The following is a 70,072-nucleotide window of genomic DNA, read 5'->3' as shown; positions in this document are numbered from 1 at the left end:
CATTCCTTCGCAGAATCGCTTTTGTGCAGAAAACAGTAACACTTGTTCAGAACGAAAGAAAGCACAGAGCCCCAGATTTTATGTTGTCCTGGAGAGCTTGCAGAGCACTGGGGAAAGGCAGGCAGAGAATTCCCTGCTAGCACCTTCTCTGTGCCTGTTCACATTGCTTCGCAGAATCGCTTTTGTGCAGAAAACAGTAACACTTGTTCAGACGAAAGAAAGCACAGAGCCCCAGATTTTATGTTGTCCTGGAGAGCTTGCAGAGCACTGGGGAAAGGCAGGCAGAGAATTTCCTGCTAGCACCTTCTCTGTGCCTGGGAAGCAGAAGTGTTCACATTGCTTGGCAGAATCGCTTTTGTGCAGAAAACAGTAACACTTGTTCAGAACGAAAGAAAGCACAGAGCCCCAGATTTTATGTTGTCCTGGAGAGCTTGCAGAGCACTGGGGAAAAGCAGGCAGAGAATTCCCTGCTAGCACCTTCTCTGTGCCTGGGAAACAGAAGTGTTCACATTGCTTCGCAGAATCGCTTTTGTGCAGAAAACAGTAACACTTGTTCAGAACGAAAGAAAGCACAGAGCCCCATATTTTATGTTGTGCTGGAGAGCTTGCAGAGTACTGGGGAAAAGCAGGCAGAGAATTCCCTGCTAGCACCTTCTCTGTGCCTGGGAAACAGAAGTGTTCACATTGCTTCGCAGTATCGCTTTTGTGCAGAAAACAGTAACACTTGTTCAGAACGAAAGAAAGCACAGAGCCCCAGATTTTATGTTGTCCTGGAGAGCTTGCAGAGCACTGGGGAAAAGCAGGCAGAGAATTCCCTGCTAGCACCTTCTCTGTGCCTGGGAAACAGAAGTGTTCCCATTGCTTCGCAGAATCGCTTTTGTGCAGAATACAGTAACACTTGTTCAGAACGAAAGAAAGCACAGAGCCCCAGATTTTATGTTGTCCTGGAGAGCTTGCAGAGCACTGGGGAAAGGCAGGCAGAGAATTCCCTGCTAGCACCTTCTCTGTGCCTGTTCACATTGCTTCGCAGAATCGCTTTTGTGCAGAAAACAGTAACACTTGTTCAGAACGAAAGAAAGCACAGAGCCCCAGATTTTATGTTGTCCTGGAGAGCTTGCAGAGCACTGGGGAAAGGCAGGCAGAGAATTCCCTGCTAGCACCTTCTCTGTGCCTGGGAAGCAGAAGTGTTCACATTGCTTCGCAGAATCGCTTTTGTGCAGAAAACACTAACACTTGTTCAGAACAAAAGAAAGCACAGAGCCCCAGATTCTATGTTGTCCTGGAGAGCTTGCAGAGCACTGGGGAAAGGCAGGCAGAGAATTTCCTGCTAGCACCTTCTCTGTGCCTGGGAAGCAGAAGTGTTCACATTGCTTCGCAGAATCGCTTTTGTGCAGAAAACAGTAACACTTGTTCAGTACGAAAGAAAGCACAGAGCCCCAGATTCTATGTTGTCCTGGAGAGCTTGCAGAGCACTGGGGAAAGGCAGGCAGAGAATTCCCTGCTAGCACCTTCTCTGTGCCTGGGAAGCAGAAGTGTTCCCATTGCTTCGCAGAATCGCTTTTGTGCAGAAAACAGTAACACTTGCTCAGAACGAAAGAAAGCACAGAGCCCCAGATTTTATGTTGTCCTGGAGAGCTTGCAGAGCACTGGGGAAAGGCAGGCAGAGAATTCCCTGCTAGCACCTTCTCTGTGCCTGTTCACATTGCTTCGCAGAATCGCTTTTGTGCAGAAAACAGTAACACTTGTTCAGACGAAAGAAAGCACAGAGCCCCAGATTTTATGTTGTCCTGGAGAGCTTGCAGAGCACTGGGGAAAGGCAGGCAGAGAATTCCCTGCTAGCACCTTCTCTGTGCCTGGGAAGCAGAAGTGTTCACATTGCTTGGCAGAATCGCTTTTGTGCAGAAAACAATAACACTTGTTCAGAACGAAAGAAAGCACAGAGCCCCAGATTTTATGTTGTCCTGGAGAGCTTGCAGAGCACTGGGGAAAAGCAGGCAGAGAATTCCCTGCTAGCACCTTCTCTGTGCCTGGGAAACAGAAGTGTTCACATTGCTTCGCAGAATCGCTTTTGTGCAGAAAACAGTAACACTTGTTCAGAAGGAAAGAAAGCACAGAGCCCCATATTTTATGTTGTGCTGGAGAGCTTGCAGAGTACTGGGGAAAAGCAGGCAGAGAATTCCCTGCTAGCACCTTCTCTGTGCCTGGGAAACAGAAGTGTTCACATTGCTTCGCAGTATCGCTTTTGTGCAGAAAACAGTAACACTTGTTCAGAACGAAAGAAAGCACAGAGCCCCAGATTTTATGTTGTCCTGGAGAGCTTGCAGAGCACTGGGGAAAAGCAGGCAGAGAATTCCCTGCTAGCACCTTCTCTGTGCCTGGGAAACAGAAGTGTTCCCATTGCTTCGCAGAATCGCTTTTGTGCAGAATACAGTAACACTTGTTCAGAACGAAAGAAAGCACAGAGCCCCAGATTTTATGTTGTCCTGGAGAGCTTGCAGAGCACTGGGGAAAGGCAGGCAGAGAATTCCCTGCTAGCACCTTCTCTGTGCCTGTTCACATTGCTTCGCAGAATCGCTTTTGTGCAGAAAACAGTAACACTTGTTCAGAACGAAAGAAAGCACAGAGCCCCAGATTTTATGTTGTCCTGGAGAGCTTGCAGAGCACTGGGGAAAGGCAGGCAGAGAATTCCCTGCTAGCACCTTCTCTGTGCCTGGGAAGCAGAAGTCTTCACATTGCTTCGCAGAATCGCTTTTGTGCAGAAAACACTAACACTTGTTCAGAACAAAAGAAAGCACAGAGCCCCAGATTCTATGTTGTCCTGGAGAGCTTGCAGAGCACTGGGGAAAGGCAGGCAGAGAATTTCCTGCTAGCACCTTCTCTGTGCCTGGGAAGCAGAAGTGTTCACATTGCTTCGCAGAATCGCTTTTGTGCAGAAAACAGTAACACTTGTTCAGTACGAAAGAAAGCACAGAGCCCCAGATTCTATGTTGTCCTGGAGAGCTTGCAGAGCACTGGGGAAAGGCAGGCAGAGAATTCCCTGCTAGCACCTTCTCTGTGCCTGGGAAGCAGAAGTCTTCACATTGCTTCGCAGAATCTCTTTTATGCAGAAAACAGTAACACTTGCTCAGAACGAAAGAAAGCACAGAGCCCCATATTTTATGTTGTCCTGGAGAGCTTGCAGAGCACTGGGGAAAGGCAGGCAGAGAATTCCCTGCTAGCACCTTCTCTGTGCCTGGGAAACAGAAGTGTTCACATTGCTTCGCAGAATCGCTTTTGTGCAGAAAACAATAACACTTGTTCAGAACGAAAGAAAGCACAGAGCCCCAGATTTTATGTTGTCCTGGAGAGCTTGCAGAGCACTGGGGAAAGGCAGGCAGACAATTCCCTGCTAGCACCTTCTCTGTGCCTGGGAAACAGAAGTGTTCACATTGCTTCGCAGAATCGCTTTTGTGCAGAAAACACTAACACTTGTTCAGAACGAAAGAAAGCACAGAGCCCCAGATTTTATGTTGTCCTGGAGAGCTTGCAGAGCACTGGGGAAAAGCAGGCAGAGAATTCCCTGCTAGCACCTTCTCTGTGCCTGGGAAACAGAAGTGTTCCCATTGCTTCGCAGAATCGCTTTTGTGCAGAATACAGTAACACTTGTTCAGAACGAAAGAAAGCACAGAGACCCAGATTTTATGTTGTCCTGGAGAGCTTGCAGAGCACTGGGGAAAGGCAGGCAGAGAATTCCCTGCTAGCACCTTCTCTGTGCCTGTTCACATTGCTTCGCAGAATCGCTTTTGTGCAGAAAACAGTAACACTTGTTCAGAACGAAAGAAAGCACAGAGCCCCAGATTTTATGTTGTCCTGGAGAGCTTGCAGAGCACTGGGGAAAGGCAGGCAGAGAATTCCCTGCTAGCACCTTCTCTGTGCCTGGGAAGCAGAAGTGTTCACATTGCTTGGCAGAATCGCTTTTGTGCAGAAAACACTAACACTTGTTCAGAACGAAAGAAAGCACAGAGCCCCAGATTTTATGTTGTCCTGGAGAGCTTGCAGAGCACTGGGGAAAAGCAGGCAGAGAATTCCCTGCTAGCACCTTCTCTGTGCCTGGGAAACAGAAGTCTTCACATTGCTTGGCAGAATCGCTTTTGTGCAGAAAACAGTAACACTTGTTCAGAACGAAAGAAAGCACAGAGCCCCAGATTTTATGTTGTCCTGGAGAGCTTGCAGAGCACTGGGGAAAGGCAGGCAGAGAATTCCCTGCTAGCACCTTCTCTGTGCCTGGGAAGCAGAAGTCTTCACATTGCTTCGCAGAATCGCTTTTGTGCAGAAAACAGTAACACTTGTTCAGAACGAAAGAAAGCACAGAGCCCCAGATTTGCTGTTGTCCTGGAGAGCTTACAGAGCACTGGGGAAAAGCAGGCAGAGAATTCCCTGCTAGCACCTTCTCTGTGCCTGGGAAGCAGAAGTGTTCACATTGCTTCGCAGAATCGCTTTTGTGCAGAAAACAGTAACACTTGTTCAGAACGAAAGAAAGCACAGAGCCCCAGATTTTATGTTGTCCTGGAGAGCTTACAGAGCACTGGGGAAAAGCAGGCAGAGAATTCCCTGCTAGCACCTTCTCTGTGCCTGGGAAACAGAAGTGTTCACATTTCTTCGCAGAATCGCTTTTGTGCAGAAAACAGTAACACTTGTTCAGAAGGAAAGAAAGCACAGAGCCCCAGATTTTATGTTGTCCTGGAGAGCTTGCAGAGCACTGGGGAAAAGCAGGCAGAGAATTCCCTGCTAGCACCTTCTCTGTGCCTGGGAAGCAGAAGTGTTCACATTGCTTGGTAGAATCGCTTTTGTGCAGATAACAGTAACACTTTTTCAGAACAAAAGAAAGCACAGAGCCCCAGATTTTATGTTGTCCTGGAGAGCTTGCAGAGCACTGGGGAAAAGCAGGCAGAGAATTCCCTGCTAGCACCTTCTCTGTGCCTGGGAAACAGAAGTGTTCACATTGCTTCGCAGAATCGCTTTTGTGCAGATAACAGTAACACTTGTTCAGACGAAAGAAAGCACAGAGCCCCATATTTTATGTTGTGCTGGAGAGCTTGCAGAGTACTGGGGAAAAGCAGGCAGAGAATTCCCTGCTAGCACCTTCTCTGTGCCTGGGAAGCAGAAGTGTTCACATTGCTTCGCAGAATCGCTTTTGTGCAGATAACAGTAACACTTGTTCAGACGAAAGAAAGCACAGAGCCCCAGATTTTATGTTGTCCTGGAGAGCTTGCAGAGCACTGGGGAAAGGCAGGCAGAGAATTCCCTGCTAGCACCTTCTCTGTGCCTGGGAAGCAGAAGTCTTCACATTGCTTCGCAGAATCGCCTTTGTGCAGAAAACAATAACACTTGTTCAGAACAAAAGAAAGCACAGAGCCCCAGATTCTATGTTGTCCTGGAGAGCTTGCAGAGCACTGGGGAAAGGCAGGCAGAGAATTTCCTGCTAGCACCTTCTCTGTGCCTGGGAAGCAGAAGTGTTCACATTGCTTCGCAGAATCGCTTTTGTGCAGAAAACAGTAACACTTGTTCAGTACGAAAGAAAGCACAGAGCCCCAGATTCTATGTTGTCCTGGAGAGCTTGCAGAGCACTGGGGAAAAGCAGGCAGAGAATTCCCTGCTAGCACCTTCTCTGTGCCTGGGAAACAGAAGTGTTCACATTGCTTCGCAGAATCGCTTTTGTGCAGAAAACAGTAACACTTGTTCAGAACGAAAGAAAGCACAGAGCCCCAGATTTTATGTTGTCCTGGAGAGCTTGCAGAGCACTGGGGAAAGGCAGGCAGAGAATTCCCTGCTAGCACCTTCTCTGTGCCTGGGAAACAGAAGTGTTCACATTGCTTCGCAGAATCGCTTTTGTGCAGAAAACAATAACACTTGTTCAGAACGAAAGAAAGCACAGAGCCCCAGATTTTATGTTGTCCTGGAGAGCTTGCAGAGCACTGGGGAAAGGCAGGCAGACAATTCCCTGCTAGCACCTTCTCTGTGCCTGGGAAGCAGAAGTCTTCACATTGCTTCGCAGAATCGCTTTTGTGCAGAAAACAATAACACTTGTTCAGAACGAAAGAAAGCACAGAGCCCCAGATTTTATGTTGTCCTGGAGAGCTTGCAGAGCACTGGGGAAAAGCAGGCAGAGAATTCCCTGCTAGCACCTTCTCTGTGCCTGCTCACATTGCTTCGCAGAATCGCTTTTGTGCAGAAAACAGTAACACCTGTTCAGACGAAAGAAAGCACAGAGCCCCAGATTTTATGTTGTCCTGGAGAGCTTGCAGAGCACTGGGGAAAGGCAGGCAGAGAATTCCCTGCTAGCACCTTCTCTGTGCCTGTTCACATTCCTTCGCAGAATCGCTTTTGTGCAGAAAACAGTAACACTTGTTCAGAACGAAAGAAAGCACAGAGCCCCAGATTTTATGTTGTCCTGGAGAGCTTGCAGAGCACTGGGGAAAGGCAGGCAGACAATTCACTGCTAGCACCTTCTCTGTGCCTGTTCACATTGCTTCGCAGAATCGCTTTTGTGCAGAAAACAGTAACACTTGTTCAGACGAAAGAAAGCACAGAGCCCCAGATTTTATGTTGTCCTGGAGAGCTTGCAGAGCACTGGGGAAAGGCAGGCAGAGAATTTCCTGCTAGCACCTTCTCTGTGCCTGGGAAGCAGAAGTGTTCACATTGCTTCTCAGAATCGCTTTTGTGCAGAAAACAGTAACACTTGTTCAGAACGAAAGAAAGCACAGAGCCCCAGATTTTATGTTGTCCTGGAGAGCTTGCAGAGCACTGGGGAAAAGCAGGCAGAGAATTCCCTGCTAGCACCTTCTCTGTGCCTGGGAAACAGAAGTGTTCACATTGCTTCGCAGAATCGCTTTTGTGCAGAAAACAGTAACACTTGTTCAGAACGAAAGAAAGCACAGAGCCCCAGATTTTATGTTGTCCTGGAGAGCTTGCAGAGCACTGGGGAAAGGCAGGCAGAGAATTCCCTGCTAGCACCTTCTCTGTGCCTGGGAAACAGAAGTGTTCACATTGCTTCGCAGAATCGCTTTTGTGCAGATAACAGTAACACTTGTTCAGACGAAAGAAAGCACAGAGCCCCATATTTTATGTTGTGCTGGAGAGCTTGCAGAGTACTGGGGAAAAGCAGGCAGAGAATTCCCTGCTAGCACCTTCTCTGTGCCTGGGAAACAGAAGTGTTCACATTGCTTCGCAGAATCGCTTTTGTGCAGATAACAGTAACACTTGTTCAGACGAAAGAAAGCACAGAGCCCCAGATTTTATGTTGTCCTGGAGAGCTTGCAGAGCACTGGGGAAAGGCAGGCAGAGAATTCCCTGCTAGCACCTTCTCTGTGCCTGGGAAGCAGAAGTCTTCACATTGCTTCGCAGAATCGCCTTTGTGCAGAAAACAATAACACTTGTTCAGAACAAAAGAAAGCACAGAGCCCCAGATTCTATGTTGTCCTGGAGAGCTTGCAGAGCACTGGGGAAAGGCAGGCAGAGAATTTCCTGCTAGCACCTTCTCTGTGCCTGGGAAGCAGAAGTGTTCACATTGCTTCGCAGAATCGCTTTTGTGCAGAAAACAGTAACACTTGTTCAGTACGAAAGAAAGCACAGAGCCCCAGATTCTATGTTGTCCTGGAGAGCTTGCAGAGCACTGGGGAAAAGCAGGCAGAGAATTCCCTACTAGCACCTTCTCTGTGCCTGGGAAACAGAAGTGTTCACATTGCTTCGCAGAATCGCTTTTGTGCAGAAAACAGTAACACTTGTTCAGAACGAAAGAAAGCACAGAGCCCCAGATTTTATGTTGTCCTGGAGAGCTTGCAGAGCACTGGGGAAAGGCAGGCAGAGAATTCCCTGCTAGCACCTTCTCTGTGCCTGGGAAACAGAAGTGTTCACATTGCTTCGCAGAATCGCTTTTGTGCAGAAAACAATAACACTTGTTCAGAACGAAAGAAAGCACAGAGCCCCAGATTTTATGTTGTCCTGGAGAGCTTGCAGAGCACTGGGGAAAGGCAGGCAGACAATTCCCTGCTAGCACCTTCTCTGTGCCTGGGAAGCAGAAGTCTTCACATTGCTTCGCAGAATCGCTTTTGTGCAGAAAACAATAACACTTGTTCAGAACGAAAGAAAGCACAGAGCCCCAGATTTTATGTTGTCCTGGAGAGCTTGCAGAGCACTGGGGAAAAGCAGGCAGAGAATTCCCTGCTAGCACCTTCTCTGTGCCTGTTCACATTCCTTCGCAGAATCGCTTTTGTGCAGAAAACAGTAACACTTGTTCAGAACGAAAGAAAGCACAGAGCCCCAGATTTTATGTTGTCCTGGAGAGCTTGCAGAGCACTGGGGAAAGGCAGGCAGAGAATTCCCTGCTAGCACCTTCTCTGTGCCTGGGAAGCAGAAGTCTTCACATTGCTTCGCAGAATCGCCTTTGTGCAGAAAACAATAACACTTGTTCAGAACAAAAGAAAGCACAGAGCCCCAGATTCTATGTTGTCCTGGAGAGCTTGCAGAGCACTGGGGAAAGGCAGGCAGAGAATTTCCTGCTAGCACCTTCTCTGTGCCTGGGAAGCAGAAGTCTTCACATTGCTTCGCAGAATCGCTTTTGTGCAGAAAACAGTAACACTTGTTCAGTACGAAAGAAAGCACAGAGCCCCAGATTCTATGTTGTCCTGGAGAGCTTGCAGAGCACTGGGGAAAAGCAGGCAGAGAATTCCCTGCTAGCACCTTCTCTGTGCCTGGGAAACAGAAGTGTTCACATTGCTTCGCAGAATCGCTTTTGTGCAGAAAACAGTAACACTTGTTCAGAACGAAAGAAAGCACAGAGCCCCAGATTTTATGTTGTCCTGGAGAGCTTGCAGAGCACTGGGGAAAGGCAGGCAGAGAATTCCCTGCTAGCACCTTCTCTGTGCCTGGGAAACAGAAGTGTTCACATTGCTTCGCAGAATCGCTTTTGTGCAGAAAACAATAACACTTGTTCAGAACGAAAGAAAGCACAGAGCCCCAGATTTTATGTTGTCCTGGAGAGCTTGCAGAGCACTGGGGAAAGGCAGGCAGACAATTCCCTGCTAGCACCTTCTCTGTGCCTGGGAAGCAGAAGTCTTCACATTGCTTGGCAGAATCGCTTTTGTGCAGAAAACAATAACACTTGTTCAGAACGAAAGAAAGCACAGAGCCCCAGATTTTATGTTGTCCTGGAGAGCTTGCAGAGCACTGGGGAAAAGCAGGCAGAGAATTCCCTGCTAGCACCTTCTCTGTGCCTGGGAAACAGAAGTGTTCCCATTGCTTCGCAGAATCGCTTTTGTGCAGAAAACAGTAACACTTGTTCAGAACGAAAGAAAGCACAGAGCCCCATATTTTATGTTGTGCTGGAGAGCTTGCAGAATACTGGGGAAAAGCAGGCAGAGAATTCCCTGCTAGCACCTTCTCTGTGCCTGGGAAACAGAAGTGTTGACATTGCTTCGCAGAATCGCTTTTGTGTAGAAAACAGTAACACTTGTTCAGAACGAAAGAAAGCACAGAGCCCCAGATTTTATGTTGTCCTGGAGAGCTTGCAGAGCACTGGGGAAAGGCAGGCAGAGAATTCCCTGCTAGCACCTTCTCTGTGCCTGTTCACATTGCTTCGCAGAATCGCTTTTGTGCAGAAAACAGTAACACCTGTTCAGACGAAAGAAAGCACAGAGCCCCAGATTTTATGTTGTCCTGGAGAGCTTGCAGAGCACTGGGGAAAGGCAGGCAGAGAATTCCCTGCTAGCACCTTCTCTGTGCCTGTTCACATTCCTTCGCAGAATCGCTTTTGTGCAGAAAACAGTAACACTTGTTCAGAACGAAAGAAAGCACAGAGCCCCAGATTTTATGTTGTCCTGGAGAGCTTGCAGAGCACTGGGGAAAGGCAGGCAGAGAATTCCCTGCTAGCACCTTCTCTGTGCCTGTTCACATTGCTTCGCAGAATCGCTTTTGTGCAGAAAACAGTAACACTTGTTCAGACGAAAGAAAGCACAGAGCCCCAGATTTTATGTTGTCCTGGAGAGCTTGCAGAGCACTGGGGAAAGGCAGGCAGAGAATTTCCTGCTAGCACCTTCTCTGTGCCTGGGAAGCAGAAGTGTTCACATTGCTTGGCAGAATCGCTTTTGTGCAGAAAACAGTAACACTTGTTCAGAACGAAAGAAAGCACAGAGCCCCAGATTTTATGTTGTCCTGGAGAGCTTGCAGAGCACTGGGGAAAAGCAGGCAGAGAATTCCCTGCTAGCACCTTCTCTGTGCCTGGGAAACAGAAGTGTTCACATTGCTTCGCAGAATCGCTTTTGTGCAGAAAACAGTAACACTTGTTCAGAACGAAAGAAAGCACAGAGCCCCATATTTTATGTTGTGCTGGAGAGCTTGCAGAGTACTGGGGAAAAGCAGGCAGAGAATTCCCTGCTAGCACCTTCTCTGTGCCTGGGAAACAGAAGTGTTCACATTGCTTCGCAGTATCGCTTTTGTGCAGAAAACAGTAACACTTGTTCAGAACGAAAGAAAGCACAGAGCCCCAGATTTTATGTTGTCCTGGAGAGCTTGCAGAGCACTGGGGAAAAGCAGGCAGAGAATTCCCTGCTAGCACCTTCTCTGTGCCTGGGAAACAGAAGTGTTCCCATTGCTTCGCAGAATCGCTTTTGTGCAGAATACAGTAACACTTGTTCAGAACGAAAGAAAGCACAGAGCCCCAGATTTTATGTTGTCCTGGAGAGCTTGCAGAGCACTGGGGAAAGGCAGGCAGAGAATTCCCTGCTAGCACCTTCTCTGTGCCTGTTCACATTGCTTCGCAGAATCGCTTTTGTGCAGAAAACAGTAACACTTGTTCAGAACGAAAGAAAGCACAGAGCCCCAGATTTTATGTTGTCCTGGAGAGCTTGCAGAGCACTGGGGAAAGGCAGGCAGAGAATTCCCTGCTAGCACCTTCTCTGTGCCTGGGAAGCAGAAGTGTTCACATTGCTTCGCAGAATCGCTTTTGTGCAGAAAACACTAACACTTGTTCAGAACAAAAGAAAGCACAGAGCCCCAGATTCTATGTTGTCCTGGAGAGCTTGCAGAGCACTGGGGAAAGGCAGGCAGAGAATTTCCTGCTAGCACCTTCTCTGTGCCTGGGAAGCAGAAGTGTTCACATTGCTTCGCAGAATCGCTTTTGTGCAGAAAACAGTAACACTTGTTCAGTACGAAAGAAAGCACAGAGCCCCAGATTCTATGTTGTCCTGGAGAGCTTGCAGAGCACTGGGGAAAGGCAGGCAGAGAATTCCCTGCTAGCACCTTCTCTGTGCCTGGGAAGCAGAAGTGTTCCCATTGCTTCGCAGAATCGCTTTTGTGCAGAAAACAGTAACACTTGCTCAGAACGAAAGAAAGCACAGAGCCCCAGATTTTATGTTGTCCTGGAGAGCTTGCAGAGCACTGGGGAAAGGCAGGCAGAGAATTCCCTGCTAGCACCTTCTCTGTGCCTGTTCACATTGCTTCGCAGAATCGCTTTTGTGCAGAAAACAGTAACACTTGTTCAGACGAAAGAAAGCACAGAGCCCCAGATTTTATGTTGTCCTGGAGAGCTTGCAGAGCACTGGGGAAAGGCAGGCAGAGAATTCCCTGCTAGCACCTTCTCTGTGCCTGGGAAGCAGAAGTGTTCACATTGCTTGGCAGAATCGCTTTTGTGCAGAAAACAATAACACTTGTTCAGAACGAAAGAAAGCACAGAGCCCCAGATTTTATGTTGTCCTGGAGAGCTTGCAGAGCACTGGGGAAAAGCAGGCAGAGAATTCCCTGCTAGCACCTTCTCTGTGCCTGGGAAACAGAAGTGTTCACATTGCTTCGCAGAATCGCTTTTGTGCAGAAAACAGTAACACTTGTTCAGAAGGAAAGAAAGCACAGAGCCCCATATTTTATGTTGTGCTGGAGAGCTTGCAGAGTACTGGGGAAAAGCAGGCAGAGAATTCCCTGCTAGCACCTTCTCTGTGCCTGGGAAACAGAAGTGTTCACATTGCTTCGCAGTATCGCTTTTGTGCAGAAAACAGTAACACTTGTTCAGAACGAAAGAAAGCACAGAGCCCCAGATTTTATGTTGTCCTGGAGAGCTTGCAGAGCACTGGGGAAAAGCAGGCAGAGAATTCCCTGCTAGCACCTTCTCTGTGCCTGGGAAACAGAAGTGTTCCCATTGCTTCGCAGAATCGCTTTTGTGCAGAATACAGTAACACTTGTTCAGAACGAAAGAAAGCACAGAGCCCCAGATTTTATGTTGTCCTGGAGAGCTTGCAGAGCACTGGGGAAAGGCAGGCAGAGAATTCCCTGCTAGCACCTTCTCTGTGCCTGTTCACATTGCTTCGCAGAATCGCTTTTGTGCAGAAAACAGTAACACTTGTTCAGAACGAAAGAAAGCACAGAGCCCCAGATTTTATGTTGTCCTGGAGAGCTTGCAGAGCACTGGGGAAAGGCAGGCAGAGAATTCCCTGCTAGCACCTTCTCTGTGCCTGGGAAGCAGAAGTCTTCACATTGCTTCGCAGAATCGCTTTTGTGCAGAAAACACTAACACTTGTTCAGAACAAAAGAAAGCACAGAGCCCCAGATTCTATGTTGTCCTGGAGAGCTTGCAGAGCACTGGGGAAAGGCAGGCAGAGAATTTCCTGCTAGCACCTTCTCTGTGCCTGGGAAGCAGAAGTGTTCACATTGCTTCGCAGAATCGCTTTTGTGCAGAAAACAGTAACACTTGTTCAGTACGAAAGAAAGCACAGAGCCCCAGATTCTATGTTGTCCTGGAGAGCTTGCAGAGCACTGGGGAAAGGCAGGCAGAGAATTCCCTGCTAGCACCTTCTCTGTGCCTGGGAAGCAGAAGTCTTCACATTGCTTCGCAGAATCTCTTTTATGCAGAAAACAGTAACACTTGCTCAGAACGAAAGAAAGCACAGAGCCCCATATTTTATGTTGTCCTGGAGAGCTTGCAGAGCACTGGGGAAAGGCAGGCAGAGAATTCCCTGCTAGCACCTTCTCTGTGCCTGGGAAACAGAAGTGTTCACATTGCTTCGCAGAATCGCTTTTGTGCAGAAAACAATAACACTTGTTCAGAACGAAAGAAAGCACAGAGCCCCAGATTTTATGTTGTCCTGGAGAGCTTGCAGAGCACTGGGGAAAGGCAGGCAGACAATTCCCTGCTAGCACCTTCTCTGTGCCTGGGAAACAGAAGTGTTCACATTGCTTCGCAGAATCGCTTTTGTGCAGAAAACACTAACACTTGTTCAGAACGAAAGAAAGCACAGAGCCCCAGATTTTATGTTGTCCTGGAGAGCTTGCAGAGCACTGGGGAAAAGCAGGCAGAGAATTCCCTGCTAGCACCTTCTCTGTGCCTGGGAAACAGAAGTGTTCCCATTGCTTCGCAGAATCGCTTTTGTGCAGAATACAGTAACACTTGTTCAGAACGAAAGAAAGCACAGAGACCCAGATTTTATGTTGTCCTGGAGAGCTTGCAGAGCACTGGGGAAAGGCAGGCAGAGAATTCCCTGCTAGCACCTTCTCTGTGCCTGTTCACATTGCTTCGCAGAATCGCTTTTGTGCAGAAAACAGTAACACTTGTTCAGAACGAAAGAAAGCACAGAGCCCCAGATTTTATGTTGTCCTGGAGAGCTTGCAGAGCACTGGGGAAAGGCAGGCAGAGAATTCCCTGCTAGCACCTTCTCTGTGCCTGGGAAGCAGAAGTGTTCACATTGCTTGGCAGAATCGCTTTTGTGCAGAAAACACTAACACTTGTTCAGAACGAAAGAAAGCACAGAGCCCCAGATTTTATGTTGTCCTGGAGAGCTTGCAGAGCACTGGGGAAAAGCAGGCAGAGAATTCCCTGCTAGCACCTTCTCTGTGCCTGGGAAACAGAAGTCTTCACATTGCTTGGCAGAATCGCTTTTGTGCAGAAAACAGTAACACTTGTTCAGAACGAAAGAAAGCACAGAGCCCCAGATTTTATGTTGTCCTGGAGAGCTTGCAGAGCACTGGGGAAAGGCAGGCAGAGAATTCCCTGCTAGCACCTTCTCTGTGCCTGGGAAGCAGAAGTCTTCACATTGCTTCGCAGAATCGCTTTTGTGCAGAAAACAGTAACACTTGTTCAGAACGAAAGAAAGCACAGAGCCCCAGATTTGCTGTTGTCCTGGAGAGCTTACAGAGCACTGGGGAAAAGCAGGCAGAGAATTCCCTGCTAGCACCTTCTCTGTGCCTGGGAAGCAGAAGTGTTCACATTGCTTCGCAGAATCGCTTTTGTGCAGAAAACAGTAACACTTGTTCAGAACGAAAGAAAGCACAGAGCCCCAGATTTTATGTTGTCCTGGAGAGCTTACAGAGCACTGGGGAAAAGCAGGCAGAGAATTCCCTGCTAGCACCTTCTCTGTGCCTGGGAAACAGAAGTGTTCACATTTCTTCGCAGAATCGCTTTTGTGCAGAAAACAGTAACACTTGTTCAGAAGGAAAGAAAGCACAGAGCCCCAGATTTTATGTTGTCCTGGAGAGCTTGCAGAGCACTGGGGAAAAGCAGGCAGAGAATTCCCTGCTAGCACCTTCTCTGTGCCTGGGAAGCAGAAGTGTTCACATTGCTTGGTAGAATCGCTTTTGTGCAGATAACAGTAACACTTTTTCAGAACAAAAGAAAGCACAGAGCCCCAGATTTTATGTTGTCCTGGAGAGCTTGCAGAGCACTGGGGAAAAGCAGGCAGAGAATTCCCTGCTAGCACCTTCTCTGTGCCTGGGAAACAGAAGTGTTCACATTGCTTCGCAGAATCGCTTTTGTGCAGATAACAGTAACACTTGTTCAGACGAAAGAAAGCACAGAGCCCCATATTTTATGTTGTGCTGGAGAGCTTGCAGAGTACTGGGGAAAAGCAGGCAGAGAATTCCCTGCTAGCACCTTCTCTGTGCCTGGGAAGCAGAAGTGTTCACATTGCTTCGCAGAATCGCTTTTGTGCAGATAACAGTAACACTTGTTCAGACGAAAGAAAGCACAGAGCCCCAGATTTTATGTTGTCCTGGAGAGCTTGCAGAGCACTGGGGAAAGGCAGGCAGAGAATTCCCTGCTAGCACCTTCTCTGTGCCTGGGAAGCAGAAGTCTTCACATTGCTTCGCAGAATCGCCTTTGTGCAGAAAACAATAACACTTGTTCAGAACAAAAGAAAGCACAGAGCCCCAGATTCTATGTTGTCCTGGAGAGCTTGCAGAGCACTGGGGAAAGGCAGGCAGAGAATTTCCTGCTAGCACCTTCTCTGTGCCTGGGAAGCAGAAGTGTTCACATTGCTTCGCAGAATCGCTTTTGTGCAGAAAACAGTAACACTTGTTCAGTACGAAAGAAAGCACAGAGCCCCAGATTCTATGTTGTCCTGGAGAGCTTGCAGAGCACTGGGGAAAAGCAGGCAGAGAATTCCCTGCTAGCACCTTCTCTGTGCCTGGGAAACAGAAGTGTTCACATTGCTTCGCAGAATCGCTTTTGTGCAGAAAACAGTAACACTTGTTCAGAACGAAAGAAAGCACAGAGCCCCAGATTTTATGTTGTCCTGGAGAGCTTGCAGAGCACTGGGGAAAGGCAGGCAGAGAATTCCCTGCTAGCACCTTCTCTGTGCCTGGGAAACAGAAGTGTTCACATTGCTTCGCAGAATCGCTTTTGTGCAGAAAACAATAACACTTGTTCAGAACGAAAGAAAGCACAGAGCCCCAGATTTTATGTTGTCCTGGAGAGCTTGCAGAGCACTGGGGAAAGGCAGGCAGACAATTCCCTGCTAGCACCTTCTCTGTGCCTGGGAAGCAGAAGTCTTCACATTGCTTCGCAGAATCGCTTTTGTGCAGAAAACAATAACACTTGTTCAGAACGAAAGAAAGCACAGAGCCCCAGATTTTATGTTGTCCTGGAGAGCTTGCAGAGCACTGGGGAAAAGCAGGCAGAGAATTCCCTGCTAGCACCTTCTCTGTGCCTGCTCACATTGCTTCGCAGAATCGCTTTTGTGCAGAAAACAGTAACACCTGTTCAGACGAAAGAAAGCACAGAGCCCCAGATTTTATGTTGTCCTGGAGAGCTTGCAGAGCACTGGGGAAAGGCAGGCAGAGAATTCCCTGCTAGCACCTTCTCTGTGCCTGTTCACATTCCTTCGCAGAATCGCTTTTGTGCAGAAAACAGTAACACTTGTTCAGAACGAAAGAAAGCACAGAGCCCCAGATTTTATGTTGTCCTGGAGAGCTTGCAGAGCACTGGGGAAAGGCAGGCAGACAATTCACTGCTAGCACCTTCTCTGTGCCTGTTCACATTGCTTCGCAGAATCGCTTTTGTGCAGAAAACAGTAACACTTGTTCAGACGAAAGAAAGCACAGAGCCCCAGATTTTATGTTGTCCTGGAGAGCTTGCAGAGCACTGGGGAAAGGCAGGCAGAGAATTTCCTGCTAGCACCTTCTCTGTGCCTGGGAAGCAGAAGTGTTCACATTGCTTCTCAGAATCGCTTTTGTGCAGAAAACAGTAACACTTGTTCAGAACGAAAGAAAGCACAGAGCCCCAGATTTTATGTTGTCCTGGAGAGCTTGCAGAGCACTGGGGAAAAGCAGGCAGAGAATTCCCTGCTAGCACGTTGTCTGTGCCTGGGAAACAGAAGTGTTCACATTGCTTCGCAGAATCGCTTTTGTGCAGAAAACAGTAACACTTGTTCAGAACGAAAGAAAGCACAGAGCCCCAGATTTTATGTTGTCCTGGAGAGCTTGCAGAGCACTGGGGAAAGGCAGGCAGAGAATTCCCTGCTAGCACCTTCTCTGTGCCTGGGAAACAGAAGTGTTCACATTGCTTCGCAGAATCGCTTTTGTGCAGATAACAGTAACACTTGTTCAGACGAAAGAAAGCACAGAGCCCCATATTTTATGTTGTGCTGGAGAGCTTGCAGAGTACTGGGGAAAAGCAGGCAGAGAATTCCCTGCTAGCACCTTCTCTGTGCCTGGGAAACAGAAGTGTTCACATTGCTTCGCAGAATCGCTTTTGTGCAGATAACAGTAACACTTGTTCAGACGAAAGAAAGCACAGAGCCCCAGATTTTATGTTGTCCTGGAGAGCTTGCAGAGCACTGGGGAAAGGCAGGCAGAGAATTCCCTGCTAGCACCTTCTCTGTGCCTGGGAAGCAGAAGTCTTCACATTGCTTCGCAGAATCGCCTTTGTGCAGAAAACAATAACACTTGTTCAGAACAAAAGAAAGCACAGAGCCCCAGATTCTATGTTGTCCTGGAGAGCTTGCAGAGCACTGGGGAAAGGCAGGCAGAGAATTTCCTGCTAGCACCTTCTCTGTGCCTGGGAAGCAGAAGTGTTCACATTGCTTCGCAGAATCGCTTTTGTGCAGAAAACAGTAACACTTGTTCAGTACGAAAGAAAGCACAGAGCCCCAGATTCTATGTTGTCCTGGAGAGCTTGCAGAGCACTGGGGAAAAGCAGGCAGAGAATTCCCTACTAGCACCTTCTCTGTGCCTGGGAAACAGAAGTGTTCACATTGCTTCGCAGAATCGCTTTTGTGCAGAAAACAGTAACACTTGTTCAGAACGAAAGAAAGCACAGAGCCCCAGATTTTATGTTGTCCTGGAGAGCTTGCAGAGCACTGGGGAAAGGCAGGCAGAGAATTCCCTGCTAGCACCTTCTCTGTGCCTGGGAAACAGAAGTGTTCACATTGCTTCGCAGAATCGCTTTTGTGCAGAAAACAATAACACTTGTTCAGAACGAAAGAAAGCACAGAGCCCCAGATTTTATGTTGTCCTGGAGAGCTTGCAGAGCACTGGGGAAAGGCAGGCAGACAATTCCCTGCTAGCACCTTCTCTGTGCCTGGGAAGCAGAAGTCTTCACATTGCTTCGCAGAATCGCTTTTGTGCAGAAAACAATAACACTTGTTCAGAACGAAAGAAAGCACAGAGCCCCAGATTTTATGTTGTCCTGGAGAGCTTGCAGAGCACTGGGGAAAAGCAGGCAGAGAATTCCCTGCTAGCACCTTCTCTGTGCCTGTTCACATTCCTTCGCAGAATCGCTTTTGTGCAGAAAACAGTAACACTTGTTCAGAACGAAAGAAAGCACAGAGCCCCAGATTTTATGTTGTCCTGGAGAGCTTGCAGAGCACTGGGGAAAGGCAGGCAGAGAATTCCCTGCTAGCACCTTCTCTGTGCCTGGGAAGCAGAAGTCTTCACATTGCTTCGCAGAATCGCCTTTGTGCAGAAAACAATAACACTTGTTCAGAACAAAAGAAAGCACAGAGCCCCAGATTCTATGTTGTCCTGGAGAGCTTGCAGAGCACTGGGGAAAGGCAGGCAGAGAATTTCCTGCTAGCACCTTCTCTGTGCCTGGGAAGCAGAAGTCTTCACATTGCTTCGCAGAATCGCTTTTGTGCAGAAAACAGTAACACTTGTTCAGTACGAAAGAAAGCACAGAGCCCCAGATTCTATGTTGTCCTGGAGAGCTTGCAGAGCACTGGGGAAAAGCAGGCAGAGAATTCCCTGCTAGCACCTTCTCTGTGCCTGGGAAACAGAAGTGTTCACATTGCTTCGCAGAATCGCTTTTGTGCAGAAAACAGTAACACTTGTTCAGAACGAAAGAAAGCACAGAGCCCCAGATTTTATGTTGTCCTGGAGAGCTTGCAGAGCACTGGGGAAAGGCAGGCAGAGAATTCCCTGCTAGCACCTTCTCTGTGCCTGGGAAACAGAAGTGTTCACATTGCTTCGCAGAATCGCTTTTGTGCAGAAAACAATAACACTTGTTCAGAACGAAAGAAAGCACAGAGCCCCAGATTTTATGTTGTCCTGGAGAGCTTGCAGAGCACTGGGGAAAGGCAGGCAGACAATTCCCTGCTAGCACCTTCTCTGTGCCTGGGAAGCAGAAGTCTTCACATTGCTTCGCAGAATCGCTTTTGTGCAGAAAACAATAACACTTGTTCAGAACGAAAGAAAGCACAGAGCCCCAGATTTTATGTTGTCCTGGAGAGCTTGCAGAGCACTGGGGAAAAGCAGGCAGAGAATTCCCTGCTAGCACCTTCTCTGTGCCTGCTCACATTGCTTCGCAGAATCGCCTTTGTGCAGAAAACAGTAACACCTGTTCAGACGAAAGAAAGCACAGAGCCCCAGATTTTATGTTGTCCTGGAGAGCTTGCAGAGCACTGGGGAAAGGCAGGCAGAGAATTCCCTGCTAGCACCTTCTCTGTGCCTGTTCACATTCCTTCGCAGAATCGCTTTTGTGCAGAAAACAGTAACACTTGTTCAGAACGAAAGAAAGCACAGAGCCCCAGATTTTATGTTGTCCTGGAGAGCTTGCAGAGCACTGGGGAAAGGCAGGCAGACAATTCACTGCTAGCACCTTCTCTGTGCCTGTTCACATTGCTTCGCAGAATCGCTTTTGTGCAGAAAACAGTAACACTTGTTCAGACGAAAGAAAGCACAGAGCCCCAGATTTTATGTTGTCCTGGAGAGCTTGCAGAGCACTGGGGAAAGGCAGGCAGAGAATTTCCTGCTAGCACCTTCTCTGTGCCTGGGAAGCAGAAGTGTTCACATTGCTTCTCAGAATCGCTTTTGTGCAGAAAACAGTAACACTTGTTCAGAACGAAAGAAAGCACAGAGCCCCAGATTTTATGTTGTCCTAGAGAGCTTGCAGAGCACTGGGGAAAAGCAGGCAGAGAATTCCCTGCTAGCACGTTGTCTGTGCCTGGGAAACAGAAGTGTTCCCATTGCTTCGCAGAATCGCTTTTGTGCAGAAAACAGTAACACTTGTTCAGACGAAAGAAAGCACAGAGCCCCAGATTTTATGTTGTCCTGGAGAGCTTGCAGAGCACTGGGGAAAGGCAGGCAGAGAATTCCCTGCTAGCACCTTCTCTGTGCCTGGGAAACAGAAGTGTTCACATTGCTTCGCAGAATCGCTTTTGTGCAGAAAACAGTAACACTTGTTCAGTACGAAAGAAAGCACAGAGCCCCAGATTCTATGTTGTCCTGGAGAGCTTGCAGAGCACTGGGGAAAAGCAGGCAGAGAATTCCCTGCTAGCACCTTCTCTGTGCCTGGGAAACAGAAGTGTTCACATTGCTTCGCAGAATCGCTTTTGTGCAGAAAACAGTAACACTTGTTCAGAACGAAAGAAAGCACAGAGCCCCAGATTTTATGTTGTCCTGGAGAGCTTGCAGAGCACTGGGGAAAGGCAGGCAGAGAATTCCCTGCTAGCACCTTCTCTGTGCCTGGGAAACAGAAGTGTTCACATTGCTTCGCAGAATCGCTTTTGTGCAGAAAACAATAACACTTGTTCAGAACGAAAGAAAGCACAGAGCCCCAGATTTTATGTTGTCCTGGAGAGCTTGCAGAGCACTGGGGAAAGGCAGGCAGACAATTCCCTGCTAGCACCTTCTCTGTGCCTGGGAAGCAGAAGTCTTCACATTGCTTCGCAGAATCGCTTTTGTGCAGAAAACAATAACACTTGTTCAGAACGAAAGAAAGCACAGAGCCCCAGATTTTATGTTGTCCTGGAGAGCTTGCAGAGTACTGGGGAAAAGCAGGCAGAGAATTCCCTGCTAGCACCTTCTCTGTGCCTGCTCACATTGCTTCGCTAAATCGCTTTTGTGCAGAAAACAGTAACACCTGTTCAGACGAAAGAAAGCACAGAGCCCCAGATTTTATGTTGTCCTGGAGAGCTTGCAGAGCACTGGGGAAAGGCAGGCAGAGAATTCCCTGCTAGCACCTTCTCTGTGCCTGTTCACATTCCTTCGCAGAATCGCTTTTGTGCAGAAAACAGTAACACTTGTTCAGAACGAAAGAAAGCACAGAGCCCCAGATTTTATGTTGTCCTGGAGAGCTTGCAGAGCACTGGGGAAAGGCAGGCAGAGAATTCCCTGCTAGCACCTTCTCTGTGCCTGTTCACATTGCTTCGCAGAATCGCTTTTGTGCAGAAAACAGTAACACTTGTTCAGACGAAAGAAAGCACAGAGCCCCAGATTTTATGTTGTCCTGGAGAGCTTGCAGAGCACTGGGGAAAGGCAGGCAGAGAATTTCCTGCTAGCACCTTCTCTGTGCCTGGGAAGCAGAAGTGTTCACATTGCTTCTCAGAATCGCTTTTGTGCAGAAAACAGTAACACTTGTTCAGAACGAAAGAAAGCACAGAGCCCCAGATTTTATGTTGTCCTGGAGAGCTTGCAGAGCACTGGGGAAAAGCAGGCAGAGAATTCCCTGCTAGTACGTTGTCTGTGCCTGGGAAACAGAAGTGTTCCCATTGCTTCGCAGAATCGCTTTTGTGCAGAAAACAGTAACACTTGTTCAGAACGAAAGAAAGCACAGAGCCCCAGATTTTATGTTGTCCTGGAGAGCTTGCAGAGCACTGGGGAAAGGCAGGCAGAGAATTCCCTGCTAGCACCTTCTCTGTGCCTGGGAAACAGAAGTGTTCACATTGCTTCGCAGAATCGCTTTTGTGCAGAAAACAATAACACTTGTTCAGAACGAAAGAAAGCACAGAGCCCCAGATTTTATGTTGTCCTGGAGAGCTTGCAGAGCACTGGGGAAAAGCAGGCAGAGAATTCCCTGCTAGCACCTTCTCTGTGCCTGGGAAACAGAAGTGTTCCCATTGCTTCGCAGAATCGCTTTTGTGCAGAATACAGTAACACTTGTTCAGAACGAAAGAAAGCACAGAGCCCCAGATTTTATGTTGTGCTGGAGAGCTTGCAGAATACTGGGGAAAAGCAGGCAGAGAATTCCCTGCTAGCACCTTCTCTGTGCCTGGGAAACAGAAGTGTTCACATTGCTTCGCAGAATCGCTTTTGTGTAGAAAACAGTAACACTTGTTCAGAACGAAAGAAAGCACAGAGCCCCAGATTTTATGTTGTCCTGGAGAGCTTGCAGAGCACTGGGGAAAGGCAGGCAGACAATTCACTGCTAGCACCTTCTCTGTGCCTGTTCACATTGTTTCGCAGAATCGCTTTTGTGCAGAAAACAGTAACACCTGTTCAGACGAAAGAAAGCACAGAGCCCCAGATTTTATGTTGTCCTGGAGAGCTTGCAGAGCACTGGGGAAAGGCAGGCAGAGAATTTCCTGCTAGCACCTTCTCTGTGCCTGGGAAGCAGAAGTGTTCACATTGCTTGGCAGAATCGCTTTTGTGCAGAAAACAGTAACACTTGTTCAGAACGAAAGAAAGCACAGAGCCCCAGATTTTATGTTGTCCTGGAGAGCTTGCAGAGCACTGGGGAAAAGCAGGGAGAGAATTCCCTGCTAGCACCTTCTCTGTGCCTGGGAAACAGAAGTGTTCACATTGCTTCGCAGAATCGCTTTTGTGCAGAAAACAGTAACACTTGTTCAGAAGGAAAGAAAGCACAGAGCCCCATATTTTATGTTGTGCTGGAGAGCTTGCAGAGTACTGGGGAAAAGCAGGCAGAGAATTCCCTGCTAGCACCTTCTCTGTGCCTGGGAAACAGAAGTGTTCACATTGCTTCGCAGAATCGCTTTTGTGCAGAATACAGTAACACTTGTTCAGAACGAAAGAAAGCACAGAGCCCCAGATTTTATGTTGTCCTGGAGAGCTTGCAGAGCACTGGGGAAAGGCAGGCAGAGAATTCCCTGCTAGCACCTTCTCTGTGCCTGTTCACATTGCTTCGCAGAATCGCTTTTGTGCAGAAAACAATAACACTTGTTCAGAACGAAAGAAAGCACAGAGCCCCAGATTTTATGTTGTCCTGGAGAGCTTGCAGAGCACTGGGGAAAAGCAGGCAGAGAATTCCCTGCTAGCACGTTGTCTGTGCCTGGGAAACAGAAGTGTTCCCATTGCTTCGCAGAATCGCTTTTGTGCAGAAAACAGTAACACTTGTTCAGAACGAAAGAAAGCACAGAGCCCCAGATTTTATGTTGTCCTGGAGAGCTTGCAGAGCACTGGGGAAAGGCAGGCAGAGAATTCCCTGCTAGCACCTTCTCTGTGCCTGGGAAACAGAAGTGTTCACATTGCTTCGCAGAATCGCTTTTGTGCAGAAAACAATAACACTTGTTCAGAACGAAAGAAAGCACAGAGCCCCAGATTTTATGTTGTCCTGGAGAGCTTGCAGAGCACTGGGGAAAGGCAGGCAGACAATTCCCTGCTAGCACCTTCTCTGTGCCTGGGAAGCAGAAGTCTTCACATTGCTTCGCAGAATCGCTTTTGTGCAGAAAACAATAACACTTGTTCAGAACGAAAGAAAGCACAGAGCCCCAGATTTTATGTTGTCCTGGAGAGCTTGCAGAGCACTGGGGAAAAGCAGGCAGAGAATTCCCTGCTAGCACCTTCTCTGTGCCTGGGAAACAGAAGTGTTCCCATTGCTTCGCAGAATCGCTTTTGTGCAGAATACTGTAACACTTGTTCAGAACAAAAGAAAGCACAGAGCCCCAGATTCTATGTTGTCCTGGAGAGCTTGCAGAGCACTGGGGAAAGGCAGGCAGAGAATTTCCTGCTAGCACCTTCTCTGTGCCTGGGAAGCAGAAGTGTTCACATTGCTTCGCAGAATCGCTTTTGTGCAGAAAACAGTAACACTTGTTCAGAACGAAAGAAAGCACAGAGCCCCAGATTTTATGTTGTCCTGGAGAGCTTGCAGAGCACTGGGGAAAGGCAGGCAGAGAATTTCCTGCTAGCACCTTCTCTGTGCCTGGGAAGCAGAAGTGTTCACATTGCTTGGCAGAATCGCTTTTGTGCAGATAACAGTAACACTTGTTCAGAACGAAAGAAAGCACAGAGCCCCAGATTCTATGTTGTCCTGGAGAGCTTGCAGAGCCCTGGGGAAAAGCAGGCAGAGAATTCCCTGCTAGCACCTTCTCTGTGCCTGGGAAACAGAAGTGTTCACATTGCTTCGCAGAATCGGTTTTGTGCAGAAAACAGTAACACTTGTTCAGAAGGAAAGAAAGCACAGAGCCCCAGATTTTATGTTGTCCTGGAGAGCTTGCAGAGCACTGGGGAAAGGCAGGCAGAGAATTCCCTGCTAGCACCTTCTCTGTGCCTGGGAAGCAGAAGTCTTCACATTGCTTCGCAGAATCGCTTTTGTGCAGAAAACAGTAACACTTGCTCAGAACGAAAGAAAGCACAGAGCCCCAGATTTTATGTTGTCCTGGAGAGCTTGCAGAGCACTGGGGAAAGGCAGGCAGAGAATTCCCTGCTAGCACCTTCTCTGTGCCTGGGAAACAGAAGTGTTCACATTGCTTCGCAGAATCGCTTTTGTGCAGAAAACAATAACACTTGTTCAGAACGAAAGAAAGCACAGAGCCCCAGATTTTATGTTGTCCTGGAGAGCTTGCAGAGCACTGGGGAAAGGCAGGCAGACAATTCCCTGCTAGCACCTTCTCTGTGCCTTGGAAGCAGAAGTCTTCACATTGCTTCGCAGAATCGCTTTTGTGCAGAAAACAATAACACTTGTTCAGAACGAAAGAAAGCACAGAGCCCCAGATTTTATGTTGTCCTGGAGAGCTTGCAGAGCACTGGGGAAAAGCAGGCAGAGAATTCCCTGCTAGCACCTTCTCTGTGCCTGGGAAACAGAAGTGTTCCCATTGCTTCGCAGAATCGCTTTTGTGCAGAATACAGTAACACTTGTTCAGAACGAAAGAAAGCACAGAGCCCCAGATTTTATGTTGTCCTGGAGAGCTTGCAGAGCACTGGGGAAAGGCAGGCAGAGAATTCCCTGCTAGCACCTTCTCTGTGCCTGGGAAGCAGAAGTGTTCACATTGCTTCGCAGAATCGCTTTTGTGCAGAAAACAGTAACACTTGTTCAGAACGAAAGAAAGCACAGAGCCCCAGATTTGCTGTTGTCCTGGAGAGCTTACCGAGCACTGGGGAAAAGCAGGCAGAGAATTCCCTGCTAGCACCTTCTCTGTGCCTGGGAAGCAGAAGTGTTCACATTGCTTCGCAGAATCGCTTTTGTGCAGAAAACAGTAACACTTGTTCAGAATGAAAGAAAGCACAGAGCCCCAGATTTTATGTTGTCCTGGAGAGCTTACAGAGCACTGGGGAAAAGCAGGCAGAGAATTCCCTGCTAGCACCTTCTCTGTGCCTGGGAAACAGAAGTGTTCACATTTCTTCGCAGAATCGCTTTTGTGCAGAAAACAGTAACACTTGTTCAGAACGAAAGAAAGCACAGAGCCCCAGATTTTATGTTGTCCTGGAGAGCTTGCAGAGCACTGGGGAAAGGCAGGCAGAGAATTCCCTGCTAGCACCTTCCCTGTGCCTTGGAAAGAGAAGTGTTCCCATTGCTTCGCAGAATCGCTTTTGTGCAGAAAACAGTAACACTTGTTCAGAAGGAAAGAAAGCACAGAGCCCCAGATTTTATGTTGTCCTGGAGAGCTTGCAGAGCACTGGGGAAAAGCAGGCAGAGAATTCCCTGCTAGCACCTTCTCTGTGCCTGGGAAGCAGAAGTGTTCACATTGCTTGGCAGAATCGCTTTTGTGCAGATAACAGTAACACTTTTTCAGAACAAAAGAAAGCACAGAGCCCCAGATTTTATGTTGTCCTGGAGAGCTTGCAGAGCACTGGGGAAAAGCAGGCAGAGAATGCCCTGCTAGCACCTTCTCTGTGCCTGGGAAACAGAAGGGTTAACATTTCTTAGCAGTATCGCTTTTGTGCAGAAAACAGTAACACTTGTTCAGAAGGAAAGAAAGCACAGAGCCCCATATTTTATGTTGTGCTGGAGAGCTTGCAGAGTACTGGGGAAAAGCAGGCAGAGAATTCCCTGCTAGCACCTTCTCTGTGCCTGTTCACATTGCTTCGCAGAATCGCTTTTGTGCAGAAAACAGTAACACTTGTTCAGAACGAAAGAAAGCACAGAGCCCCATATTTTATGTTGTGCTGGAGAGCTTGCAGAGTACTGGGGAAAAGCAGGCAGAGAATTCCCTGCTAGCACCTTCTCTGTGCCTGGGAAGCAGAAGTCTTCACATTGCTTCGCAGAATCGCTTTTGTGCAGATAACAGTAACACTTGTTCAGACGAAAGAAAGCACAGAGCCCCAGATTTTATGTTGTCCTGGAGAGCTTGCAGAGTACTGGGGAAAGGCAGGCAGAGAATTCCCTGCTAGCACCTTCTCTGTGCCTGGGAAGCAGAAGTCTTCACATTGCTTCGCAGAATCGCCTTTGTGCAGAAAACAATAACACTTGTTCAGAACAAAAGAAAGCACAGAGCCCTAGATTCTATGTTGTCCTGGAGAGCTTGCAGAGCACTGGGGAAAGGCAGGCAGAGAATTTCCTGCTAGCACCTTCTCTGTGCCTGGGAAGCAGAAGTGTTCACATTGCTTCTCAGAATCGCTTTTGTGCAGAAAACAGTAACACTTGTTCAGAACGAAAGAAAGCACAGAGCCCCAGATTTTATGTTGTCCTAGAGAGCTTGCAGAGCACTGGGGAAAAGCAGGCAGAGAATTCCCTGCTAGCACGTTGTCTGTGCCTGGGAAACAGAAGTGTTCCCATTGCTTCGCAGAATCGCTTTTGTGCAGAAAACAGTAACACTTGTTCAGACGAAAGAAAGCACAGAGCCCCAGATTTTATGTTGTCCTGGAGAGCTTGCAGAGCACTGGGGAAAGGCAGGCAGAGAATTCCCTGCTAGCACCTTCTCTGTGCCTGGGAAACAGAAGTGTTCACATTGCTTCGCAGAATCGCTTTTGTGCAGAAAACAGTAACACTTGTTCAGTACGAAAGAAAGCACAGAGCCCCAGATTCTATGTTGTCCTGGAGAGCTTGCAGAGCACTGGGGAAAAGCAGGCAGAGAATTCCCTGCTAGCACCTTCTCTGTGCCTGGGAAACAGAAGTGTTCACATTGCTTCGCAGAATCGCTTTTGTGCAGAAAACAGTAACACTTGTTCAGAACGAAAGAAAGCACAGAGCCCCAGATTTTATGTTGTCCTGGAGAGCTTGCAGAGCACTGGGGAAAGGCAGGCAGAGAATTCCCTGCTAGCACCTTCTCTGTGCCTGGGAAACAGAAGTGTTCACATTGCTTCGCAGAATCGCTTTTGTGCAGAAAACAATAACACTTGTTCAGAACGAAAGAAAGCACAGAGCCCCAGATTTTATGTTGTCCTGGAGAGCTTGCAGAGCACTGGGGAAAGGCAGGCAGACAATTCCCTGCTAGCACCTTCTCTGTGCCTGGGAAGCAGAAGTCTTCACATTGCTTCGCAGAATCGCTTTTGTGCAGAAAACAATAACACTTGTTCAGAACGAAAGAAAGCACAGAGCCCCAGATTTTATGTTGTCCTGGAGAGCTTGCAGAGTACTGGGGAAAAGCAGGCAGAGAATTCCCTGCTAGCACCTTCTCTGTGCCTGCTCACATTGCTTCGCTAAATCGCTTTTGTGCAGAAAACAGTAACACCTGTTCAGACGAAAGAAAGCACAGAGCCCCAGATTTTATGTTGTCCTGGAGAGCTTGCAGAGCACTGGGGAAAGGCAGGCAGAGAATTCCCTGCTAGCACCTTCTCTGTGCCTGTTCACATTCCTTCGCAGAAACGCTTTTGTGCAGAAAACAGTAACACTTGTTCAGAACGAAAGAAAGCACAGAGCCCCAGATTTTATGTTGTCCTGGAGAGCTTGCAGAGCACTGGGGAAAGGCAGGCAGAGAATTCCCTGCTAGCACCTTCTCTGTGCCTGTTCACATTGCTTCGCAGAATCGCTTTTGTGCAGAAAACAGTAACACTTGTTCAGACGAAAGAAAGCACAGAGCCCCAGATTTTATGTTGTCCTGGAGAGCTTGCAGAGCACTGGGGAAAGGCAGGCAGAGAATTTCCTGCTAGCACCTTCTCTGTGCCTGGGAAGCAGAAGTGTTCACATTGCTTCTCAGAATCGCTTTTGTGCAGAAAACAGTAACACTTGTTCAGAACGAAAGAAAGCACAGAGCCCCAGATTTTATGTTGTCCTGGAGAGCTTGCAGAGCACTGGGGAAAAGCAGGCAGAGAATTCCCTGCTAGTACGTTGTCTGTGCCTGGGAAACAGAAGTGTTCCCATTGCTTCGCAGAATCGCTTTTGTGCAGAAAACAGTAACACTTGTTCAGAACGAAAGAAAGCACAGAGCCCCAGATTTTATGTTGTCCTGGAGAGCTTGCAGAGCACTGGGGAAAGGCAGGCAGAGAATTCCCTGCTAGCACCTTCTCTGTGCCTGGGAAACAGAAGTGTTCACATTGCTTCGCAGAATCGCTTTTGTGCAGAAAACAATAACACTTGTTCAGAACGAAAGAAAGCACAGAGCCCCAGATTTTATGTTGTCCTGGAGAGCTTGCAGAGCACTGGGGAAAAGCAGGCAGAGAATTCCCTGCTAGCACCTTCTCTGTGCCTGGGAAACAGAAGTGTTCCCATTGCTTCGCAGAATCGCTTTTGTGCAGAATACAGTAACACTTGTTCAGAACGAAAGAAAGCACAGAGCCCCAGATTTTATGTTGTGCTGGAGAGCTTGCAGAATACTGGGGAAAAGCAGGCAGAGAATTCCCTGCTAGCACCTTCTCTGTGCCTGGGAAACAGAAGTGTTCACATTGCTTCGCAGAATCGCTTTTGTGTAGAAAACAGTAACACTTGTTCAGAACGAAAGAAAGCACAGAGCCCCAGATTTTATGTTGTCCTGGAGAGCTTGCAGAGCACTGGGGAAAGGCAGGCAGACAATTCACTGCTAGCACCTTCTCTGTGCCTGTTCACATTGTTTCGCAGAATCGCTTTTGTGCAGAAAACAGTAACACCTGTTCAGACGAAAGAAAGCACAGAGCCCCAGATTTTATGTTGTCCTGGAGAGCTTGCAGAGCACTGGGGAAAGGCAGGCAGAGAATTTCCTGCTAGCACCTTCTCTGTGCCTGGGAAGCAGAAGTGTTCACATTGCTTGGCAGAATCGCTTTTGTGCAGAAAACAGTAACACTTGTTCAGAACGAAAGAAAGCACAGAGCCCCAGATTTTATGTTGTCCTGGAGAGCTTGCAGAGCACTGGGGAAAAGCAGGGAGAGAATTCCCTGCTAGCACCTTCTCTGTGCCTGGGAAACAGAAGTGTTCACATTGCTTCGCAGAATCGCTTTTGTGCAGAAAACAGTAACACTTGTTCAGAAGGAAAGAAAGCACAGAGCCCCATATTTTATGTTGTGCTGGAGAGCTTGCAGAGTACTGGGGAAAAGCAGGCAGAGAATTCCCTGCTAGCACCTTCTCTGTGCCTGGGAAACAGAAGTGTTCACATTGCTTCGCAGAATCGCTTTTGTGCAGAATACAGTAACACTTGTTCAGAACGAAAGAAAGCACAGAGCCCCAGATTTTATGTTGTCCTGGAGAGCTTGCAGAGCACTGGGGAAAGGCAGGCAGAGAATTCCCTGCTAGCACCTTCTCTGTGCCTGTTCACATTGCTTCGCAGAATCGCTTTTGTGCAGAAAACAATAACACTTGTTCAGAACGAAAGAAAGCACAGAGCCCCAGATTTTATGTTGTCCTGGAGAGCTTGCAGAGCACTGGGGAAAAGCAGGCAGAGAATTCCCTGCTAGCACGTTGTCTGTGCCTGGGAAACAGAAGTGTTCCCATTGCTTCGCAGAATCGCTTTTGTGCAGAAAACAGTAACACTTGTTCAGAACGAAAGAAAGCACAGAGCCCCAGATTTTATGTTGTCCTGGAGAGCTTGCAGAGCACTGGGGAAAGGCAGGCAGAGAATTCCCTGCTAGCACCTTCTCTGTGCCTGGGAAACAGAAGTGTTCACATTGCTTCGCAGAATCGCTTTTGTGCAGAAAACAATAACACTTGTTCAGAACGAAAGAAAGCACAGAGCCCCAGATTTTATGTTGTCCTGGAGAGCTTGCAGAGCACTGGGGAAAGGCAGGCAGAGAATTCCCTGCTAGCACCTTCTCTGTGCCTGGGAAACAGAAGTGTTCCCATTGCTTCGCAGAATCGCTTTTGTGCAGAATACTGTAACACTTGTTCAGAACAAAAGAAAGCACAGAGCCCCAGATTCTATGTTGTCCTGGAGAGCTTGCAGAGCACTGGGGAAAGGCAGGCAGAGAATTTCCTGCTAGCACCTTCTCTGTGCCTGGGAAGCAGAAGTGTTCACATTGCTTCGCAGAATCGCTTTTGTGCAGAAAACAGTAACACTTGTTCAGAACGAAAGAAAGCACAGAGCCCCAGATTTTATGTTGTCCTGGAGAGCTTGCAGAGCACTGGGAAAGGCAGGCAGAGAATTTCCTGCTAGCACCTTCTCTGTGCCTGGGAAGCAGAAGTGTTCACATTGCTTGGCAGAATCGCTTTTGTGCAGATAACAGTAACACTTGTTCAGAACGAAAGAAAGCACAGAGCCCCAGATTCTATGTTGTCCTGGAGAGCTTGCAGAGCCCTGGGGAAAAGCAGGCAGAGAATTCCCTGCTAGCACCTTCTCTGTGCCTGGGAAACAGAAGTGTTCCCATTGCTTCGCAGAATCGCTTTTGTGCAGAATACAGTAACACTTGTTCAGAACGAAAGAAAGCACAGAGCCCCAGATTTTATGTTGTCCTGGAGAGCTTGCAGAGCACTGGGGAAAGGCAGGCAGAGAATTCCCTGCTAGCACCTTCTCTGTGCCTGGGAAGCAGAAGTGTTCACATTGCTTCGCAGAATCGCTTTTGTGCAGAAAACAGTAACACTTGTTCAGAACGAAAGAAAGCACAGAGCCCCAGATTTGCTGTTGTCCTGGAGAGCTTACCGAGCACTGGGGAAAAGCAGGCAGAGAATTCCCTGCTAGCACCTTCTCTGTGCCTGGGAAGCAGAAGTGTTCACATTGCTTCGCAGAATCGCTTTTGTGCAGAAAACAGTAACACTTGTTCAGAATGAAAGAAAGCACAGAGCCCCAGATTTTATGTTGTCCTGGAGAGCTTGCAGAGCACTGGGGAAAAGCAGGCAGAGAATTCCCTGCTAGCACCTTCTCTGTGCCTGGGAAACAGAAGTGTTCACATTTCTTCGCAGAATCGCTTTTGTGCAGAAAACAGTAACACTTGTTCAGAACGAAAGAAAGCACAGAGCCCCAGATTTTATGTTGTCCTGGAGAGCTTGCAGAGCACTGGGGAAAGGCAGGCAGAGAATTCCCTGCTAGCACCTTCCCTGTGCCTTGGAAAGAGAAGTGTTCCCATTGCTTCGCAGAATCGCTTTTGTGCAGAAAACAGTAACACTTGTTCAGAAGGAAAGAAAGCACAGAGCCCCAGATTTTATGTTGTCCTGGAGAGCTTGCAGAGCACTGGGGAAAAGCAGGCAGAGAATTCCCTGCTAGCACCTTCTCTGTGCCTGGGAAGCAGAAGTGTTCACATTGCTTGGCAGAATCGCTTTTGTGCAGATAACAGTAACACTTTTTCAGAACAAAAGAAAGCACAGAGCCCCAGATTTTATGTTGTCCTGGAGAGCTTGCAGAGCACTGGGGAAAAGCAGGCAGAGAATGCCCTGCTAGCACCTTCTCTGTGCCTGGGAAACAGAAGGGTTAACATTTCTTAGCAGTATCGCTTTTGTGCAGAAAACAGTAACACTTGTTCAGAAGGAAAGAAAGCACAGAGCCCCATATTTTATGTTGTGCTGGAGAGCTTGCAGAGTACTGGGGAAAAGCAGGCAGAGAATTCCCTGCTAGCACCTTCTCTGTGCCTGTTCACATTGCTTCGCAGAATCGCTTTTGTGCAGAAAACAGTAACACTTGTTCAGAACGAAAGAAAGCACAGAGCCCCATATTTTATGTTGTGCTGGAGAGCTTGCAGAGTACTGGGGAAAAGCAGGCAGAGAATTCCCTGCTAGCACCTTCTCTGTGCCTGGGAAGCAGAAGTCTTCACATTGCTTCGCAGAATCGCTTTTGTGCAGATAACAGTAACACTTGTTCAGACGAAAGAAAGCACAGAGCCCCAGATTTTATGTTGTCCTGGAGAGCTTGCAGAGCACTGGGGAAAGGCAGGCAGAGAATTCCCTGCTAGCACCTTCTCTGTGCCTGGGAAGCAGAAGTCTTCACATTGCTTCGCAGAATCGCCTTTGTGCAGAAAACAATAACACTTGTTCAGAACAAAAGAAAGCACAGAGCCCTAGATTCTATGTTGTCCTGGAGAGCTTGCAGAGCACTGGGGAAAGGCAGGCAGAGAATTTCCTGCTAGCACCTTCTCTGTGCCTGGGAAGCAGAAGTGTTCACATTGCTTCGCAGAATCGCTTTTGTGCAGAAAACAGTAACACTTGTTCAGAACGAAAGAAAGCACAGAGCCCCAGATTCTATGTTGTCCTGGAGAGCTTGCAGAGCACTGGGGAAAAGCAGGCAGAGAATTCCCTGCTAGCACCTTCTCTGTGCCTGGGAAACAGAAGTGTTCACATTGCTTCGCAGTATCGCTTTTGTGCAGAAAACAGTAACACTTGTTCAGAAGGAAAGAAAGCACAGAGCCCCAGATTTTATGTTGTCCTGGAGAGCTTGCAGAGCACTGGGGAAAGGCAGGCAGAGAATTCCCTGCTAGCACCTTCCCTGTGCCTGGGAAACAGAAGTGTTCACATTGCTTCGCAGAATCGCTTTTGTGCAGAAAACAATAACACTTGTTCAGAACAAAAGAAAGCACAGAGCCCCAGATTTTATGTTGTCCTGGAGAGCTTGCAGAGCACTGGGGAAAGGCAGGCAGAGAATTCCCTGCTAGCACCTTCTCTGTGCCTGGGAAGCAGAAGTCTTCACATTGCTTCGCAGAATTGCTTTTGTGCAGAAAACAATAACACTTGTTCAGAACGAAAGAAAGCACAGAGCCCCAGATTTTATGTTGTCCTGGAGAGCTTGCAGAGCACTGGGGAAAAGCAGGCAGAGAATTCCCTGCTAGCACCTTCTCTGTGCCTGGGAAACAGAAGTGTTCCCATTGCTTCGCAGAATCGCTTTTGTGCAGAATACAGTAACACTTGTTCAGAACGAAAGAAAGCACAGAGCCCCAGATTTTATGTTGTGCTGGAGAGCTTGCAGAATACTGGGGAAAAGCAGGCAGAGAATTCCCTGCTAGCACCTTCTCTGTGCCTGGGAAACAGAAGTGTTCACATTGCTTCGCAGAATCGCTTTTGTGTAGAAAACAGTAACACTTGTTCAGAACGAAAGAAAGCACAGAGCCCCAGATTTTATGTTGTCCTGGAGAGCTTGCAGAGCACTGGGGAAAGGCAGGCAGACAATTCACTGCTAGCACCTTCTCTGTGCCTGTTCACATTGCTTCGCAGAATCGCTTTTGTGCAGAAAACAGTAACACTTGTTCAGACGAAAGAAAGCACAGAGCCTCAGATTTTATGTTGTCCTGGAGAGCTTGCAGAGCACTGGGGAAAGGCAGGCAGAGAATTCCCTGCTAGCACCTTCTCTGTGCCTGTTCACATTCCTTCGCAGAATCGCTTTTGTGCAGAAAACATTAACACTTGTTCAGAACGAAAGAAAGCACAGAGCCCCAGATTTTATGTTGTCCTGGAGAGCTTGCAGAGCACTGGGGAAAGGCAGGCAGAGAATTCCCTGCTAGCACCTTCTCTGTGCCTGTTCACATTGCTTCGCAGAATCGCTTTTGTGCAGAAAACAGTAACACTTGTTCAGACGAAAGAAAGCACAGAGCCCCAGATTTTATGTTGTCCTGGAGAGCTTGCAGAGCACTGGGGAAAGGCAGGCAGAGAATTCCCTGCTAGCACCTTCTCTGTGCCTGGGAAACAGAAGTGTTCACATTGCTTCGCAGAATCGCTTTTGTGCAGAAAACAATAACACTTGTTCAGAACGAAAGAAAGCACAGAGCCCCAGATTTTATGTTGTCCTGGAGAGCTTGCAGAGCACTGGGGAAAGGCAGGCAGACAATTCCCTGCTAGCACCTTCTCTGTGCCTGGGAAGCAGAAGTCTTCACATTGCTTCGCAGAATCGCTTTTGTGCAGAAAACAATAACACTTGTTCAGAACGAAAGAAAGCACAGAGCCCCAGATTTTATGTTGTCCTGGAGAGCTTGCAGAGCACTGGGGAAAAGCAGGCAGAGAATTCCCTGCTAGCACCTTCTCTGTGCCTGCTCACATTGCTTCGCTAAATCGCTTTTGTGCAGAAAACAGTAACACCTGTTCAGACGAAAGAAAGCACAGAGCCCCAGATTTTATGTTGTCCTGGAGAGCTTGCAGAGCACTGGGGAAAGGCAGGCAGAGAATTCCCTGCTAGCACCTTCTCTGTGCCTGTTCACATTCCTTCGCAGAATCGCTTTTGTGCAGAAAACAGTAACACTTGTTCAGAACGAAAGAAAGCACAGAGCCCCAGATTTTATGTTGTCCTGGAGAGCTTGCAGAGCACTGGGGAAAGGCAGGCAGAGAATTCCCTGCTAGCACCTTCTCTGTGCCTGTTCACATTGCTTCGCAGAATCGCTTTTGTGCAGAAAACAGTAACACTTGTTCAGACGAAAGAAAGCACAGAGCCCCAGATTTTATGTTGTCCTGGAGAGCTTGCAGAGCACTGGGGAAAGGCAGGCAGAGAATTTCCTGCTAGCACCTTCTCTGTGCCTGGGAAGCAGAAGTGTTCACATTGCTTCTCAGAATCGCTTTTGTGCAGAAAACAGTAACACTTGTTCAGAACGAAAGAAAGCACAGAGCCCCAGATTTTATGTTGTCCTGGAGAGCTTGCAGAGCACTGGGGAAAAGCAGGCAGAGAATTCCCTGCTAGCACGTTGTCTGTGCCTGGGAAACAGAAGTGTTCCCATTGCTTCGCAGAATCGCTTTTGTGCAGAAAACAGTAACACTTGTTCAGAACGAAAGAAAGCACAGAGCCCCAGATTTTATGTTGTCCTGGAGAGCTTGCAGAGCACTGGGGAAAGGCAGGCAGAGAATTCCCTGCTAGCACCTTCTCTGTGCCTGGGAAGCAGAAGTCTTCACATTGCTTCGCAGAATCGCCTTCGTGCAGAAAACAATAACACTTGTTCAGAACAAAAGAAAGCACAGAGCCCCAGATTTTATGTTGTGCTGGAGAGCTTGCAGAATACTGGGGAAAAGCAGGCAGAGAATTCCCTGCTAGCACCTTCTCTGTGCCTGGGAAACAGAAGTGTTCCCATTGCTTCGCAGAATCGCTTTTGTGCAGAATACAGTAACACTTGTTCAGAACGAAAGAAAGCACAGAGCCCCAGATTTTATGTTGTGCTGGAGAGCTTGCAGAATACTGGGGAAAAGCAGGCAGAGAATTCCCTGCTAGCACCTTCTCTGTGCCTGGGAAACAGAAGTGTTCACATTGCTTCGCAGAATCGCTTTTGTGTAGAAAACAGTAACACTTGTTCAGAACGAAAGAAAGCACAGAGCCCCAGATTTTATGTTGTCCTGGAGAGCTTGCAGAGCACTGGGGAAAGGCAGGCAGACAATTCACTGCTAGCACCTTCTCTGTGCCTGTTCACATTGTTTCGCAGAATCGCTTTTGTGCAGAAAACAGTAACACCTGTTCAGACGAAAGAAAGCACAGAGCCCCAGATTTTATGTTGTCCTGGAGAGCTTGCAGAGCACTGGGGAAAGGCAGGCAGAGAATTCCCTGCTAGCACCTTCTCTGTGCCTGTTCACATTCCTTCGCAGAATCGCTTTTGTGCAGAAAACAGTAACACTTGTTCAGAACGAAAGAAAGCACAGAGCCCCAGATTTTATGTTGTCCTGGAGAGCTTGCAGAGCACTGGGGAAAGGCAGGCAGAGAATTCCCTGCTAGCACCTTCTCTGTGCCTGTTCACATTGCTTCGCAGAATCGCTTTTGTGCAGAAAACAGTAACACTTGTTCAGACGAAAGAAAGCACAGAGCCCCAGATTTTATGTTGTCCTGGAGAGCTTGCAGAGCACTGGGGAAAGGCAGGCAGAGAATTTCCTGCTAGCACCTTCTCTGTGCCTGGGAAGCAGAAGTGTTCACATTGCTTGGCAGAATCGCTTTTGTGCAGAAAACAGTAACACTTGTTCAGAACGAAAGAAAGCACAGAGCCCCAGATTTTATGTTGTCCTGGAGAGCTTGCAGAGCACTGGGGAAAAGCAGGCAGAGAATTCCCTGCTAGCACCTTCTCTGTGCCTGGGAAACAGAAGTGTTCCCATTGCTTCGCAGAATCGCTTTTGTGCAGAAAACAGTAACACTTGTTCAGAAGGAAAGAAAGCACAGAGCCCCATATTTTATGTTGTGCTGGAGAGCTTGCAGAGTACTGGGGAAAAGCAGGCAGAGAATTCCCTGCTAGCACCTTCTCTGTGCCTGGGAAACAGAAGTGTTCACATTGCTTCGCAGAATCGCTTTTGTGCAGAATACAGTAACACTTGTTCAGAACGAAAGAAAGCACAGAGCCCCAGATTTTATGTTGTCCTGGAGAGCTTGCAGAGCATTGGGGAAAGGCAGGCAGAGAATTCCCTGCTAGCACCTTCTCTGTGCCTGTTCACATTGCTTCGCAGAATCGCTTTTGTGCAGAAAACAATAACACTTGTTCAGAACGAAAGAAAGCACAGAGCCCCAGATTTTATGTTGTCCTGGAGAGCTTGCAGAGCACTGGGGAAAAGCAGGCAGAGAATTCCCTGCTAGCACGTTGTCTGTGCCTGGGAAACAGAAGTGTTCCCATTGCTTCGCAGAATCGCTTTTGTGCAGAAAACAGTAACACTTGTTCAGAACGAAAGAAAGCACAGAGCCCCAGATTTTATGTTGTCCTGGAGAGCTTGCAGAGCACTGGGGAAAGGCAGGCAGAGAATTCCCTGCTAGCACCTTCTCTGTGCCTGGGAAACAGAAGTGTTCACATTGCTTCGCAGAATCGCTTTTGTGCAGAAAACAATAACACTTGTTCAGAACGAAAGAAAGCACAGAGCCCCAGATTTTATGTTGTCCTGGAGAGCTTGCAGAGCACTGGGGAAAGGCAGGCAGACAATTCCCTGCTAGCACCTTCTCTGTGCCTGGGAAGCAGAAGTGTTCCCATTGCTTCGCAGAATCGCTTTTGTGCAGAATACTGTAACACTTGTTCAGAACAAAAGAAAGCACAGAGCCCCAGATTCTATGTTGTCCTTGAGAGCTTGCAGAGCACTGGGGAAAGGCAGGCAGAGAATTTCCTGCTAGCACCTTCTCTGTGCCTGGGAAGCAGAAGTGTTCACATTGCTTCGCAGAATCGCTTTTGTGCAGAAAACAGTAACACTTGTTCAGAACGAAAGAAAGCACAGAGCCCCAGATTTTATGTTGTCCTGGAGAGCTTGCAGAGCACTGGGGAAAGGCAGGCAGAGAATTTCCTGCTAGCACCTTCTCTGTGCCTGGGAAGCAGAAGTGTTCACATTGCTTGGCAGAATCGCTTTTGTGCAGATAACAGTAACACTTGTTCAGAACGAAAGAAAGCACAGAGCCCCAGATTCTATGTTGTCCTGGAGAGCTTGCAGAGCCCTGGGGAAAAGCAGGCAGAGAATTCCCTGCTAGCACCTTCTCTGTGCCTGGGAAACAGAAGTGTTCACATTGCTTCGCAGAATCGGTTTTGTGCAGAAAACAGTAACACTTGTTCAGAAGGAAAGAAAGCACAGAGCCCCAGATTTTATGTTGTCCTGGAGAGCTTGCAGAGCACTGGGGAAAGGCAGGCAGAGAATTCCCTGCTAGCACCTTCTCTGTGCCTGGGAAGCAGAAGTCTTCACATTGCTTCGCAGAATCGCTTTTGTGCAGAAAACAGTAACACTTGCTCAGAACGAAAGAAAGCACAGAGCCCCAGATTTTATGTTGTCCTGGAGAGCTTGCAGAGCACTGGGGAAAGGCAGGCAGACAATTCCCTGCTAGCACCTTCTCTGTGCCTGGGAAACAGAAGTGTTCACATTGCTTCGCATAATCGCTTTTGTGCAGAAAACAATAACACTTGTTCAGAACGAAAGAAAGCACAGAGCCCCAGATTTTATGTTGTCCTGGAGAGCTTGCAGAGCACTGGGGAAAGGCAGGCAGACAATTCCCTGCTAGCACCTTCTCTGTGCCTGGGAAGCAGAAGTCTTCACATTGCTTCGCAGAATCGCTTTTGTGCAGAAAACAATAACACTTGTTCAGAACGAAAGAAAGCACAGAGCCCCAGATTTTATGTTGTCCTGGAGAGCTTGCAGAGCACTGGGGAAAAGCAGGCAGAGAATTCCCTGCTAGCACCTTCTCTGTGCCTGGGAAACAGAAGTGTTCCCATTGCTTCGCAGAATCGCTTTTGTGCAGAATACAGTAACACTTGTTCAGAACGAAAGAAAGCACAGAGCCCCAGATTTTATGTTGTCCTGGAGAGCTTGCAGAGCACTGGGGAAAGGCAGGCAGAGAATTCCCTGCTAGCACCTTCTCTGTGCCTGGGAAGCAGAAGTGTTCACATTGCTTCGCAGAATCGCTTTTGTGCAGAAAACAGTAACACTTGTTCAGAACGAAAGAAAGCACAGAGCCCCAGATTTGCTGTTGTCCTGGAGAGCTTACAGAGCACTGGGGAAAAGCAGGCAGAGAATTCCCTGCTAGCACCTTCTCTGTGCCTGGGAAGCAGAAGTGTTCACATTGCTTCGCAGAATCGCTTTTGTGCAGAAAACAGTAACACTTGTTCAGAACGAAAGAAAGCACAGAGCCCCAGATTTTATGTTGTCCTGGAGAGCTTGCAGAGCACTGGGGAAAAGCAGGCAGAGAATTCCCTGCTAGCACCTTCTCTGTGCCTGGGAAACAGAAGTGTTCACATTTCTTCGCAGAATCGCTTTTGTGCAGAAAACTGTAACACTTGTTCAGAACGAAAGAAAGCACAGAGCCCCAGATTTTATGTTGTCCTGGAGAGCTTGCAGAGCACTGGGGAAAGGCAGGCAGAGAATTCCCTGCTAGCACCTTCCCTGTGCCTGGGAAAGAGAAGTGTTCCCATTGCTTCGCAGAATCGCTTTTGTGCAGAAAAAAGTAACACTTGTTCAGAAGGAAAGAAAGCACAGAGCCCCAGATTTTATGTTGTCCTGGAGAGCTTGCAGAGCACTGGGGAAAAGCAGGCAGAGAATTCCCTGCTAGCACCTTCTCTGTGCCTGGGAAGCAGAAGTGTTCACATTGCTTGGCAGAATCGCTTTTGTGCAGATAACAGTAACACTTTTTCAGAACAAAAGAAAGCACAGAGCCCCAGATTTTATGTTGTCCTGGAGAGCTTGCAGAGCACTGGGGAAAAGCAGGCAGAGAATGCCCTGCTAGCACCTTCTCTGTGCCTGGGAAACAGAAGGGTTAACATTTCTTAGCAGTATCGCTTTTGTGCAGAAAACAGTAACACTTGTTCAGAAGGAAAGAAAGCACAGAGCCCCATATTTTATGTTGTGCTGGAGAGCTTGCAGAGTACTGGGGAAAAGCAGGCAGAGAATTCCCTGCTAGCACCTTCTCTGTGCCTGTTCACATTGCTTCGCAGAATCGCTTTTGTGCAGAAAACAGTAACACTTGTTCAGAACGAAAGAAAGCACAGAGCCCCAGATTTTATGTTGTGCTGGAGAGCTTGCAGAGTACTGGGGAAAAGCAGGCAGAGAATTCCCTGCTAGCACCTTCTCTGTGCCTGGGAAGCAGAAGTCTTCACATTGCTTCGCAGAATCGCTTTTGTGCAGATAACAGTAACACTTGTTCAGACGAAAGAAAGCACAGAGCCCCAGATTTTATGTTGTCCTGGAGAGCTTGCAGAGCACTGGGGAAAGGCAGGCAGAGAATTCCCTGCTAGCACCTTCTCTGTGCCTGGGAAGCAGAAGTCTTCACATTGCTTCGCAGAATCGCCTTCGTGCAGAAAACAATAACACTTGTTCAGAACAAAAGAAAGCACAGAGCCCCAGATTCTATGTTGTCCTGGAGAGCTTGCAGAGCACTGGGGAAAGGCAGGCAGAGAATTTCCTGCTAGCACCTTCTCTGTGCCTGGGAAGCAGAAGTGTTCACATTGCTTCGCAGAATCGCTTTTGTGCAGAAAACAGTAACACTTGTTCAGAACGAAAGAAAGCACAGAGCCCCAGATTCTATGTTGTCCTGGAGAGCTTGCAGAGCACTGGGGAAAAGCAGGCAGAGAATTCCCTGCTAGCACCTTCTCTGTGCCTGGGAAACAGAAGTGTTCACATTGCTTCGCAGTATCGCTTTTGTGCAGAAAACAGTAACACTTGTTCAGAAGGAAAGAAAGCACAGAGCCCCAGATTTTATGTTGTCCTGGAGAGCTTGCAGAGCACTGGGGAAAGGCAGGCAGAGAATTCCCTGCTAGCACCTTCTCTGTGCCTGGGAAACAGAAGTGTTCACATTGCTTCGCAGAATCGCTTTTGTGCAGAAAACAATAACACTTGTTCAGAACAAAAGAAAGCACAGAGCCCCAGATTTTATGTTGTCCTGGAGAGCTTGCAGAGCACTGGGGAAAGGCAGGCAGAGAATTCCCTGCTAGCACCTTCTCTGTGCCTGGGAAGCAGAAGTCTTCACATTGCTTCGCAGAATTGCTTTTGTGCAGAAAACAATAACACTTGTTCAGAACGAAAGAAAGCACAGAGCCCCAGATTTTATGTTGTCCTGGAGAGCTTGCAGAGCACTGGGGAAAAGCAGGCAGAGAATTCCCTGCTAGCACCTTCTCTGTGCCTGGGAAACAGAAGTGTTCCCATTGCTTCGCAGAATCGCTTTTGTGCAGAATACAGTAACACTTGTTCAGAACGAAAGAAAGCACAGAGCCCCAGATTTTATGTTGTGCTGGAGAGCTTGCAGAATACTGGGGAAAAGCAGGCAGAGAATTCCCTGCTAGCACCTTCTCTGTGCCTGGGAAACAGAAGTGTTCACATTGCTTCGCAGAATCGCTTTTGTGTAGAAAACAGTAACACTTGTTCAGAACGAAAGAAAGCACAGAGCCCCAGATTTTATGTTGTCCTGGAGAGCTTGCAGAGCACTGGGGAAAGGCAGGCAGACAATTCACTGCTAGCACCTTCTCTGTGCCTGTTCACATTGCTTCGCAGAATCGCTTTTGTGCAGAAAACAGTAACACTTGTTCAGAACGAAAGAAAGCACAGAGCCCCAGATTTTATGTTGTCCTGGAGAGCTTGCAGAGCACTGGGGAAAGGCAGGCAGAGAATTCCCTGCTAGCACCTTCTCTGTGCCTGTCCACATTGCTTCGCAGAATCGCTTTTGTGCAGAAAACAGTAACACTTGTTCAGACGAAAGAAAGCACAGAGCCCCAGATTTTATGTTGTCCTGGAGAGCTTGCAGAGCACTGGGGAAAAGCAGGCAGAGAATTCCCTGCTAGCACCTTCTCTGTGCCTGGGAAACAGAAGTGTTCACATTGCTTCGCAGAATCGCTTTTGTGCAGAAAACAGTAACACTTGTTCAGAAGGAAAGAAAGCACAGAGCCCCATATTTTATGTTGTGCTGGAGAGCTTGCAGAGTACTGGGGAAAAGCAGGCAGAGAATTCCCTGCTAGCACCTTCTCTGTGCCTGGGAAACAGAAGTGTTCACATTGCTTCGCAGTATCGCTTTTGTGCAGAAAACAGTAACACTTGTTCAGAACGAAAGAAAGCACAGAGCCCCAGATTTTATGTTGTCCTGGAGAGCTTGCAGAGCACTGGGGAAAGGCAGGCAGAGAATTCCCTGCTAGCACCTTCTCTGTGCCTGTTCACATTGCTTCGCAGAATCGCTTTTGTGCAGAAAACAATAACACTTGTTCAGAACGAAAGAAAGCACAGAGCCCCAGATTTTATGTTGTCCTGGAGAGCTTGCAGAGCACTGGGGAAAAGCAGGCAGAGAATTCCCTGCTAGCACGTTGTCTGTGCCTGGGAAACAGAAGTGTTCCCATTGCTTCGCAGAATCGCTTTTGTGCAGAAAACAGTAACACTTGTTCAGAACGAAAGAAAGCACAGAGCCCCAGATTCTATGTTGTCCTGGAGAGCTTGCAGAGCACTGGGGAAAGGCAGGCAGAGAATTCCCTGCTAGCACCTTCTCTGTGCCTGGGAAGCAGAAGTGTTCACATTGCTTCGCAGAATCGCTTTTGTGCAGATAACAGTAACACTTTTTCAGAACAAAAGAAAGCACAGAGCCCCAGATTTTATGTTGTCCTGGAGAGCTTGCAGAGCACTGGGGAAAAGCAGGCAGAGAATTCCCTGCTAGCACCTTCTCTGTGCCTGGGAAACAGAAGTGTTCACATTGCTTCGCAGAATCGCTTTTGTGCAGAAAACAGTAACACTTGTTCAGACGAAAGAAAGCACAGAGCCCCAGATTTTATGTTGTGCTGGAGAGCTTGCAGAGCACTGGGGAAAGGCAGGCAGAGAATTCCCTGCTAGCACCTTCTCTGTGCCTGGGAAACAGAAGTGTTCACATTGCTTCGCAGAATCGCTTTTGTGCAGAAAACAATAACACTTGTTCAGAACGAAAGAAAGCACAGAGCCCCAGATTTTATGTTGTCCTAGAGAGCTTGCAGAGCACTGGGGAAAAGCAGGCAGACAATTCCCTGCTAGCACCTTCTCTGTGCCTGGGAAGCAGAAGTCTTGACATTGCTTCGCAGAATCGCTTTTGTGCAGAAAACAATAACACTTGTTCAGAACGAAAGAAAGCACAGAGCCCCAGATTTTATGTTGTCCTGGAGAGCTTGCAGAGCACTGGGGAAAAGCAGGCAGAGAATTCCCTGCTAGCACCTTCTCTGTGCCTGGGAAACAGAAGTGTTCACATTGCTTCGCAGAATCGCTTTTGTGCAGAAAACAGTAACACTTGTTCAGAAGGAAAGAAAGCACAGAGCCCCAGATTTTATGTTGTCCTGGAGAGCTTGCAGAGCACTGGGGAAAGGCAGGCAGAGAATTCCCTGCTAGCACCTTCTCTGTGCCTGGGAAGCAGAAGTCTTCACATTGCTTCGCAGAATCGCTTTTGTGCAGAAAACAGTAACACTTGTTCAGAACGAAAGAAAGCACAGAGCCCCAGATTTGCTGTTGTCCTGGAGAGCTTACAGAGCACTGGGGAAAAGCAGGCAGAGAATTCCCTGCTAGCACCTTCTCTGTGCCTGGGAAGCAGAAGTGTTCACATTGCTTCGCAGAATCGCTTTTGTGCAGAAAACAGTAACACTTGTTCAGAACGAAAGAAAGCACAGAGCCCCAGATTTTATGTTGTCCTGGAGAGCTTACAGAGCACTGGGGAAAAGCAGGCAGAGAATTCCCTGCTAGCACCTTCTCTGTGCCTGGGAAACAGAAGTGTTCACATTTCTTCGCAGAATCGCTTTTGTGCAGAAAACAGTAACACTTGTTCAGAACGAAAGAAAGCACAGAGCCCCAGATTTTATGTTGTCCTGGAGAGCTTGCAGAGCACTGGGGAAAGGCAGGCAGAGAATTCCCTGCTAGCACCTTCCCTGTGCCTGGGAAAGAGAAGTGTTCCCATTGCTTCGCAGAATCGCTTTTGTGCACAAAACAGTAACACTTGTTCAGAAGGAAAGAAAGCACAGAGCCTCAGATTTTATGTTGTCCTGGAGAGCTTGCAGAGCACTGGGGAAAAGCAGGCAGAGAATTCCCTGCTAGCACCTTCTCTGTGCCTGGGAAGCAGAAGTGTTCACATTGCTTGGCAGAATCGCTTTTGTGCAGATAACAGTAACACTTTTTCAGAACAAAAGAAAGCACAGAGCCCCAGATTTTATGTTGTCCTGGAGAGCTTGCAGAGCACTGGGGAAAAGCAGGCAGAGAATTCCCTGCTAGCACCTTCTCTGTGCCTGGGAAACAGAAGGGTTAACATTTCTTAGCAGTATCGCTTTTGTGCAGAAAACAGTAACACTTGTTCAGAAGGAAAGAAAGCACAGAGCCCCATATTTTATGTTGTGCTGGAGAGCTTGCAGAGTACTGGGGAAAAGCAGGCAGAGAATTCCCTGCTAGCACCTTCTCTGTGCCTGGGAAACAGAAGTGTTCACATTGCTTCGCAGAATCGCTTTTGTGCAGATAACAGTAACACTTGTTCAGACGAAAGAAAGCACAGAGCCCCAGATTTTATGTTGTCCTGGAGAGCTTGCAGAGCACTGGGGAAAGGCAGGCAGAGAATTCCCTGCTAGCACCTTCTCTGTGCCTGGGAAACAGAAGTGTTCACATTGCTTCGCAGTATCGCTTTTGTGCAGAAAACAGTAACACTTGTTCAGAACGAAAGAAAGCACAGAGCCCCAGATTTTATGTTGTCCTGGAGAGCTTGCAGAGCACTGGGGAAAGGCAGGCAGAGAATTCCCTGCTAGCACCTTCTCTGTGCCTGTTCACATTGCTTCGCAGAATCGCTTTTGTGCAGAAAACAATAACACTTGTTCAGAACGAAAGAAAGCACAGAGCCCCAGATTTTATGTTGTCCTGGAGAGCTTGCAGAGCACTGGGGAAAAGCAGGCAGAGAATTCCCTGCTAGCACGTTGTCTGTGCCTGGGAAACAGAAGTGTTCCCATTGCTTCGCAGAATCGCTTTTGTGCAGAAAACAGTAACACTTGTTCAGAACGAAAGAAAGCACAGAGCCCCAGATTTTATGTTGTCCTGGAGAGCTTGCAGAGCACTGGGGAAAGGCAGGCAGAGAATTCCCTGCTAGCACCTTCTCTGTGCCTGGGAAACAGAAGTGTTCACATTGCTTCGCAGAATCGCTTTTGTGCAGAAAACAATAACACTTGTTCAGAACGAAAGAAAGCACAGAGCCCCAGATTTTATGTTGTGCTGGAGAGCTTGCAGAGCACTGGGGAAAGGCAGGCAGACAATTCCCTGCTAGCACCTTCTCTGTGCCTGGGAAGCAGAAGTCTTGACATTGCTTCGCAGAATAGCTTTTGTGCAGAAAACAATAACACTTGTTCAGAACGAAAGAAAGCACAGAGCCCCAGATTTTATGTTGTCCTGGAGAGCTTGCAGAGCACTGGGGAAAAGCAGGCAGAGAATTCCCTGCTAGCACCTTCTCTGTGCCTGGGAAACAGAAGTGTTCACATTGCTTCGCAGAATCGCTTTTGTGCAGAAAACAGTAACACTTGTTCAGAAGGAAAGAAAGCACAGAGCCCCAGATTTTATGTTGTCCTGGAGAGCTTGCAGAGCACTGGGGAAAGGCAGGCAGAGAATTCCCTGCTAGCACCTTCTCTGTGCCTGGGAAGCAGAAGTCTTCACATTGCTTCGCAGAATCGCTTTTGTGCAGAAAACAGTAACACTTGTTCAGAACGAAAGAAAGCACAGAGCCCCAGATTTGCTGTTGTCCTGGAGAGCTTACAGAGCACTGGGGAAAAGCAGGCAGAGAATTCCCTGCTAGCACCTTCTCTGTGCCTGGGAAGCAGAAGTGTTCACATTGCTTCGCAGAATCGCTTTTGTGCAGAAAACAGTAACACTTGTTCAGAACGAAAGAAAGCACAGAGCCCCAGATTTTATGTTGTCCTGGAGAGCTTACAGAGCACTGGGGAAAAGCAGGCAGAGAATTCCCTGCTAGCACCTTCTCTGTGCCTGGGAAACAGAAGTGTTCACATTTCTTCGCAGAATCGCTTTTGTGCAGAAAACAGTAACACTTGTTCAGAACGAAAGAAAGCACAGAGCCCCAGATTTTATGTTGTCCTGGAGAGCTTGCAGAGCACTGGGGAAAGGCAGGCAGAGAATTCCCTGCTAGCACCTTCCCTGTGCCTGGGAAAGAGAAGTGTTCCCATTGCTTCGCAGAATCGCTTTTGTGCACAAAACAGTAACACTTGTTCAGAAGGAAAGAAAGCACAGAGCCTCAGATTTTATGTTGTCCTGGAGAGCTTGCAGAGCACTGGGGAAAAGCAGGCAGAGAATTCCCTGCTAGCACCTTCTCTGTGCCTGGGAAGCAGAAGTGTTCACATTGCTTGGCAGAATCGCTTTTGTGCAGATAACAGTAACACTTTTTCAGAACAAAAGAAAGCACAGAGCCCCAGATTTTATGTTGTCCTGGAGAGCTTGCAGAGCACTGGGGAAAAGCAGGCAGAGAATTCCCTGCTAGCACCTTCTCTGTGCCTGGGAAACAGAAGGGTTAACATTTCTTAGCAGTATCGCTTTTGTGCAGAAAACAGTAACACTTGTTCAGAAGGAAAGAAAGCACAGAGCCCCATATTTTATGTTGTGCTGGAGAGCTTGCAGAGTACTGGGGAAAAGCAGGCAGAGAATTCCCTGCTAGCACCTTCTCTGTGCCTGGGAAACAGAAGTGTTCACATTGCTTCGCAGAATCGCTTTTGTGCAGATAACAGTAACACTTGTTCAGACGAAAGAAAGCACAGAGCCCCAGATTTTATGTTGTCCTGGAGAGCTTGCAGAGCACTGGGGAAAGGCAGGCAGAGAATTCCCTGCTAGCACCTTCTCTGTGCCTGGGAAGCACAAGTGTTCACATTGCTTCGCAGAATCTCCTTTGTGCAGAAAACAATAACACTTGTTCAGAACGAAAGAAAGCACAGAGCCCCAGATTCTATGTTGTCCTGGAGAGCTTGCAGAGCACTGGGGAAAAGCAGGCAGAGAATTCCCTGCTAGCACCTTCTCTGTGCCTGGGAAACAGAAGTGTTCACATTGCTTCGCAGAATCGCTTTTGTGCAGAAAACAGTAACACTTGTTCAGAACGAAAGAAAGCACAGAGCCCCAGATTTTATGTTGTCCTGGAGAGCTTGCAGAGCACTGGGGAAAGGCAGGGAGAGAATTCCCTGCTAGCACCTTCTCTGTGCCTGGGAAGCAGAAGTGTTCACATTGCTTCGCAGAATCGTTTTGTGCAGAAAACAATAACACCTGTTCAGAACGAAAGAAAGCACAGAGCCCCAGATTTTATGTTGTGCTGGAGAGCTTGCAGAGCACTGGGGAAAAGCAGGCAGAGAATTCCCTGCTAGCACCTTCTCTGTGCCTGGGAAGCACAAGTGTTCACATTTCTTCGCAGAATCGCTTTTGTGCAGAAAACAATAACACCTGTTCAGAACGAAAGAAATCACAGAGCCCCAGATTTTATGTTGTGCTGGAGAGCTTGCAGAGGACTGGGGAAAAGCAGGCAGAGAATTCCCTGCTAGCACCTTCTCTGTGCCTGGGAAACAGAAGTGTTCACATTTCTTCGCAGAATCGCTTTTGTGCAGAAAACAGTAACACTTGTTCAGAACGAAAGAAAGCACAGAGCCCCAGATTTTATGTTGTCCTGGAGAGCTTGCAGAGCACTGGGGAAAGGCAGGCAGAGAATTCCCTGCTAGCACCTTCTCTGTGCCTGTTCACATTCCTTCGCAGAATCGCTTTTGTGCAGAAAACTGTAACACTTGTTCAGAACGAAAGAAAGCACAGAGCCCCAGATTTTATGTTGTCCTGGAGAGCTTGCAGAGCACTGGGGAAAAGCAGGCAGAGAATTCCCTGCTAGCACCTTCTCTGTGCCTGGGAAGCAGAAGTGTTCACATTGCTTCGCAGAATCGCTTTTGTGCAGAAAACAATAACACTTGTTCAGAACGAAAGAAAGCACAGAGCCCCAGATTTTATGTTGTCCTGGAGAGCTTGCAGAGCACTGGGGAAAAGCAGGCAGAGAATTCCCTGCTAGCACCTTCTCTGTGCCTGGGAAACAGAAGTGTTCCCATTGCTTCGCAGAATCGCTTTTGTGCAGAATACAGTAACACTTGTTCAGAACGAAAGAAAGCACAGAGCCCCAGATTTTATGTTGTCCTGGAGAGCTTGCAGAGCACTGGGGAAAGGCAGGCAGAGAATTCCCTGCTAGCACCTTCTCTGTGCCTGTTCACATTGCTTCGCAGAATCGCTTTTGTGCAGAAAACAGTAACACTTGTTCAGAACGAAAGAAAGCACAGAGCCCCAGATTCTATGTTGTCCTGGAGAGCTTGCAGAGCACTGGGGAAAGGCAGGCAGAGAATTTCCTGCTAGCACCTTCTCTGTGCCTGGGAAGCAGAAGTGTTCACATTGCTTCGCAGAATCGCTTTTGTGCAGAAAACAGTAACACTTGTTCAGTACGAAAGAAAGCACAGAGCCCCAGATTTTATGTTGTCCTGGAGAGCTTGCAGAGCACTGGGGAAAAGCAGGCAGAGAATTCCCTGCTAGCACCTTCTCTGTGCCTGGGAAACAGAAGTGTTCACATTGCTTCGCAGAATCGCTTTTGTGCAGAAAACAGTAACACTTGTTCAGAAAGAAAGAAAGCACAGAGCCCCAGATTTTATGTTGTCCTGGAGAGCTTGCAGAGCACTGGGGAAAAGCAGGCAGAGAATTCCCTGCTAGCACCTTCTCTGTGCCTGGGAAACAGAAGTGTTCACATTGCTTCGCAGAATCGCTTTTGTGCAGAAAACAGTAACACTTGTTCAGAACGAAAGAAAGCACAGAGCCCCAGATTCTATGTTGTCCTGGAGAGCTTGCAGAGCACTGGGGAAAGGCAGGCAGAGAATTCCCTGCTAGCACCTTCTCTGTGCCTGGGAAGCAGAAGTGTTCACATTGCTTCGCAGAATCGTTTTGTGCAGAAAACAATAACACCTGTTCAGAACGAAAGAAAGCACAGAGCCCCAGATTTTATGTTGTCCTGGAGAGCTTGCAGAGCACTGGGGAAAGGCAGGCAGAGAATTCCCTGCTAGCACGTTCTCGGTGCCTGGGAAGCAGAAGTGTTCACATTTCTTAGCAGTATCGCTTTTGTGCAGAAAACAGTAACACTTGTTCAGAAGGAAAGAAAGCACAGAGCCCCATATTTTATGTTGTGCTGGAGAGCTTGCAGAGTACTGGGGAAAAGCAGGCAGAGAATTCCCTGCTAGCACCTTCTCTGTGCCTGGGAAACAGAAGTGTTCACATTGCTTCGCAGAATCGCTTTTGTGCAGATAACAGTAACACTTGTTCAGAACAAAAGAAAGCACAGAGCCCCAGATTTTATGTTGTCCTGGAGAGCTTGCAGAGCACTGGGGAAAAGCAGGCAGAGAATTCCCTGCTAGCACCTTCTCTGTGCCTGGGAAACAGAAGTGTTCACATTGCTTCGCAGAATCGCTTTTGTGCAGAAAACAGTAACACTTGTTCAGACGAAAGAAAGCACAGAGCCCCAGATTTTATGTTGTGCTGGAGAGCTTGCAGAGCACTGGGGAAAGGCAGGCAGAGAATTCCCTGCTAGCACCTTCTCTGTGCCTGGGAAGCAGAAGTCTTCACATTGCTTCGCAGAATCGCTTTTGTGCAGAATACAGTAACACTTGTTCAGAACGAAAGAAAGCACAGAGCCCCAGATTCTATGTTGTCCTGGAGAGCTTGCAGAGCACTGGGGAAAAGCAGGCAGAGAATTTCCTGCTAGCACCTTCTCTGTGCCTGGGAAGCAGAAGTGTTCACATTGCTTCGCAGAATCGCTTTTGTGCAGAAAACAGTAACACTTGTTCAGAACGAAAGAAAGCACAGAGCCCCAGATTTTATGTTGTCCTGGAGAGCTTGCAGAGCACTGGGGAAAGGCAGGCAGAGAATTCCCTGCTAGCACCTTCTCTGTGCCTGTTCACATTGCTTCGCAGAATCGCTTTTGTGCAGAAAACAGTAACACTTGTTCAGAACGAAAGAAAGCACAGAGCCCCAGATTTTATGTTGTCCTGGAGAGCTTGCAGAGCACTGGGGAAAGGCAGGCAGAGAATTCCCTGCTAGCACCTTCTCTGTGCCTGGGAAGCAGAAGTCTTCACATTGCTTCGCAGAATCGCTTTTGTGCAGAAAACACTAACACTTGTTCAGAACACAAGAAAGCACAGAGCCCCAGATTCTATGTTGTCCTGGAGAGCTTGCAGAGCACTGGGGAAAGGCAGGCAGAGAATTTCCTGCTAGCACCTTCTCTGTGCCTGGGAAGCAGAAGTGTTCACATTGCTTCGCAGAATCGCTTTTGTGCAGAAAACAGTAACACTTGTTCAGTACGAAAGAAAGCACAGAGCCCCAGATTTTATGTTGTCCTGGAGAGCTTGCAGAGCACTGGGGAAAAGCAGGCAGAGAATTCCCTGCTAGCACCTTCTCTGTGCCTGGGAAACAGAAGTGTTCACATTGCTTCGCAGAATCGCTTTTGTGCAGAAAACAGTAACACTTGTTCAGAAAGAAAGAAAGCACAGAGCCCCAGATTTTATGTTGTCCTGGAGAGCTTGCAGAGCACTGGGGAAAAGCAGGCAGAGAATTCCCTGCTAGCACCTTCTCTGTGCCTGGGAAACAGAAGTGTTCACATTGCTTCGCAGAATCGCTTTTGTGCAGAAAACAGTAACACTTGTTCAGAACAAAAGAAAGCACAGAGCCCCAGATTTTATGTTGTCCTGGAGAGCTTGCAGAGCACTGGGGAAAGGCAGGCAGAGAATTCCCTGCTAGCACCTTCTCTGTGCCTGGGAAGCAGAAGTCTTCACATTGCTTCGCAGAATCGCTTTTGTGCAGAAAACAGTAACACTTGTTCAGAACGAAAGAAAGCACAGAGCCCCAGATTTGCTGTTGTCCTGGAGAGCTTGCAGAGCACTGGGGAAAGGCAGGCAGAGAATTCCCTGCTAGCACCTTCTCTGTGCCTGGGAAGCAGAAGTGTTCACATTGCTTCGCAGAATCGCTTTTGTGCAGAAAACAGTAACACTTGTTCAGAACGAAAGAAAGCACAGAGCCCCAGATTTTATGTTGTCCTGGAGAGCTTACAGAGCACTGGGGAAAAGCAGGCAGAGAATTCCCTGCTAGCACCTTCTCTGTGCCTGGGAAGCAGAAGTGTTCACATTGCTTCGCAGAATCGCTTTTGTGCAGAAAACAGTAACACTTGTTCAGAACGAAAGAAAGCACAGAGCCCCAGATTTTATGTTGTCCTGGAGAGCTTGCAGAGCACTGGGGAAAGGCAGGCAGAGAATTCCCTGCTAGCACCTTCTCTGTGCCTGGGAAGCAGAAGTGTTCACATTGCTTCGCAGAATCGCTTTTGTGCAGAAAACAGTAACACTTGTTCAGAACGAAAGAAAGCACAGAGCCCCAGATTTTATGTTGTCCTGGAGAGCTTGCAGAGCACTGGGGAAAGGCAGGCAGAGAATTCCCTGCTAGCACCTTCCCTGTGCCTGGGAAACAGAAGTGTTCCCATTGCTTCGCAGAATCGCTTTTGTGCAGAAAACAGTAACACTTGTTCAGAAGGAAAGAAAGCACAGAGCCCCAGATTTTATGTTGTCCTGGAGAGCTTGCAGAGCACTGGGGAAAAGCAGGCAGAGAATTCCCTGCTAGCACCTTCTCTGTGCCTGGGAAGCAGAAGTGTTCACATTGCTTGGCAGAATCGCTTTTGTGCAGATAACAGTAACACTTTTTCAGAACAAAAGAAAGCACAGAGCCCCAGATTTTATGTTGTCCTGGAGAGCTTGCAGAGCACTGGGGAAAAGCAGGCAGAGAATTCCCTGCTAGCACCTTCTCTGTGCCTGGGAAACAGAAGTGTTCACATTGCTTCGCAGAATCGCTTTTGTGCAGATAACAGTAACACTTGTTCAGACGAAAGAAAGCACAGAGCCCCAGATTTTATGTTGTCCTGGAGAGCTTGCAGAGCACTGGGGAAAAGCAGGCAGAGAATTCCCTGCTAGCACCTTCTCTGTGCCTGGGAAACAGAAGTGTTCCCATTGCTTCGCAGAATCGCTTTTGTGCAGAATACAGTAACACTTGTTCAGAACGAAAGAAAGCACAGAGCCCCAGATTTTATGTTGTCCTGGAGAGCTTGCAGAGCACTGGGGAAAGGCAGGCAGAGAATTCCCTGCTAGCACCTTCTCTGTGCCTGTTCACATTCCTTCGCAGAATCGCTTTTGTGCAGAAAACAGTAACACTTGTTCAGAACGAAAGAAAGCACAGAGCCCCAGATTCTATGTTGTCCTGGAGAGCTTGCAGAGCACTGGGGAAAGGCAGGCAGAGAATTCCCTGCTAGCACCTTCTCTGTGCCTGGGAAGCAGAAGTGTTCACATTGCTTCGCAGAATCGCTTTTGTGCAGATAACAGTAACACTTTTTCAGAACAAAAGAAAGCACAGAGCCCCAGATTTTATGTTGTCCTGGAGAGCTTGCAGAGCACTGGGGAAAAGCAGGCAGAGAATTCCCTGCTAGCACCTTCTCTGTGCCTGGGAAACAGAAGTGTTCACATTGCTTCGCAGAATCGCTTTTGTGCAGAAAACAGTAACACTTGTTCAGACGAAAGAAAGCACAGAGCCCCAGATTTTATGTTGTGCTGGAGAGCTTGCAGAGCACTGGGGAAAGGCAGGCAGAGAATTCCCTGCTAGCACCTTCTCTGTGCCTGGGAAGCAGAAGTCTTCACATTGCTTCGCAGAATCGCTTTTGTGCAGAATACAGTAACACTTGTTCAGAACGAAAGAAAGCACAGAGCCCCAGATTCTATGTTGTCCTGGAGAGCTTGCAGAGCACTGGGGAAAAGCAGGCAGAGAATTTCCTGCTAGCACCTTCTCTGTGCCTGGGAAGCAGAAGTGTTCACATTGCTTCGCAGAATCGCTTTTGTGCAGAAAACAGTAACACTTGTTCAGAACGAAAGAAAGCACAGAGCCCCAGATTTTATGTTGTCCTGGAGAGCTTGCAGAGCACTGGGGAAAGGCAGGCAGAGAATTCCCTGCTAGCACCTTCTCTGTGCCTGTTCACATTGCTTCGCAGAATCGCTTTTGTGCAGAAAACAGTAACACTTGTTCAGAACGAAAGAAAGCACAGAGCCCCAGATTTTATGTTGTCCTGGAGAGCTTGCAGAGCACTGGGGAAAGGCAGGCAGAGAATTCCCTGCTAGCACCTTCTCTGTGCCTGGGAAGCAGAAGTCTTCACATTGCTTCGCAGAATCGCTTTTGTGCAGAAAACACTAACACTTGTTCAGAACACAAGAAAGCACAGAGCCCCAGATTCTATGTTGTCCTGGAGAGCTTGCAGAGCACTGGGGAAAGGCAGGCAGAGAATTTCCTGCTAGCACCTTCTCTGTGCCTGGGAAGCAGAAGTGTTCACATTGCTTCGCAGAATCGCTTTTGTGCAGAAAACAGTAACACTTGTTCAGTACGAAAGAAAGCACAGAGCCCCAGATTTTATGTTGTCCTGGAGAGCTTGCAGAGCACTGGGGAAAAGCAGGCAGAGAATTCCCTGCTAGCACCTTCTCTGTGCCTGGGAAACAGAAGTGTTCACATTGCTTCGCAGAATCGCTTTTGTGCAGAAAACAGTAACACTTGTTCAGAAAGAAAGAAAGCACAGAGCCCCAGATTTTATGTTGTCCTGGAGAGCTTGCAGAGCACTGGGGAAAAGCAGGCAGAGAATTCCCTGCTAGCACCTTCTCTGTGCCTGGGAAGCAGAAGTGTTCACATTGCTTCGCAGAATCGCTTTTGTGCAGAAAACAGTAACACTTGTTCAGAACGAAAGAAAGCACAGAGCCCCAGATTTTATGTTGTCCTGGAGAGCTTGCAGAGCACTGGGGAAAGGCAGGCAGAGAATTCCCTGCTAGCACCTTCTCTGTGCCTGGGAAGCAGAAGTGTTCACATTGCTTCGCAGAATCGCTTTTGTGCAGAAAACAGTAACACTTGTTCAGAACGAAAGAAAGCACAGAGCCCCAGATTTTATGTTGTCCTGGAGAGCTTGCAGAGCACTGGGGAAAGGCAGGCAGAGAATTCCCTGCTAGCACCTTCCCTGTGCCTGGGAAACAGAAGTGTTCCCATTGCTTCGCAGAATCGCTTTTGTGCAGAAAACAGTAACACTTGTTCAGAAGGAAAGAAAGCACAGAGCCCCAGATTTTATGTTGTCCTGGAGAGCTTACAGAGCACTGGGGAAAAGCAGGCAGAGAATTCCCTGCTAGCACCTTCTCTGTGCCTGGGAAGCAGAAGTGTTCACATTGCTTGGCAGAATCGCTTTTGTGCAGATAACAGTAACACTTTTTCAGAACAAAAGAAAGCACAGAGCCCCAGATTTTATGTTGTCCTGGAGAGCTTGCAGAGCACTGGGGAAAAGCAGGCAGAGAATTCCCTGCTAGCACCTTCTCTGTGCCTGGGAAACAGAAGTGTTCACATTGCTTCGCAGAATCGCTTTTGTGCAGATAACAGTAACACTTGTTCAGACGAAAGAAAGCACAGAGCCCCAGATTTTATGTTGTCCTGGAGAGCTTGCAGAGCACTGGGGAAAAGCAGGCAGAGAATTCCCTGCTAGCACCTTCTCTGTGCCTGGGAAACAGAAGTGTTCCCATTGCTTCGCAGAATCGCTTTTGTGCAGAATACAGTAACACTTGTTCAGAACGAAAGAAAGCACAGAGCCCCAGATTTTATGTTGTCCTGGAGAGCTTGCAGAGCACTGGGGAAAGGCAGGCAGAGAATTCCCTGCTAGCACCTTCTCTGTGCCTGTTCACATTCCTTCGCAGAATCGCTTTTGTGCAGAAAACAGTAACACTTGTTCAGAACGAAAGAAAGCACAGAGCCCCAGATTCTATGTTGTCCTGGAGAGCTTGCAGAGCACTGGGGAAAGGCAGGCAGAGAATTCCCTGCTAGCACCTTCTCTGTGCCTGGGAAGCAGAAGTGTTCACATTGCTTCGCAGAATCGCTTTTGTGCAGATAACAGTAACACTTTTTCAGAACAAAAGAAAGCACAGAGCCCCAGATTTTATGTTGTCCTGGAGAGCTTGCAGAGCACTGGGGAAAAGCAGGCAGAGAATTCCCTGCTAGCACCTTCTCTGTGCCTGGGAAAGAGAAGGGTTAACATTTCTTAGCAGTATCGCTTTTGTGCAGAAAACAGTAACACTTGTTCAGAAGGAAAGAAAGCACAGAGCCCCATATTTTATGTTGTGCTGGAGAGCTTGCAGAGTACTGGGGAAAAGCAGGCAGAGAATTCCCTGCTAGCACCTTCTCTGTGCCTGGGAAACAGAAGTGTTCACATTGCTTCGCAGAATCGCTTTTGTGCAGATAACAGTAACACTTGTTCAGACGAAAGAAAGCACAGAGCCCCAGATTTTATGTTGTCCTGGAGAGCTTGCAGAGCACTGGGGAAAAGCAGGCAGAGAATTCCCTGCTAGCACCTTCTCTGTGCCTGGGAAACAGAAGTGTTCCCATTGCTTCGCAGAATCGCTTTTGTGCAGAATACAGTAACACTTGTTCAGAACGAAAGAAAGCACAGAGCCCCAGATTTTATGTTGTCCTGGAGAGCTTGCAGAGCACTGGGGAAAGGCAGGCAGAGAATTCCCTGCTAGCACCTTCTCTGTGCCTGTTCACATTCCTTCGCAGAATCGCTTTTGTGCAGAAAACAGTAACACTTGTTCAGAACGAAAGAAAGCACAGAGCCCCAGATTCTATGTTGTCCTGGAGAGCTTGCAGAGCACTGGGGAAAGGCAGGCAGAGAATTCCCTGCTAGCACCTTCTCTGTGCCTGGGAAGCAGAAGTCTTCACATTGCTTCGCAGAATCGCTTTTGTGCAGAAAACAGTAACACTTGCTCAGAACGAAAGAAAGCACAGAGCCCCAGATTTTATGTTGTCCTGGAGAGCTTACAGAGCACTGGGGAAAGGCAGGCAGAGAATTCCCTGCTAGCACCTTCTCTGTGCCTGGGAAACAGAAGTGTTCACATTGCTTCGCAGAATCGCTTTTGTGCAGAAAACAATAACACTTGTTCAGAACGAAAGAAAGCACAGAGCCCCAGATTTTATGTTGTCCTGGAGAGCTTGCAGAGCACTGGGGAAAGGCAGGCAGAGAATTCCCTGCTAGCACCTTCCCTGTGCCTGGGAAAGAGAAGTGTTCCCATTGCTTCGCAGAATCGCTTTTGTGCAGAAAACAGTAACACTTGTTCAGAAGGAAAGAAAGCACAGAGCCCCAGATTTTATGTTGTCCTGGAGAGCTTGCAGAGCACTGGGGAAAGGCAGGCAGAGAATTCCCTGCTAGCACCTTCTCTGTGCCTGTTCACATTCCTTCGCAGAATCGCTTTTGTGCAGAAAACTGTAACACTTGTTCAGAACGAAAGAAAGCACAGAGCCCCAGATTTTATGTTGTCCTGGAGAGCTTGCAGAGCACTGGGGAAAAGCAGGCAGAGAATTCCCTGCTAGCACCTTCTCTGTGCCTGGGAAGCAGAAGTGTTCACATTGCTTCGCAGAATCGCTTTTGTGCAGAAAACAATAACACTTGTTCAGAACGAAAGAAAGCACAGAGCCCCAGATTTTATGTTGTCCTGGAGAGCTTGCAGAGCACTGGGGAAAAGCAGGCAGAGAATTCCCTGCTAGCACCTTCTCTGTGCCTGGGAAACAGAAGTGTTCCCATTGCTTCGCAGAATCGCTTTTGTGCAGAATACAGTAACACTTGTTCAGAACGAAAGAAAGCACAGAGCCCCAGATTTTATGTTGTCCTGGAGAGCTTGCAGAGCACTGGGGAAAGGCAGGCAGAGAATTCCCTGCTAGCACCTTCTCTGTGCCTGGGAAGCAGAAGTGTTCACATTGCTTCGCAGAATCGCTTTTGTGCAGAAAACAGTAACACTTGTTCAGAACGAAAGAAAGCACAGAGCCCCATATTTTATGTTGTCCTGGAGAGCTTACAGAGCACTGGGGAAAAGCAGGCAGAGAATTCCCTGCTAGCACCTTCTCTGTGCCTGGGAAACAGAAGTGTTCACATTGCTTCGCAGAATCGCTTTTGTGCAGAAAACAGTAACACTTGTTCAGAACGAAAGAAAGCACAGAGCCCCAGATTTTATGTTGTCCTGGAGAGCTTGCAGAGCACTGGGGAAAGGCAGGCAGAGAATTCCCTGCTAGCACCTTCCCTGTGCCTGGGAAAGAGAAGTGTTCCCATTGCTTCGCAGAATCGCTTTTGTGCAGAAAACAGTAACACTTGTTCAGAACGAAAGAAAGCACAGAGCCCCAGATTTTATGTTGTCCTGGAGAGCTTGCAGAGCACTGGGGAAAGGCAGGCAGAGAATTCCCTGCTAGCACCTTCTCTGTGCCTGGGAAGCAGAAGTGTTCACATTGCTTCGCAGAATCGTTTTGTGCAGAAAACAATAACACCTGTTCGGAACGAAAGAAAGCACAGAGCCCCAGATTTTATGTTGTCCTGGAGAGCTTGCAGAGCACTGGGGAAAGGCAGGCAGAGAATTCCCTGCTAGCACGTTCTCGGTGCCTGGGAAGCAGAAGTGTTCACATTTCTTAGCAGTATCGCTTTTGTGCAGAAAACAGTAACACTTGTTCAGAAGGAAAGAAAGCACAGAGCCCCATATTTTATGTTGTGCTGGAGAGCTTGCAGAGTACTGGGGAAAAGCAGGCAGAGAATTCCCTGCTAGCACCTTCTCTGTGCCTGGGAAACAGAAGTGTTCACATTGCTTCGCAGAATCGCTTTTGTGCAGATAACAGTAACACTTGTTCAGAACAAAAGAAAGCACAGAGCCCCAGATTTTATGTTGTCCTGGAGAGCTTGCAGAGCACTGGGGAAAAGCAGGCAGAGAATTCCCTGCTAGCACCTTCTCTGTGCCTGGGAAACAGAAGTGTTCACATTGCTTCGCAGAATCGCTTTTGTGCAGAAAACAGTAACACTTGTTCAGACGAAAGAAAGCACAGAGCCCCAGATTTTATGTTGTGCTGGAGAGCTTGCAGAGCACTGGGGAAAGGCAGGCAGAGAATTCCCTGCTAGCACCTTCTCTGTGCCTGGGAAGCAGAAGTCTTCACATTGCTTCGCAGAATCGCTTTTGTGCAGAATACAGTAACACTTGTTCAGAACGAAAGAAAGCACAGAGCCCCAGATTCTATGTTGTCCTGGAGAGCTTGCAGAGCACTGGGGAAAAGCAGGCAGAGAATTTCCTGCTAGCACCTTCTCTGTGCCTGGGAAGCAGAAGTGTTCACATTGCTTCGCAGAATCGCTTTTGTGCAGAAAACAGTAACACTTGTTCAGAACGAAAGAAAGCACAGAGCCCCAGATTTTATGTTGTCCTGGAGAGCTTGCAGAGCACTGGGGAAAGGCAGGCAGAGAATTCCCTGCTAGCACCTTCTCTGTGCCTGTTCACATTGCTTCGCAGAATCGCTTTTGTGCAGAAAACAGTAACACTTGTTCAGAACGAAAGAAAGCACAGAGCCCCAGATTTTATGTTGTCCTGGAGAGCTTGCAGAGCACTGGGGAAAGGCAGGCAGAGAATTCCCTGCTAGCACCTTCTCTGTGCCTGGGAAGCAGAAGTCTTCACATTGCTTCGCAGAATCGCTTTTGTGCAGAAAACACTAACACTTGTTCAGAACACAAGAAAGCACAGAACCCCAGATTCTATGTTGTCCTGGAGAGCTTGCAGAGCACTGGGGAAAGGCAGGCAGAGAATTTCCTGCTAGCACCTTCTCTGTGCCTGGGAAGCAGAAGTGTTCACATTGCTTCGCAGAATCGCTTTTGTGCAGAAAACAGTAACACTTGTTCAGTACGAAAGAAAGCACAGAGCCCCAGATTTTATGTTGTCCTGGAGAGCTTGCAGAGCACTGGGGAAAAGCAGGCAGAGAATTCCCTGCTAGCACCTTCTCTGTGCCTGGGAAACAGAAGTGTTCACATTGCTTCGCAGAATCGCTTTTGTGCAGAAAACAGTAACACTTGTTCAGAACGAAAGAAAGCACAGAGCCCCAGATTTTATGTTGTCCTGGAGAGCTTGCAGAGCACTGGGGAAAAGCAGGCAGAGAATTCCCTGCTAGCACCTTCTCTGTGCCTGGGAAACAGAAGTGTTCACATTGCTTCGCAGAATCGCTTTTGTGCAGAAAACAGTAACACTTGTTCAGAACAAAAGAAAGCACAGAGCCCCAGATTTTATGTTGTCCTGGAGAGCTTGCAGAGCACTGGGGAAAGGCAGGCAGAGAATTCCCTGCTAGCACCTTCTCTGTGCCTGGGAAGCAGAAGTCTTCACATTGCTTCGCAGAATCGCTTTTGTGCAGAAAACAGTAACACTTGTTCAGAACGAAAGAAAGCACAGAGCCCCAGATTTGCTGTTGTCCTGGAGAGCTTGCAGAGCACTGGGGAAAGGCAGGCAGAGAATTCCCTGCTAGCACCTTCTCTGTGCCTGGGAAGCAGAAGTGTTCACATTGCTTCGCAGAATCGCTTTTGTGCAGAAAACAGTAACACTTGTTCAGAACGAAAGAAAGCACAGAGCCCCAGATTTTATGTTGTCCTGGAGAGCTTACAGAGCACTGGGGAAAGGCAGGCAGAGAATTCCCTGCTAGCACCTTCTCTGTGCCTGGGAAACAGAAGTGTTCACATTGCTTCGCAGAATCGCTTTTGTGCAGAAAACAGTAACACTTGTTCAGAACGAAAGAAAGCACAGAGCCCCAGATTTTATGTTGTCCTGGAGAGCTTGCAGAGCACTGGGGAAAGGCAGGCAGAGAATTCCCTGCTAGCACCTTCCCTGTGCCTGGGAAAGAGAAGTGTTCCCATTGCTTCGCAGAATCGCTTTTGTGCAGAAAACAGTAACACTTGTTCAGAAGGAAAGAAAGCACAGAGCCCCAGATTTTATGTTGTCCTGGAGAGCTTGCAGAGCACTGGGGAAAAGCAGGCAGAGAATTCCCTGCTAGCACCTTCTCTGTGCCTGGGAAGCAGAAGTGTTCACATTGCTTCGCAGAATCGCTTTTGTGCAGAAAACAGTAACACTTGTTCAGAACGAAAGAAAGCACAGAGCCCCAGATTTTATGTTGTCCTGGAGAGCTTGCAGAGCACTGGGGAAAGGCAGGCAGAGAATTCCCTGCTAGCACCTTCTCTGTGCCTGGGAAGCAGAAGTGTTCACATTGCTTCGCAGAATCGCTTTTGTGCAGAAAACAGTAACACTTGTTCAGAACGAAAGAAAGCACAGAGCCCCAGATTTTATGTTGTCCTGGAGAGCTTGCAGAGCACTGGGGAAAGGCAGGCAGAGAATTCCCTGCTAGCACCTTCCCTGTGCCTGGGAAACAGAAGTGTTCCCATTGCTTCGCAGAATCGCTTTTGTGCAGAAAACAGTAACACTTGTTCAGAAGGAAAGAAAGCACAGAGCCCCAGATTTTATGTTGTCCTGGAGAGCTTGCAGAGCACTGGGGAAAAGCAGGCAGAGAATTCCCTGCTAGCACCTTCTCTGTGCCTGGGAAGCAGAAGTGTTCACATTGCTTGGCAGAATCGCTTTTGTGCAGATAACAGTAACACTTTTTCAGAACAAAAGAAAGCACAGAGCCCCAGATTTTATGTTGTCCTGGAGAGCTTGCAGAGCACTGGGGAAAAGCAGGCAGAGAATTCCCTGCTAGCACCTTCTCTGTGCCTGGGAAACAGAAGTGTTCACATTGCTTCGCAGAATCGCTTTTGTGCAGAAAACAGTAACACTTGTTCAGACGAAAGAAAGCACAGAGCCCCAGATTTTATGTTGTCCTGGAGAGCTTGCAGAGCACTGGGGAAAAGCAGGCAGAGAATTCCCTGCTAGCACCTTCTCTGTGCCTGGGAAACAGAAGTGTTCCCATTGCTTCGCAGAATCGCTTTTGTGCAGAATACAGTAACACTTGTTCAGAACGAAAGAAAGCACAGAGCCCCAGATTTTATGTTGTCCTGGAGAGCTTGCAGAGCACTGGGGAAAGGCAGGCAGAGAATTCCCTGCTAGCACCTTCTCTGTGCCTGTTCACATTCCTTCGCAGAATCGCTTTTGTGCAGAAAACAGTAACACTTGTTCAGAACGAAAGAAAGCACAGAGCCCCAGATTCTATGTTGTCCTGGAGAGCTTGCAGAGCACTGGGGAAAGGCAGGCAGAGAATTCCCTGCTAGCACCTTCTCTGTGCCTGGGAAGCAGAAGTGTTCACATTGCTTCGCAGAATCGCTTTTGTGCAGATAACAGTAACACTTTTTCAGAACAAAAGAAAGCACAGAGCCCCAGATTTTATGTTGTCCTGGAGAGCTTGCAGAGCACTGGGGAAAAGCAGGCAGAGAATTCCCTGCTAGCACCTTCTCTGTGCCTGGGAAAGAGAAGGGTTAACATTTCTTAGCAGTATCGCTTTTGTGCAGAAAACAGTAACACTTGTTCAGAAGGAAAGAAAGCACAGAGCCCCATATTTTATGTTGTGCTGGAGAGCTTGCAGAGTACTGGGGAAAAGCAGGCAGAGAATTCCCTGCTAGCACCTTCTCTGTGCCTGGGAAACAGAAGTGTTCACATTGCTTCGCAGAATCGCTTTTGTGCAGATAACAGTAACACTTGTTCAGACGAAAGAAAGCACAGAGCCCCAGATTTTATGTTGTCCTGGAGAGCTTGCAGAGCACTGGGGAAAAGCAGGCAGAGAATTCCCTGCTAGCACCTTCTCTGTGCCTGGGAAACAGAAGTGTTCCCATTGCTTCGCAGAATCGCTTTTGTGCAGAATACAGTAACACTTGTTCAGAACGAAAGAAAGCACAGAGCCCCAGATTTTATGTTGTCCTGGAGAGCTTGCAGAGCACTGGGGAAAGGCAGGCAGAGAATTCCCTGCTAGCACCTTCTCTGTGCCTGTTCACATTCCTTCGCAGAATCGCTTTTGTGCAGAAAACAGTAACACTTGTTCAGAACGAAAGAAAGCACAGAGCCCCAGATTCTATGTTGTCCTGGAGAGCTTACAGAGCACTGGGGAAAGGCAGGCAGAGAATTCCCTGCTAGCACCTTCTCTGTGCCTGGGAAACAGAAGTGTTCACATTGCTTCGCAGAATCGCTTTTGTGCAGAAAACAATAACACTTGTTCAGAACGAAAGAAAGCACAGAGCCCCAGATTTTATGTTGTCCTGGAGAGCTTGCAGAGCACTGGGGAAAGGCAGGCAGAGAATTCCCTGCTAGCACCTTCCCTGTGCCTGGGAAAGAGAAGTGTTCCCATTGCTTCGCAGAATCGCTTTTGTGCAGAAAACAGTAACACTTGTTCAGAAGGAAAGAAAGCACAGAGCCCCAGATTTTATGTTGTCCTGGAGAGCTTGCAGAGCACTGGGGAAAAGCAGGCAGAGAATTCCCTGCTAGCACCTTCTCTGTGCCTGGGAAGCAGAAGTGTTCACATTGCTTGGCAGAATCGCTTTTGTGCAGATAACAGTAACACTTTTTCAGAACAAAAGAAAGCACAGAGCCCCAGATTTTATGTTGTCCTGGAGAGCTTGCAGAGCACTGGGGAAAAGCAGGCAGAGAATTCCCTGCTAGCACCTTCTCTGTGCCTGGGAAACAGAAGGGTTAACATTTCTTAGCAGTATCGCTTTTGTGCAGAAAACAGTAACACTTGTTCAGAAGGAAAGAAAGCACAGAGCCCCATATTTTATGTTGTGCTGGAGAGCTTGCAGAGTACTGGGGAAAAGCAGGCAGAGAATTCCCTGCTAGCACCTTCTCTGTGCCTGGGAAACAGAAGTGTTCACATTGCTTCGCAGAATCGCTTTTGTGCAGATAACAGTAACACTTGTTCAGACGAAAGAAAGCACAGAGCCCCAGATTTTATGTTGTCCTGGAGAGCTTGCAGAGCACTGGGGAAAGGCAGGCAGAGAATTCCCTGCTAGCACCTTCTCTGTGCCTGGGAAACAGAAGTGTTCACATTGCTTCGCAGTATCGCTTTTGTGCAGAAAACAGTAACACTTGTTCAGAACGAAAGAAAGCACAGAGCCCCAGATTTTATGTTGTCCTGGAGAGCTTGCAGAGCACTGGGGAAAGGCAGGCAGAGAATTCCCTGCTAGCACCTTCTCTGTGCCTGTTCACATTGCTTCGCAGAATCGCTTTTGTGCAGAAAACAATAACACTTGTTCAGAACGAAAGAAAGCACAGAGCCCCAGATTTTATGTTGTCCTGGAGAGCTTGCAGAGCACTGGGGAAAAGCAGGCAGAGAATTCCCTGCTAGCACGTTGTCTGTGCCTGGGAAACAGAAGTGTTCCCATTGCTTCGCAGAATCGCTTTTGTGCAGAAAACAGTAACACTTGTTCAGAACGAAAGAAAGCACAGAGCCCCAGATTTTATGTTGTCCTGGAGAGCTTGCAGAGCACTGGGGAAAGGCAGGCAGAGAATTCCCTGCTAGCACCTTCTCTGTGCCTGGGAAACAGAAGTGTTCACATTGCTTCGCAGAATCGCTTTTGTGCAGAAAACAATAACACTTGTTCAGAACGAAAGAAAGCACAGAGCCCCAGATTTTATGTTGTGCTGGAGAGCTTGCAGAGCACTGGGGAAAGGCAGGCAGACAATTCCCTGCTAGCACCTTCTCTGTGCCTGGGAAGCAGAAGTCTTGACATTGCTTCGCAGAATAGCTTTTGTGCAGAAAACAATAACACTTGTTCAGAACGAAAGAAAGCACAGAGCCCCAGATTTTATGTTGTCCTGGAGAGCTTGCAGAGCACTGGGGAAAAGCAGGCAGAGAATTCCCTGCTAGCACCTTCTCTGTGCCTGGGAAACAGAAGTGTTCACATTGCTTCGCAGAATCGCTTTTGTGCAGAAAACAGTAACACTTGTTCAGAAGGAAAGAAAGCACAGAGCCCCAGATTTTATGTTGTCCTGGAGAGCTTGCAGAGCACTGGGGAAAGGCAGGCAGAGAATTCCCTGCTAGCACCTTCTCTGTGCCTGGGAAGCAGAAGTCTTCACATTGCTTCGCAGAATCGCTTTTGTGCAGAAAACAGTAACACTTGTTCAGAACGAAAGAAAGCACAGAGCCCCAGATTTGCTGTTGTCCTGGAGAGCTTACAGAGCACTGGGGAAAAGCAGGCAGAGAATTCCCTGCTAGCACCTTCTCTGTGCCTGGGAAGCAGAAGTGTTCACATTGCTTCGCAGAATCGCTTTTGTGCAGAAAACAGTAACACTTGTTCAGAACGAAAGAAAGCACAGAGCCCCAGATTTTATGTTGTCCTGGAGAGCTTACAGAGCACTGGGGAAAAGCAGGCAGAGAATTCCCTGCTAGCACCTTCTCTGTGCCTGGGAAACAGAAGTGTTCACATTTCTTCGCAGAATCGCTTTTGTGCAGAAAACAGTAACACTTGTTCAGAACGAAAGAAAGCACAGAGCCCCAGATTTTATGTTGTCCTGGAGAGCTTGCAGAGCACTGGGGAAAGGCAGGCAGAGAATTCCCTGCTAGCACCTTCCCTGTGCCTGGGAAAGAGAAGTGTTCCCATTGCTTCGCAGAATCGCTTTTGTGCACAAAACAGTAACACTTGTTCAGAAGGAAAGAAAGCACAGAGCCTCAGATTTTATGTTGTCCTGGAGAGCTTGCAGAGCACTGGGGAAAAGCAGGCAGAGAATTCCCTGCTAGCACCTTCTCTGTGCCTGGGAAGCAGAAGTGTTCACATTGCTTGGCAGAATCGCTTTTGTGCAGATAACAGTAACACTTTTTCAGAACAAAAGAAAGCACAGAGCCCCAGATTTTATGTTGTCCTGGAGAGCTTGCAGAGCACTGGGGAAAAGCAGGCAGAGAATTCCCTGCTAGCACCTTCTCTGTGCCTGGGAAACAGAAGGGTTAACATTTCTTAGCAGTATCGCTTTTGTGCAGAAAACAGTAACACTTGTTCAGAAGGAAAGAAAGCACAGAGCCCCATATTTTATGTTGTGCTGGAGAGCTTGCAGAGTACTGGGGAAAAGCAGGCAGAGAATTCCCTGCTAGCACCTTCTCTGTGCCTGGGAAACAGAAGTGTTCACATTGCTTCGCAGAATCGCTTTTGTGCAGATAACAGTAACACTTGTTCAGACGAAAGAAAGCACAGAGCCCCAGATTTTATGTTGTCCTGGAGAGCTTGCAGAGCACTGGGGAAAGGCAGGCAGAGAATTCCCTGCTAGCACCTTCTCTGTGCCTGGGAAGCACAAGTGTTCACATTGCTTCGCAGAATCTCCTTTGTGCAGAAAACAATAACACTTGTTCAGAACGAAAGAAAGCACAGAGCCCCAGATTCTATGTTGTCCTGGAGAGCTTGCAGAGCACTGGGGAAAAGCAGGCAGAGAATTCCCTGCTAGCACCTTCTCTGTGCCTGGGAAACAGAAGTGTTCACATTGCTTCGCAGAATCGCTTTTGTGCAGAAAACAGTAACACTTGTTCAGAACGAAAGAAAGCACAGAGCCCCAGATTTTATGTTGTCCTGGAGAGCTTGCAGAGCACTGGGGAAAGGCAGGGAGAGAATTCCCTGCTAGCACCTTCTCTGTGCCTGGGAAGCAGAAGTGTTCACATTGCTTCGCAGAATCGTTTTGTGCAGAAAACAATAACACCTGTTCAGAACGAAAGAAAGCACAGAGCCCCAGATTTTATGTTGTGCTGGAGAGCTTGCAGAGCACTGGGGAAAAGCAGGCAGAGAATTCCCTGCTAGCACCTTCTCTGTGCCTGGGAAGCACAAGTGTTCACATTTCTTCGCAGAATCGCTTTTGTGCAGAAAACAATAACACCTGTTCAGAACGAAAGAAATCACAGAGCCCCAGATTTTATGTTGTGCTGGAGAGCTTGCAGAGGACTGGGGAAAAGCAGGCAGAGAATTCCCTGCTAGCACCTTCTCTGTGCCTGGGAAACAGAAGTGTTCACATTTCTTCGCAGAATCGCTTTTGTGCAGAAAACAGTAACACTTGTTCAGAACGAAAGAAAGCACAGAGCCCCAGATTTTATGTTGTCCTGGAGAGCTTGCAGAGCACTGGGGAAAGGCAGGCAGAGAATTCCCTGCTAGCACCTTCTCTGTGCCTGTTCACATTCCTTCGCAGAATCGCTTTTGTGCAGAAAACTGTAACACTTGTTCAGAACGAAAGAAAGCACAGAGCCCCAGATTTTATGTTGTCCTGGAGAGCTTGCAGAGCACTGGGGAAAAGCAGGCAGAGAATTCCCTGCTAGCACCTTCTCTGTGCCTGGGAAGCAGAAGTGTTCACATTGCTTCGCAGAATCGCTTTTGTGCAGAAAACAATAACACTTGTTCAGAACGAAAGAAAGCACAGAGCCCCAGATTTTATGTTGTCCTGGAGAGCTTGCAGAGCACTGGGGAAAAGCAGGCAGAGAATTCCCTGCTAGCACCTTCTCTGTGCCTGGGAAACAGAAGTGTTCCCATTGCTTCGCAGAATCGCTTTTGTGCAGAATACAGTAACACTTGTTCAGAACGAAAGAAAGCACAGAGCCCCAGATTTTATGTTGTCCTGGAGAGCTTGCAGAGCACTGGGGAAAGGCAGGCAGAGAATTCCCTGCTAGCACCTTCTCTGTGCCTGTTCACATTGCTTCGCAGAATCGCTTTTGTGCAGAAAACAGTAACACTTGTTCAGAACGAAAGAAAGCACAGAGCCCCAGATTCTATGTTGTCCTGGAGAGCTTGCAGAGCACTGGGGAAAGGCAGGCAGAGAATTTCCTGCTAGCACCTTCTCTGTGCCTGGGAAGCAGAAGTGTTCACATTGCTTCGCAGAATCGCTTTTGTGCAGAAAACAGTAACACTTGTTCAGTACGAAAGAAAGCACAGAGCCCCAGATTTTATGTTGTCCTGGAGAGCTTGCAGAGCACTGGGGAAAAGCAGGCAGAGAATTCCCTGCTAGCACCTTCTCTGTGCCTGGGAAACAGAAGTGTTCACATTGCTTCGCAGAATCGCTTTTGTGCAGAAAACAGTAACACTTGTTCAGAAAGAAAGAAAGCACAGAGCCCCAGATTTTATGTTGTCCTGGAGAGCTTGCAGAGCACTGGGGAAAAGCAGGCAGAGAATTCCCTGCTAGCACCTTCTCTGTGCCTGGGAAACAGAAGTGTTCACATTGCTTCGCAGAATCGCTTTTGTGCAGAAAACAGTAACACTTGTTCAGAACGAAAGAAAGCACAGAGCCCCAGATTCTATGTTGTCCTGGAGAGCTTGCAGAGCACTGGGGAAAGGCAGGCAGAGAATTCCCTGCTAGCACCTTCTCTGTGCCTGGGAAGCAGAAGTGTTCACATTGCTTCGCAGAATCGTTTTGTGCAGAAAACAATAACACCTGTTCAGAACGAAAGAAAGCACAGAGCCCCAGATTTTATGTTGTCCTGGAGAGCTTGCAGAGCACTGGGGAAAGGCAGGCAGAGAATTCCCTGCTAGCACGTTCTCGGTGCCTGGGAAGCAGAAGTGTTCACATTTCTTAGCAGTATCGCTTTTGTGCAGAAAACAGTAACACTTGTTCAGAAGGAAAGAAAGCACAGAGCCCCATATTTTATGTTGTGCTGGAGAGCTTGCAGAGTACTGGGGAAAAGCAGGCAGAGAATTCCCTGCTAGCACCTTCTCTGTGCCTGGGAAACAGAAGTGTTCACATTGCTTCGCAGAATCGCTTTTGTGCAGATAACAGTAACACTTGTTCAGAACAAAAGAAAGCACAGAGCCCCAGATTTTATGTTGTCCTGGAGAGCTTGCAGAGCACTGGGGAAAAGCAGGCAGAGAATTCCCTGCTAGCACCTTCTCTGTGCCTGGGAAACAGAAGTGTTCACATTGCTTCGCAGAATCGCTTTTGTGCAGAAAACAGTAACACTTGTTCAGACGAAAGAAAGCACAGAGCCCCAGATTTTATGTTGTGCTGGAGAGCTTGCAGAGCACTGGGGAAAGGCAGGCAGAGAATTCCCTGCTAGCACCTTCTCTGTGCCTGGGAAGCAGAAGTCTTCACATTGCTTCGCAGAATCGCTTTTGTGCAGAATACAGTAACACTTGTTCAGAACGAAAGAAAGCACAGAGCCCCAGATTCTATGTTGTCCTGGAGAGCTTGCAGAGCACTGGGGAAAAGCAGGCAGAGAATTTCCTGCTAGCACCTTCTCTGTGCCTGGGAAGCAGAAGTGTTCACATTGCTTCGCAGAATCGCTTTTGTGCAGAAAACAGTAACACTTGTTCAGAACGAAAGAAAGCACAGAGCCCCAGATTTTATGTTGTCCTGGAGAGCTTGCAGAGCACTGGGGAAAGGCAGGCAGAGAATTCCCTGCTAGCACCTTCTCTGTGCCTGTTCACATTGCTTCGCAGAATCGCTTTTGTGCAGAAAACAGTAACACTTGTTCAGAACGAAAGAAAGCACAGAGCCCCAGATTTTATGTTGTCCTGGAGAGCTTGCAGAGCACTGGGGAAAGGCAGGCAGAGAATTCCCTGCTAGCACCTTCTCTGTGCCTGGGAAGCAGAAGTCTTCACATTGCTTCGCAGAATCGCTTTTGTGCAGAAAACACTAACACTTGTTCAGAACACAAGAAAGCACAGAGCCCCAGATTCTATGTTGTCCTGGAGAGCTTGCAGAGCACTGGGGAAAGGCAGGCAGAGAATTTCCTGCTAGCACCTTCTCTGTGCCTGGGAAGCAGAAGTGTTCACATTGCTTCGCAGAATCGCTTTTGTGCAGAAAACAGTAACACTTGTTCAGTACGAAAGAAAGCACAGAGCCCCAGATTTTATGTTGTCCTGGAGAGCTTGCAGAGCACTGGGGAAAAGCAGGCAGAGAATTCCCTGCTAGCACCTTCTCTGTGCCTGGGAAACAGAAGTGTTCACATTGCTTCGCAGAATCGCTTTTGTGCAGAAAACAGTAACACTTGTTCAGAAAGAAAGAAAGCACAGAGCCCCAGATTTTATGTTGTCCTGGAGAGCTTGCAGAGCACTGGGGAAAAGCAGGCAGAGAATTCCCTGCTAGCACCTTCTCTGTGCCTGGGAAACAGAAGTGTTCACATTGCTTCGCAGAATCGCTTTTGTGCAGAAAACAGTAACACTTGTTCAGAACAAAAGAAAGCACAGAGCCCCAGATTTTATGTTGTCCTGGAGAGCTTGCAGAGCACTGGGGAAAGGCAGGCAGAGAATTCCCTGCTAGCACCTTCTCTGTGCCTGGGAAGCAGAAGTCTTCACATTGCTTCGCAGAATCGCTTTTGTGCAGAAAACAGTAACACTTGTTCAGAACGAAAGAAAGCACAGAGCCCCAGATTTGCTGTTGTCCTGGAGAGCTTGCAGAGCACTGGGGAAAGGCAGGCAGAGAATTCCCTGCTAGCACCTTCTCTGTGCCTGGGAAGCAGAAGTGTTCACATTGCTTCGCAGAATCGCTTTTGTGCAGAAAACAGTAACACTTGTTCAGAACGAAAGAAAGCACAGAGCCCCAGATTTTATGTTGTCCTGGAGAGCTTACAGAGCACTGGGGAAAAGCAGGCAGAGAATTCCCTGCTAGCACCTTCTCTGTGCCTGGGAAGCAGAAGTGTTCACATTGCTTCGCAGAATCGCTTTTGTGCAGAAAACAGTAACACTTGTTCAGAACGAAAGAAAGCACAGAGCCCCAGATTTTATGTTGTCCTGGAGAGCTTGCAGAGCACTGGGGAAAGGCAGGCAGAGAATTCCCTGCTAGCACCTTCTCTGTGCCTGGGAAGCAGAAGTGTTCACATTGCTTCGCAGAATCGCTTTTGTGCAGAAAACAGTAACACTTGTTCAGAACGAAAGAAAGCACAGAGCCCCAGATTTTATGTTGTCCTGGAGAGCTTGCAGAGCACTGGGGAAAGGCAGGCAGAGAATTCCCTGCTAGCACCTTCCCTGTGCCTGGGAAACAGAAGTGTTCCCATTGCTTCGCAGAATCGCTTTTGTGCAGAAAACAGTAACACTTGTTCAGAAGGAAAGAAAGCACAGAGCCCCAGATTTTATGTTGTCCTGGAGAGCTTGCAGAGCACTGGGGAAAAGCAGGCAGAGAATTCCCTGCTAGCACCTTCTCTGTGCCTGGGAAGCAGAAGTGTTCACATTGCTTGGCAGAATCGCTTTTGTGCAGATAACAGTAACACTTTTTCAGAACAAAAGAAAGCACAGAGCCCCAGATTTTATGTTGTCCTGGAGAGCTTGCAGAGCACTGGGGAAAAGCAGGCAGAGAATTCCCTGCTAGCACCTTCTCTGTGCCTGGGAAACAGAAGTGTTCACATTGCTTCGCAGAATCGCTTTTGTGCAGATAACAGTAACACTTGTTCAGACGAAAGAAAGCACAGAGCCCCAGATTTTATGTTGTCCTGGAGAGCTTGCAGAGCACTGGGGAAAAGCAGGCAGAGAATTCCCTGCTAGCACCTTCTCTGTGCCTGGGAAACAGAAGTGTTCCCATTGCTTCGCAGAATCGCTTTTGTGCAGAATACAGTAACACTTGTTCAGAACGAAAGAAAGCACAGAGCCCCAGATTTTATGTTGTCCTGGAGAGCTTGCAGAGCACTGGGGAAAGGCAGGCAGAGAATTCCCTGCTAGCACCTTCTCTGTGCCTGTTCACATTCCTTCGCAGAATCGCTTTTGTGCAGAAAACAGTAACACTTGTTCAGAACGAAAGAAAGCACAGAGCCCCAGATTCTATGTTGTCCTGGAGAGCTTGCAGAGCACTGGGGAAAGGCAGGCAGAGAATTCCCTGCTAGCACCTTCTCTGTGCCTGGGAAGCAGAAGTGTTCACATTGCTTCGCAGAATCGCTTTTGTGCAGATAACAGTAACACTTTTTCAGAACAAAAGAAAGCACAGAGCCCCAGATTTTATGTTGTCCTGGAGAGCTTGCAGAGCACTGGGGAAAAGCAGGCAGAGAATTCCCTGCTAGCACCTTCTCTGTGCCTGGGAAACAGAAGTG

The sequence above is a fragment of the Strix uralensis genome, chromosome 10 (genome assembly GCF_047716275.1).
Source record: "Strix uralensis isolate ZFMK-TIS-50842 chromosome 10, bStrUra1, whole genome shotgun sequence".
NCBI classification, from domain to species: Eukaryota; Metazoa; Chordata; class Aves; order Strigiformes; family Strigidae; genus Strix; species Strix uralensis.
The sequence above is the reverse complement of the archived record's forward strand: the minus strand, read 5'-3'. Positions refer to the sequence as shown.